We start from the raw sequence: 72089 nt of genomic DNA on the forward strand, positions 1-72089 counted from the left end.
GATTTTAATTATATATATATATATATATTATAATTAAGATTATTAATTAAAATTACTACAACACTTGAAATACTTTTTATAATATAGAATAAAATGATTATTAGAGAAGAAAAAAGAAACATATAATTAAGAAAATATTAAACTGGAATATGAATAATGTATAAAAAAATGGGTAAAATAAACAATATAAATTTATTATATAATAGTGATGATATTATAGGATAATTATAACAATATATTCTATATAGGATAACATGATGGTCAAATACAAGATATAGATTGAATTGGAATGATACATGCAAAAAAAGAAAAGAGAAGGGATATAATTGAATTTAAAACATATGAACTAATTATTAATTAGGTTTAATTACTCTCTAGAGTATCCCGTTCATATTCTTTCGGAATCACAAGAGTGTGCAGGCACTATATCATGGACTGTGTGTCGGGCACGATATCCCAGGGGGTTCCCATTTATTCGTGACCGAAAGGCAACATCTCCATGGATGTGTCGGATTGGCAGTTGAACCGACGGTGTGATATCACAGCCAAATAGGACAGGCATTCATCATGTGCATATTCTATATGTTTGCTTACTTTGCCAACTTGCATTGTTTGCCTAATTGTATAACATGCTTAATTGTTTCTTGAATTACTTGATATACATGATTATACTACGTTTTACTTGTATTGTTATTACTTGTGTTTTCTATTGGGATTGAGGAGGCTTGATAGGCGGTGGCAATGGGATCGTATGGCGGTTACGTTGGCAAAGGCTCTGGGACAGTGGTGTAAATGTTAGTTTAGAAATTTCTTAAATTAGATTACCCCGTTTCATTATGGTTATGAATTTTCTTATGCTTACGTTTGAATCTCATGATTGATATGAAGTTCTAAGATTGTCTCTAGCGTCACGGAGTCTTATATCTTACATTATTGGGTACTTTTACCATACTGAGAACCTCCGGTTCTCATACTATATTTTGTTGTTATTTTTTTCGGATGTAGGTCGTGACCCACCTCGGTGAGTTATGAGACGGTGATAGAGTGGAGGATCTTAATTATCTTTTGGAGTCTTTTGATTACTTTTGTTTAGTACTTTCACTTTTGTATTTTTTTTTGCCTTAGAGGCTTACTTTGAGAGATATGTTGTATACTATTTTAACTTTCAAAACTTTGTATGTTTGTATATAACTAGTCAGTCTAAACTCCGCAGGCTAAGGCTAGTATCTTATGAATATTATACTCTTATATCTACATATACCTTGTTATTTTGTATCTATACCTTGTACCTTTATGCTTTTAGCTCCGTGTGAACGTTTTGCACTTTTGAAACTCTGTTTTGAGCTTATTTCTTCATCGGACTTCTAGATTTACTATTTCTATATATATTATTGTATAAGCCTTAGGATTGTCGTGACCTTTAGTTATCCTTAACTTTACGGCATGAGATAAAGCATATGGTAATTAGGGTGTTACACTCCGTCGTCTATCATGCCAGTCCTCTCTCCATCAAATTTAGGGTTATGTAGCAATCGGGTTTAATGTTGAAACCGTCAACATTAAATTTTAAGTTTGGGATTTAGGTAACAAATTTTCTCATCTTGATTCAATGTAAATGTTTTTGGCAAATTTGTGGTACTGGGTTTAGAACCAATTAAGGAGATTATTCTAAATGTATGCCAGTTTAGAAACTTGGCAATCCATGATAAGAAATTACTTAGTATTTTACGAATGGATTTTTGACGGTTTAGAATTTTACAAATGAAATCTCGTCGAAGTATAGTCTCTAAACCAACAATAATCCTTTCATACAAAAATTTGTTTGTCACAAGTACAAACCCCTAAAATCTATAAACCGAAGTATTTAAACCTCGGGTCGTTCTCCCTAGGATTTACAATAAAGTGTTTTGTTATTGGTAGTGAGTTATATTTGGGGGTTTTAGAGGAGAAACATGAATAGTAAATGGTAAGAAAACTTTATTAACAAAATGATCTTGGCAAGATTTGGTTGTCAAGGGTCTTCATCATTATCACTAGCCACAAGTATGGTAGTTGCAAGGATTAATCCCACTTAGTCATCCTTAAATCAATTAACAAAGGAAAGTCAAGTGAGTTATATCAATCCTAGTCCATAAGTCCTAGCTTTCCACTAATTGGATTAATGAAGGCTAGAGTTAATGGCTATCAACTAGCAATCAATTGGACACTAATGACTCAAGAAATCCTAAGTTACCTTCTCAAGCCAAGAACATAAAATCCTACTCTAACATCCTCTCAAGCATTTCATCAAACACTTGGAGGGTAATGAAAGAAAGCATTTTTATTTGTAAAAATAAAAGGAATCAACAACCAACAATTACAAAGAATTAACAAAACAACAATCAACAACATCACAATCACATGAATTATCTCAAATTGCATTATTAAAAGAAAACAAAAGAACAAGAATATCTCAATTACAAAACCTAGAAACAAAATAAGAGAAATTACAACAAGAGGATAGGGATAGAAAGAAGAACCAAAGTGTAGCAATCATCAATTGAAGGTAGAAGTAGAAGGAGACTTGAATTAAACCTAGAACTATGAGATCCTAATCTAACCCTAATTCCTAATCCTAGAGAGAAGTGAGAGCTTCTCTCTCTAAAACTAACTCTAACTCCTAAAACTTAGCTAATGATCAAAAATATCTAAAGTATATAAAAGTATGTTGATTCCCCTTCAATCCTTGACTTAAATAGCATCAGAAATGAGTTGGATTGGGCCCACAAGGCTCCTAAAACCGCTGGGGACGATTTCATTAAAGTGGGCCACGGACAGAATCGGCGCGCGCGCGCAAAGTGCGCGTGCGCGCCCCTGAACGTGAAGCAACATATGGCAAAATTTATATCATTTTGAAGCCCCGGATGTTAGCTTTCCAACCCAACTGGAACCGCATCATTTGGACCTCTATAGCTCAAGTTATGGTCAATTAAGTGCGAAGAGGTCAGGCTTGACAGCTTTCCGGTTCTTTCATTTCTTCATGAGTTCTCCAACTTTTCATGCTTCTTTCTTCATTCCCTTGATCCAGGCTTTGCCTTCTAAATCTGAAATCACTTAGCAAACATATCAAGGCATCTAATAGAATCAAGGAGAATTAAATTTAGCTATTTTAAGACCTAAAAAGCATGTTTTCACTCTTAAGCACAATTAAAGGAGAATATACAAAACCATGCTATTTCATTGAATAAATGTGGGTAAAAGGTGATAAAATCCCCTAAATTCAATACAAGATAAACCGTCAAATTGGGGTTTGTCAACCTCCCTACACTTAAACCAAGCATGTCCTCATGCTTAAGCCAAGAGAAAGCAAAGGGCATCAACATTTATTCAATGTAACCTATCTATATGCATCCTATCTACATGAATGCAACTAGATGCAAAATGGTTGTACCTACTTGGTTAAAAATAAATCAATCCTCCAAGTCATACATGCACAAGTAGGGTCAAGATCATATAACGATTCATGAATCCTACCAATTCAAATATAAAAATTGAAGTTCAAATAGACTTGCAAGAAGAACGCTCATGAAAGCCGGGAATCAAGGAATTGAGCATCGAACCCTCACCGGAAGTGTTTGCACTCTAGTCGCTCGGTGTTTGGGGTTGATTCTCTCAATTCTTCCCTAATCATGCTTTCCAAGATTTGTTTATCTTCTAACAATCAACAATTATTCAATGCATGCATACATTCATCATGAGGTCTTTCATTTAGGTTGTAATGGGGTTAGGGTCAAGGTAGGATCATTTATGGTTAAGTGGACTAGGATTGAATCTTTGATTAACGTAGACTTTCCCACCTAACTATATAATGACCTATACAAGTTCAAACTATTCTAACTACCCATTCTTCACTTCTTCACATACTCATGTATTCCTTTTAAATTCACAACACCTATGCATTGATTCCTTTTCATTGACTTCACTTTGGGGCATTTTGTCCCTTCTTTATTGTGTTATTTTTTTTCCTTTTCCATCATCATTTTTCCATTTTTTTTTCTTTTCATCATTTTTTTCTTTATATATTTTCCTCTTTTTTTTTTCAAACTAAATACAAGAACATCAATGTATAAGGTCTCTACATTCAATTTATACATGAATATGTGCCCATTTCCTAAACATAAAAGTGTACTACCCTTTTTATCCCATCCAATGTTCCCAGGCCTCACCAACTTGAATAATAAACACTCTCACTAGCCTAGGCTAATCAAAGATATCCAAACAAGGACTTTTCATTGGTTTTCCGTCTTGGGCTTGTAATGTGCTAAAATGAGAATAAGTTGGTTAAGCATAGGCTCAAAATTGGCTACAATGGAATATAAAAGGGTTGGCTATTTGGGTAAGTGGGCTAATGAAATAATGGCCTCAATCATATAGATGTATAAATACAAGAAATAAGTGGACATATAAAATCAAGCAAATCAAGGATCACAATCATAGAAAGAGAGCAATTTCACACAAGAATGGAAAATAAGTGGTTATAAAATGTAACCACATCAATAGGCTCAAGTCTCACAAGCTTGTGTTCTTAGTTTAAAAACCATGTTCCAAAATAAATTCTATCAAGCAAGTTCAACAAAAAAATTTTTCAAATTGGTAGGGTGCCCTAAAACAGTTTCTTGGAAAGAAAATCATCACCCTAACCAAGTAGTTCTAATAAGAAAGAAGTGGTAAAAATATGTACAAATTCTAACTAACATGCAACCTATCATGCAATGCAATAGCTAATCTAACAAGGAAAAATAAAAATTTGGTGTTGAAAAGGAAATTGGTACCCATGGAGATCGGTCGGACGACCTCCCCACACTTGAATATTGCACCGTCCTCGGTGCATGCAAAGAAGAGCAAGGTGGACGGGTTGCTACAATTGATGAGTTTCTTCAAAGGGTTGTGCGGATGACTTGTTTGTTGCCCCATTTAAAAGCTTTTCCTTTCCCCCTTCTTGGTGGCCAACCTAAAAGGAGAGAAAAAGAAAAAAAATTAAGCCTACAACAAAGATATCAAAGTAAATAGAACATAGGCGGGGGCTAATGCCAAATAAGAGTATGATTCTCACACTACATGGTAGCTTTTCCCCAATTTGACAAATGAATTTTTGTCGGTATAGAAATTATCAAATAATCAATCGTAGTATAGTCTAAACCGACGCAAAATCCATCATCAAACAAATCTACAATCTATATCTGAGAGCACTAGTCTCCCGAGTCGTTCTCCCTTGGAATTGCCAAAGTGTGCATCTTATTGGTTTAGTAAGCTTTGTTGAAATTCTTTGAAGGTTTTAGCAAAACAATGAGAAACAAACAATCAATTATCAAGGACTTGGCTTAGGGTTGGCATTAGAAATCCTATCCTTATAGTCCATTCAACGTTGACAACAATTAGGCCTTGCTTCATTTAGTTATCCCCTAAGTATAGAAGAAAATCAAATGGAAACAATCAACTTGAGTCACAAGTCCTAGCTTCACCTCATGGGAATCTAGCTTTAGTGCACTCCAAGCCAACTAGCAATCCCTAATTCCAAATCAACTATTGATATAACTATTCAACTTCTTCCAATGACCAAACCCTATGCCAAGTGTAAAAATTCTACTCCATAGCTAGTGTTGACATTTTATCAAACATGTGATGAGCAAAAAAGAAAGTCATAGTAAAATGAGAAGAAAGATGGAATTGAAGGTATTGCAACACAAGGATATAACAGCAAGTCTCAAAGAGTAACAATGAAAATCAAATTCACAAAGTATGGATGAAATCCAAAATTACAAAGTTGAATTCTAGATCTATGAGAATTGATCAATTACAACTACTACTTGAAATTGGAGAAGAGAACCTATGACATGAACAAAGTGGCATGAGAATTGTAATGGATCTCACCAAAAAGTGACTGAAAATTCAGGAATTGGATGAAGATGAACCCTAGTGAAAAGCTTGGAATCTCCCTCTTCTTCTCCCAAAAATGTAACTAACTTCTCCCTAAAATATCTAATTCTAGAAAAATGAACTAAGTGTGTTGAACCCTTGCTCCCTTGGTCTTCTTAAGCTTTTCCCCGCCAAGGTATTTCCCAAAAGTGGGATTCTTAACTACCTCCACGCCTAAGTCACGTGACTTCTAAAAAAATCATATTCGCGAATCGGCGCGCACGCGCAAGGTACGCGCACGCGCCGTCGAGGCGTCTTGTAATGTGCGCGGAGGCGTGATGTACGCGTGCGCGTCCGTGAAGGTCATGGCTTAGCCGCTACCCAAGCCGGCTCGTGGCTTGGCTCTTAGTCTCGGCTTCACGTTGCTCTATCCGCGCGGACGCGCCAGGTGCGCGCACGCGCCCTATGCGGGAATCCCCAAGGCTCAACTCTCATGCTTCTTTCCTTTGCACCCGTCTTCCTTCTCTCTTCCGATCCATTCCTACTCTATATCCTGAAACCACTTAACACACAAGTCACGGCATCGAATGGCATCAAGAGAAGATTAGAAATGTATCTATTTTAGTGCAAAATAAGCATGTTTTCCTTCATGAGGCAAAACTAGGAAAGGAATGCAAACTCTTGTATTTTCATGTAGAAAGTGTGTGGAATCATTGATAAAACCCCTGAAATCAGCACAAGATAAACCCTCAAAAATGGGGTTTGTCAACCTCCCCACACTTAGATTCTAGCATGTCCTCATGCTTAGGGAAATGCAAAGAGACACAGAAGACCTAGGGGTCGCAAAAGTATAAGACTCATGAAATGCAACCTACTTACATGCCTGCAACTATGACTAATGCTATTATCTACTTGGTTGGGAACAAATCAGCTTTCTTATGACATATGCGAGCACATGGGACACGATGGTGGTCAAAGCACAGGGCTTGCTAATTTCTAAGCGTCAACTGCAATATATGCAACTTTGCATGAGGAATGCTCGCGAGAGCCGGGAATCAAAGGATTGAGCATCGAACCCTCACCGGAAGTGTTTGCACTCTAGTCGCTCGGTGCTTGGGGTTGATTCACTCAATTCGCCCCTAGTCATGCTTTCTAAGATTTTTTTTTTTCTAACAATCGACATATATTTCATGCATGCATACAAATATCATGAGGTCTTTTCTTTAGGTTGTAATGGGGCTAGGGTCAAGGTATGATGCATATTTGGTTAAGTGAGCTTAAATTTGAATCTTTGATAAGCTTAAACTTCCCACCTAACCTATGACATCCTATACAATTAAATTCCAACCTAACTACCCATTTCTCACTTTTTCACATACTCATGTATTTTCTCTTCATTTCACAACACTTATGCATTGATCTTTATTGGACTTTGCTTTGGGGCATTTTGTCCCCTTTTTATTTCTTTCTTTTTCTTCTTTTTCTTTCTTTTTCTATATTTCTCTTTTTTTTTTCTTTTCTTTTTCTTTTATTTTTCTCATTTTTTTTCTATATACAAGAATCTCAATGCATAAGGTTTTACATTTGATCAATACGTGAGTATGTACCCAATTCCCAATATTTTCAATAACAATACAAAATTACCCTTTTATTCACCCAATGTCCCAAGGTTCCCACACTTGAATGATACTCACACACTCTAGCCTAAGCTAATCAAAGATCCAAATAAGGACATTTATTGTTTTTCGCTTTAAGGCTTGTAATGTGCTAAAATTAAGAACAAGTGGGTTAATCGTAGGCTTAAATTGGCTAACAAAGGAAGATAAAAGGTAAGGCTATTTGGGTAAGTGAGTTAAATGAAATGATGGCCTCAATCATATAAATGCATGTATACACAGAATAATGGACATAAAGAATCAAACAAATCAAAGATTACAATCATAGAAGGAGAATATTGCACACAAGAAGGAGAATAAGTGGTTATAAGATGTAACCACGCAATTAGGCTCAAAACTCACTAGCTTGTGTTCTTAACTCAAACCCATGTTCCAAAATATAATTCCTCATGCAATTTTCGGCATCAAAGCATTTAAAATTTGCAATGCCCCACGGTTGCCCCAAGGTATTGGTTTCCTAAGAAAGAATTTCATTGTTCCAACCAAGTAAACTTATCATGCAAATGGTGCTAACTAGAACCTAATCATGCAACCTATCCTAATTTATTCAGATGTTACCTACGGAGATCGGTCGGCCGACCTCCCCACACTTAAAACTTAGCACGGTCCTCCGTACTATAGGTTAGGCGCAGTAGTTGGTTGACCTCCGAGTGTCCCACATCTCCAATGTCATCGCTATCTCCGCTTGAAGTTGCGGTGGATGTGGAGATATCGGGTTCCTCCATAGGTGGGGTGACTATGCTTAGAAGTCTCTTCACATGAGCATAGCGGCGTTGGTTACGCCTCTCATAACGGTCCAATTTCTTGTGAAGGTTCTCAAGGCGTTGGGCGGCCGATTTTTCTGATGTAGATGAAGTGGTAGTGTTGCGAGTTGGTGTGGGTAGTCCGATGTCCTTGGTGGCTTCCGGAGGCTTGAGGCATCTCTTGGTCAGAATTATATCACCATCGACCGGAATTGAGGTTCTCCTATCTTTAGCTTCCCGGTTGACGCCGACTTTTGCAACCAATTCGGTCACCAAAGCGGGGAATGGTAGATTTCCTTTGGCATGAATGCGCCCCATGGATTGGCGGATGGCATGCAAAATATTGACCGGTTTCTCGGTTAAGATGCACCATATTAATAAGGCCAGCTCGGCGGTGATGGATGACCCATGTGTGCTCGGGAGCACATAGTGAGCCAGAATTTGGGCCCATGCCGTGGCTTCTTGAGTGAGGTGGCGAACATCTAGGCCTTTGGGTCTTTGCTTTATGGTCCCCCGAATCCAATATGCGTCGGGTAAAGCAATGACGCGGAGGATCTCGCTCCAATCAAATGCACGGTCATCGCATGTAGCCAAGACTTCTTGGTAGGCGTCATATGCATCCGTTGACGGTTCAATCCCAAGGACTTCTCGGATGGTTTCCACGGTGACCGACACTTGCTTTCGTCGCACAAATATTGATGTGAGAATGGGTGAGTGGTAGTTGGAGTAGAATTCCACCACCCATGAGAGATTGGCCTCCTTTGGTTGCCTCAAGAGGAACCTCCATTGCCTCCGGTTAATGTGTGGCATCACAATCGGACTGAGGTGTTCCGGTAGGACTAGGAGGGGTTCCAGATGATAATTCCTTTCGATCATTCTTGAGTAAACAAGTTCGCAATAACGGTTGGGAAACTTGTTCGAATCCTTAGGAGGGTTGTCCTTCTCGAGAACATCAACGGGGCCCTTAGTCTTCTTTAAGAGTGGCTTGGCCGTTAGGTCGTGGTGCGCTTTATTGGAAGCTGGCTTCTTGGGGGCTTTCCCTTTGTTCCTTTTGATGACCATCCTATGAGAACAAAGAAAGGGAAAACATCAAACCCAAATGAGTGGAAGTAATTGCAAATATGCAATGAAAAGTTATGCCATAGAATATGGGTATCATTGTCACATGACAGCTGCAACATGTAACTACGATAATATGAGAAAAGCAAGGCAAATCATTGTCATATGGTGCAAGGGTAATTTAAGCACGCAAGTAAGGAGCGTGAGAGGCACACACCCTTAGGGACCATAAATGGAAAGCAAGCTAAGAAAATGTGAGTGAATGGATTGTGGAAAGTGGGGGTGCACTCAAAAGTGATTGGTTGAGAGGCAAGGTAGTCACAATGAGTCCAAAATTCAAGTGTGCCTTTCATCGAACACCTGGCGTGCATCCTTGAAGTAGTATGTGATTATGTGAAAATGAGAGCAATGTAACATTCCACAATCCATTATTAATGATTATAGTGCATATTGATTGCAAGGAAATTAAGCAACACCATTCATCTACTCATGTAAGTGAGTTTGAGACCCAAATGCCCATGAAGAATTGGATTGAAAGAGAGAAAAGAGCAAAGACATCCCAAAAGAGTATTAAAGAAAGAAGAAAGAAAAGAAAGAAGCTACCTAAAAGATGGTGTAACTAAATGATTAAGAATCACAAGAGATTATTGGACTAAGAGGGTAGCTTAGTATAATACCTTGTGAGATGGAGAATGATATGGAAGAAGAAGTTGTAGTGTGGGTTGATGGAGGGTGAAGAGTTAATGTGGAGCCACCGGAGATATGTGATAGAAGGTGGTTGATGGGTGGTGGAAGGGGTGAGAAGGAGGAGGAAAAGTGGAATGAGAATGAAGGGGTAAGTGTGCCCTTTCTAAAGTTGGCGTCGATCACCTGCGCGTGCGCGCACGGTGCGCGCTCGCGCAGGGAAGGGAGGTGAACATGGGGCGCGCGCGCGTACATTGCGCGTGCGCGTCCATGCTCTTGGGCTGGCGGCACAGGGGAGGCACAGGGGTGGCATAACTCTCTGGCCGAAGTACCAGAGATTGCTTCAGGGTTTTTGGCGCGCGCGCGCGTCAACGCGGTTGTGCCCCAGGCATGAGAAGGGCCTGGAGGGGGCTCAACTCTCTGTGAAATGGCTCAGAGAGGAGTGCAGAATCAAAAGGCGCGTGCGCGGTTGAGGCGCGCGCGCGCATTTCGTGCTCCCATTGTATGGACGCGTGCGCGCTCGGTGCGCGCACGCGGCAAAGGTGCTGGGCCGGTGGCTTAGCGTAGGCTTAAGAATGGCCTAACTCTCTGTAAGATGTACTAGGGGTGCAGCCAGGCAATCGGCGCGGACGCGCATAGTGCGCTTGCGCGTCGCTTGGCAGATTTCGCCCATGTGCGCAAACGCGCCATGTGCGCGCGCGCGGGGGCTTCCTGTGCTTCAGGCATAGTCTTGGCATGGTGTGGGCGCAACTCTCGGATAAATGTATGGAGGCTGTTATTCGCAATCCACGCGTCCGCGCACGGTGCGCGTCTGCGTAGATGACCATTGAGTGCTTTAAGGGCGCGTACGCGCCAGGTGCGCGTGCGCGCAGAGGGGGGCTTTTTTTGAATTTGCATATGTTTACATCACTTTTGACATTTCAACCCCCTCTCCCCCATACAGCCACTGAAACACTATAGCAGGGCACTTTAATTGGTGAACTATCAATGAATTTTAACAAATGAAGGAGAATTGACATTAAAATCTAGCTAACAAACATGAAGTCAAGTGTCTATGTACAAAGCTCAAAGGACGATCTTACCATGGTGGGGTGTCTCCCACCTAGCACTTTTGTTTAACGTCCTTAAGTTGGACTTTCTGTAGCTCATAATGCTTGTTCAAGAGTTGCATCCCTCAAGAGGAACACTTCAAATTCCTTGGAGTTCTTTCTTTGCTCACCATGATACAATTTGAGACGGTGCCCGTTTACCTTGAAGATGTCCGGGCTTGTTGGGTGGCGCAAGTGGTAGACCCCATAAGGTTCTACTTTCTCCACTTGGTAGGGTCCATCCCACCTTGATCTAAGCTTTCCGGGTAGTAATCTCAACCTTGAATTGTAGAGAAGGACTAGGTCACCGGGTCGGAACTCTCTTCTCCTAATGTTCTTGTCATGGATGGCTTTCAACTTTTCCTTGTAAAGCCTAGAGTTGTCGTAAGCTTCTAATCTCAAACATTCCAATTCCGCCAATTGAAGCTTTCTCTCTATTCCGGCCCCACCCAAGTTCATATTACACTCCTTTACGGCCCAATAAGCTTTGTGTTCAATCTCCACCGGTAAGTGGCATGCTTTACCATATACAAGCCGGAAGGGGCTCATGCCAATGGGTGTTTTGTAAGCCGTTCGATAGGCCCACAGTGCATCGGAGAGTTTGATGCTCCAATCTTTCCTATTCGGCTTTACAATTCTTTCTAACACATGCTTGATTTCCCGGTTAGAGACTTCGGCTTGGCCGTTTGTCTGAGGGTGGTAAGCCGTGGCGACTTTGTGGATGATGCCATATTTTCTCATGAGGCCGTCTATTCTTTTGTTGCAAAAGTGGGATCCTTGGTCACTTATGATTGCTCTTGGGGCGCCAAAGCGACAAATGATATTGTTCCTCACAAAAGAATACACAACATTAGCGTCATCCGTTCGGGTGGGGATTGCCTCCACCCATTTTGACACATAATCAACGGCTAACAAGATGTAGAGAAAACCATTGGAATTTGGAAATGGTCCCATGAAGTCGATTTCCCACACGTCAAAGATTTCACAAAGAAGCATATTTTGTTGGGGAATTTCGTCCTTCTTGGAAATATCTCCAAACCTAATACATTGGGGACAAGATTTGCAATAGAGAGAAGCATCTTTGAGGAGAGTTGGCCACCAAAATCCGCAATCAAGGACCTTTCTTGCCGTTCTTTGGGGCCCATAGTGACCACCTCCTTCGGAAGCATGGCAAGCGTCCAAGATTGCTTGGAATTCGGTTTGAGGTATGCACCGTCGCACTATTTGGTCCGCTCCACACCTCCACAAATAGGGATCATCCCAAATATAGTATTTGGATTCGCTTTTCAGCTTATCCTTTTTGTGTTTGTCGAGATTGGGAGGGAAAGTGCGTGAAACCAAATAGTTTGCTATTGGGGCATACCAAGGAACCACTTCCGAGATTGCATGCAAGGCATCTAAAGGAAAGGAGTCATTGATAGGAGTGGTGTCGCCTTTTGTGTGTTCGAGGCGACTTAAATGATCCGCCACTAGGTTTTGGGAACCGCTCCTATCTTTGATCTCCAAGTCAAATTCTTGTAACAAAAGCACCCAGCGAATTAATCTCGGTTTTGATTCCTTTTTGGCCAACAAGTACTTTAGTGCCGCGTGATCCGAGTACACTACTACCTTGGAACCAAGAAGATAGGCTCGAAACTTGTCCAAAGCAAAAACAATAGCTAGGAGTTCCTTTTCGGTAGTAGTGTAATTGGATTGGGCTCCGTCTAATGTTTTGGAAGCTTAAGCTATGACATAGGGAATCTTACCCTCGCGTTGTGCTAACGCGGCTCCTATCGCATAATTCGAAGCATCGCACATGATTTCAAAGGGTTGAGTCCAATTGGGTCCTCGTACAATAGGAGCTTGTGTCAATGCTACCTTGAGTTTGTCATATGCTTCCATACATTCCTTGCTCATCTCAAATTCGGTGTCTTTTTGTAGTAATCGAGAGAGAGGTAGGGCCACCTTGCTAAAGTCCTTGATGAATCTCCGGTAGAATCCTGCATGTCCAAGAAAAGAACGGACTTCCCTCTCGGAGGAGGGGTAAGGTAAACTGGATATGACATTTATCTTTGCCGGATCTACGGAGATGCCTTCCTTTGATACTATGTGTCCCAAAACAATACCTTGTTTGACCATGAAATGACATTTTTCAAAATTTAAGACAAGGTTTGTTTTGGTGCATCTCTCTAGGACCTTTTCAAGGTTGCCTAAGCAATGCTCAAATGAATCACCATACACACTAAAATCATCCATGAAAACTTCCATCGATTGCTCTAGAAAGTCCGCAAATAAGCTCATCATGCATCTTTGAAACGTTGCCGGTGCGTTGCATAGGCCAAATGGCATACGCTTGTAAGCATACGTTCCAAAGGGGCAAGTAAATGTGGTTTTTTCTTGGTCCTCTAGAGCAATATGGATTTGGAAGTATCCGGAGTATCCATCAAGAAAACAATAATATGATTTACCGGCTAACCGATCAAGCATTTGATCGATAAATGGTAGTGGAAAATGATATTTTCTTGTGGCCGCATTCAATCTTCGGTAGTCTATGCATACTCTCCAAGAATTTTGCACTCTTGTTGCTATAAGTTCGTGGTGGACGAAATTGTGATCACATTATATGTTTCTTGGATTTTGAATGAAAGCTTATTTATGGCACTGTTTATTTTCTTCACAACTCCGTTCAACTAACCAGCAAGTATACTGGGTCGTCCAAGTAATAACCTTACGTGAGTAAGGGTCGAATCCACAGAGATTGTTGGTATGAAGCAAGCTATGGTCACCTTGCAAATCTCAGTCAGGCGAATTTAAACATGATATTTTATTGGATTAAATAATAAATAAAAAGGAATAATAAAAGGGATAGAATACTTATGTAGATTCATTGGTAGGAATTTCAGATAAGCGGAATGGAGATGCTGTAGAGCTCACGGACGCCTGCTTTCCTATTCCTTCTACTCAATCCTTCTTACTCCTTTCCATGGCAAGCTTTGTATAGGGGTTCACCATCAGCTGTGGCTACTTTCTTCCTCTCGGGGAAATATCCTGTGCGGCTGTCACTCGCACAGCTAACCAGTCTGGAGGCATCACCCATGGTTGATAGCTACATCCCATCCTCGCAGTGAAAGCTAATGCTCACGCACTCTGTCACAGTACGGCCAATCACCGGTTGGTTCCCTCCCCTACTGGAATAGAATCCATTGATTCTTTTGCGTTGTCACTACGCCCAGCAGGTTACAAGTTTGAAGCACGTCACAGTCATTCATTACCGGAATCCTACTCGGACACCACAGACAAGGTAGACTTTCCGGATTCCCAGGATCCTACTCGGAACACCACAGACAAGGTTGGACTTTCCGGATCCTCATAAATGCCGCCATCCATCTAGCTTATACCACGAAGATTCTGTTGGGGAATCTAAGAGATACACATTCAAGCTTGTGTTGCATGTAGAACGAAAGTGGTTGTCAATCACGCGCGTTCATCAGTGAGAATGATGATGAGGGTTATCTAACTCATCACATTCATCATGTTCTTGGGTACGAATGAATATCTTGGAATAAGAATAAGAGAGATTTGAATAAAAGAAAATAGAACTTCATTAATCTTTGAGGTACAGCAGAGCTCCACACCCTTAATCTATGGTGTGCAGAAACTCCACCGTTGAAAATACATAAGTGAAAGAGGTTCAGGCATGGCCGAATGGCCAGCCCTCTCCTAACGTGATCAATGATCTCCTAAGATGAAGAATAAAACAAAACTGAGACCAAAGATGTCTAATACAATAGATAAGTGTCCTATATATACTAGACTAGCTACTAGGGTTTACATGGGTAAGTCATTGATGCATAAATCCACTTCCGGGGCCCACTTGGTGTGTGCTTGGGCTGAGCTTGATCTATCCACGAGCTGAGGCTTCTCTTGGAGTTGAACTTCGAGTTATGACGTGTTTTGGGCGTTCAACTCCGGATCATGACGTTTTTCTGGCGTTTAACTCCAGACAACAGCATGTACTTGGCGTTCAACGCCAAGTTACGTCGTCATTCTTCGAATAAAGTATGGACTATTATATATTTCTGGAAAGCCCTGGATGTCTACTTTCCAACGCCGTTGAGAGCGCGCCATTTGGAGTTCTGTAGCTCCAGAAAATCCATTTCGAGTGCAGGGAGGTCAGAATCCAACAGCATCAGCAGTCCTTTTGTCAGCCTTCTTCAGAGTTTTGCTCAAATCCCTCAATTTCAGTCAGAATTTACCTGAAATCACAGAAAAACACACAAACTCATAGTAAAGTCCAGAAATGTGAATTTAACATAAAAACTAATGAAAACATCCCTAAAAGTAGCTTAAACTTACTAAAAACTATATCAAAACAATGCCAAAAAGCGTATAAATTATCCGCTCATCACAACACCAAACTTAAATTGTTGCTTGTCCCCAAGCAACTAAAAATCAAATAGGATAAAAAGAAGAGAATATACTATAAAGTCCAAAATATCAATGAATATTAATTTAATTACATGAGCGGGACTTGTAGCTTTTTGCTTCTGAACAGTTTTGGCATCTCACTTTTTCCTTTTGAAGTTCAGAGTGATTGGCTTTTCTAGGAACTTAGAATTTCAGATAGTGTTATTGACTTTCCTAGTTAAGCATGTTGATTCTTGAACACAGCTACTTATGAGTCTTGGCTGTGGCCCTAAGCACTTTGTCTTCCAGTATTACCACCGGATACACAAATGCCACAGACACATAACTGGGTGAACCTTTTCAGATTGTGACTCAGCTTTGCTAAAGTCCCCAGTTAGTGGTGTCCAGAGCTCTTAAGCACACTCTTTTGCTTTGGATCACGACTTTAACCACTCAGTCTCAAGCTTTTCACTTGGACCTTCATGACACAAGCACATGGTTAGGGACAGCTTGATTTAGCCGCTTAGGCCTTGGATTTTATTTCCTTGGGCCCTCCTATCCATTGATGCTCAAAGCCTTGGATCCTTTTTACCCTTGCCTTTTGGTTTTAAGGGCTATTGGCTTTTTCTACTGCTCCTTCTTTTTCTATATACTCTTTTTAGCTCCATATATATATATATATATTTTTTTTTTCACTGCTTTTTCTTGCTTCAAGAATCAATTTCATGATGTTTTTCAGATCATCAATAACATTTCTCTTTGTTCATCATTCTTTCAAGAACCAACAATTTTAACACTCATAAACAACAAGATCAAAAGACATATGCACTGTTCAATCATTCATTCAGAAAACAAAAAGCATTGTCACCACATCAATATAATTAAATTAAATTCACCAATAATTTCGAAAATTATGTACTTCTTGTTCTTTTGAATTAAAACATTTTTCTTTTAAGAGAGGTGAAGGATTAATGGATTTTATTCATAGCTTTAAGGCATGGTTACATACTAATGATCATGAAATAAAGACACAAAACATAGATAAACACAATAATTGAAAACCGAAAACAGAAAAAAATAAAGAACAAGGAATGAATCCACCTGAGTGAAGGTGGCGCCTTCTTGAAGGTCCAATGGTGCTCTTTGAGCTCTTTTATGTCTCTTCCTTGCCTTTGTTGCTCCTCCCTCATTGTTTTTTGCTCTTCTCTTATTTCTTGGAGAATGATGGAGTGCTCATGATGTTCCACCCTTAGTTGCTTCCAATATTTGTGTGGAGGATAACTTATCCCCTGAGGTATCTCAGGGATCTCTTGATTTGCAGCCACATGTTCTACCACTGAGCTATGACGGCTTATATTTTTAGTCTTTCCATCTCCCATAACTCAGAGGTGGAAGCTTTTGTCTTCCCTTTGAGGTTTCTCTGGCCTTAGGTGCCATTAATGGTAATGGAAAAGCAAAAAAGCTATGCTTTTACCACACCAAACTTAAAATATTGCTCGCCCTCGAGCAAGAGAAGAAAGAAGAGAAGAAGAAGAAGAAGAAGAAGAAAATGGAGGTGAGTGAGGGGAGATGGGTTCGGCTATATGGGTGGGATTGGGTGGGAAAGAATTTTGAATTTTGAAGGTGAGTGGGGTTCATGGAAAAGGGTGAGTGGTGAATGAAAAACAGAAGGGATGACCATGAATGGAGAGAGAGAGGGCGAGGTAGGTGGGGATCCTGTGAGGTTCACAGATCCTGAGGTGATCCTGTGGGGGTCCACAGATCCTGAGGTGTCAAGGAATTCCATCCTTGCACCAAATAGGCATGTAAAATGCCTTCATGCACCATTCTGGCGTTCAAACGCCCATTGGTGCATGTTCAGGGCGTTAAACGCCCATGTAATGCTTGTTTCTGGCGTTGAACGCCAGTTTCAAGCTTGTTTCTGGCGTTCAGCGCCAGATTGTCCTCTGTGTGCGCATCCTGGCGTTAAACGCCAGGATGTAGCTTGTTTTGGGCGTTCAGCGCCAGAAAGATGCTCTGTTCTGGCGTTGAACGCCAGCCAGATGCATCTTCTGGGCGTTGAACGCCGGCCCGTGCGTCCTCCAGGGTGAAAATTTTTTTCTTCTGTTTTTGACTCTGTTTTTAATTTTTTTGATTTTTTTCGTGACTCCTCATGATCATGTACCTAATTCAACACAAAAATAACACCAAAACAAAATAAAATAAAATTAGATAAATAAAATTGGGTTGCCTCCCAACAAGCGCTTCTTTAATGTCAATAGCTTGACAGTGGCTTTCATGGAGCCACAAGGTTATCAGGTCAATTTAGTGTGTAGTCCCAACACCAAACTTAGAGTTTGGATATGGGGTTTGAACACCAAACTTAGAGTTTGGTTGTGGCCTCACAACACCAAACTTAGAGTTTGACTGTGTGGGCTCTTCTTGACTCTGAACTGAGAGAAGCTCTTCATGCTTACTCTCTTTTGTCACAGAGGGATGGCCATGTGCCTGAAACACAAGGTAGTCCCCATTCAATTGAAGGACTAACTCACCTCTGTTGACATCTATCACAGCTCCTGCTGTGGCTAGGAAAGGTCTTCCTAGGATGATGCGTTCATCATCTTCCTTCCTAGTGTCTAGGATTATGAAATCAGTAGGGATGTAAAGGCCTTCAACCCTTACTAGCACGTCCTCTACTATTCCATAAGCTTGTCTTATGGACTTATCTGCCAATTGTAATGAGAACAAGGCAGGTTGTACCTCAATAATTCCCAGCTTCTCCATTACAGAGAGTGGCATAAGATTTATTCCTGACCCAAGATCACATAGAGCCTTTTCAAAGCTCATGGTGCCAATGGTGCAAGGTATTAAGAATTTGCCAGGATCTTGTTTCTTTTGAGGTAGAGTCTTCTGAATCCAAGTATCTAGTTCACTAATGAGCAAGGGAGGTTCACTTTCCCAGGTCTCATTACCAAACAGCTTGGCATTCAGCTTCATGATAGCTCCTAAGTATTGAGCAACTTGCTCTCCAGTCACATCTTCATTCTCTTCAGAGGATGAATATTCATCAGAGCTCATGAATGGCAGAAGGAGATTTAAAGGAATCTCTATGGTCTCTAGATGAGCCTCAGATTCCTCAGGATCCTTAATAGGAAACTCCTTCTTGCTTGAGGGACATCCCAGGAGGTCTTCCTCACTGGGATTTTCGTCCTCCTCCTCCTTGGTGCATTCGGCCACTTTGATTAAATCAATGGCCTTGCACTCTCCTTTTGGATTTTCTTCTGTATTGCTTGGGAGAGTACTGGGAGGAGTTTCAATAACTTTCTTACTCAGCTGGCCCACTTGTGCCTCCAAGTTTCTAATGGAGGATCTTGTTTCATTCATGAAACTAAAAGTGGCCTTTGACAGATCAGAGACTATATTTGCTAAATTAGAATTGTTTTGTTCAGAATTCTCTGTCTGTTGCTGGGAAGATGATGGATATGGCTTACTATTATTCAGCCTGTTGCGTCCACCATTATTAAAACCTTGTTGAGGTTTTTGTTGATCCTTCCATGAGAAATTTGGATGATTTCTCCATGATGAGTTATAGGTGTTTCCATAAGGTTCACCCATGTAATTAACCTCTGCCATGGCAGGGTTCTCAGGATCATAAGCTTCTTCAGAAGCTGCCTCTCTAGTACTGTTGGATGCATGTTGCAATCCATTCAGATTTTGAGAGATCATGTTGACCTGTTGAGTCAACACTTTGTTCTGAGCCAATATGGCATTCAGAGCATCAATTTCAAGAACTCCTTTCTTCTGAGGTACCCCATTGTTCACAGAATTCCTCTCAGAGGTGTACATAAACTGGTTGTTTGCAACCATGTCAATGAGTTCTTGAGCCTCTTCAGGCGTTTTCTTCAGGTGAATAGATCCACCTGCAGAATGGTCCAATGACATTTTCGAAAATTCAGAGAGACCATAATAGAATATATCTAATATGGTCCATTTTGAAAACATGTCAGATGGACATCTTTTGGTCAGCTGCTTGTATCTTTCCCAAGCTTCATAGAGGGATTCACCATCTTTTTGTTTGAAGGTTTGAACATCCACTCTCAGCTTGCTCAGCTTTTGAGGAGGAAAGAACTTATCTAAGAATGCAGTGACAAGCTTATCCCATGAGTCCAGGCTATCCTTGGGTTGTGAATCCAACCATACTCTAGCTCTGTCTCTTACAGCAAAAGGGAAAAGCAAGAGTCTGTAGACTTCAGGATTAACTCCATTTGTCTTTACAGTATCACAGATCTGCAAGAACTCAGTTAAAAACTGGTAAGGATCTTCAGATGGAAGTCCATAAAACTTGCAGTTTTGTTGCATTAAAGCAACTAGTTGAGGCTTAAGCTCAAAATCATTGGCTCCAATGGCAGGAATGGAGATGCTTCTTCCATCAAACTTGGACGTTGGCTTTGTGAAGTCACCAAGCATTCTCCTTGCATTATTATTATTATTTTCGGCCATCTCTTCCTCTTGTTCGAAATTTTCTAAAAGGTTGTTTCTCTTAAAGATGTTTTTGGATTGTTGTAATTTAGCTTCTCTTAATCTTCTCTTCAGAGTCCTTTCAGGTTCTGGATCAACTTCAACAAGAGTGCCTTTATCCCTGTTCCTGCTCATATGAAAGAGAAGAAAACAGGAAAAGAAAGAGGAATCCTCTATGTCACAGTATAGAGATTCCTTTATGTTAGTAGAAGAAGAAAGGGGTAGAAGAATGTAATGTAATGGAAGAAACACAACTGTGAGGATGGCAGAGATGTGAGATGAGATGTTAGGATATGAATGAAGAGAGGTGAAGAGAAGTGTTAGTAATTAAATAATTAAATAGAAGAAGAAAAGAGGAGGGAGGTTTCGAAAATAATTTTGAAAAAGAAGTTAGTGATTTTCGAAAATTAAAGTGAATTGTAATTAAAATTAAATCATGAAACAATTAGTTAATTAAAAAGAATTTTTGAAAAAGGGAAGAGATATTTTCGAAAATTAGAGAGAGAGAAGTAGTTAGGTGGTTTTGAAAAAGATAAAAGATAAACAAAAAGTTAGTTAGTTGATTGAAAAAGATTTGAAATCAAAATTGAAAAAGATAAGAAGATAAAAAGTTAGATAAGATATTTTGAAATCAAATTTTGAAAAAGATAAAATTTTTGAAAAAGATAGGATAAAAGATAAAAAGATATATTTGAAAGAGATATTTTGAAAAAGATTTAATTTTAAAAATTACTTAACTAACAAGAAACTACAAGATAAGATTCTAGAACTTAAAGATTGAACCTTTCTTAACAAGAAAGTAACAAACTTCAAATTTTTGAACCAATCACATTACTTGTTAGTTTATTTTCGAAAATATCAAATAAAGATAAGAAAAAGATTTTGAAAATATTTTGAAAAAGATTTTTGAAATTTTCGAAAATAATAAAAAAATGAAAAAGATATGATTTTTGAAAAAGATTTTGAAAAGATAAGATTTTTAAAATTGAAATTTTGACTTGACTTGTAAGAAACAACTAATTTTGAAAATTTTTTGACCAAGTCAACCCAAAATTTCGAAATTTTGGAGGGAAATAAGGAAAAGATATTTTTGATTTTTAAATTTTTAAAGAAAAACACAAAAATGACCCAAAACATGAAAATTTTGGATCAAGACACAAGATGCATGCAAGAATGCTATGAATGTCAAGATGAACACCAAGAACACTATGAAGATCATGATGAACATCAAGAACATAATTTTGAAAAATTTTTGATGCAAAGAAAACATGCAAGACACCAAACTTAGAAATTTTTAATGCATGGAAAATATGAATGCAACAATGCACATGAAAAACAAGAAAAGACATAAAACAAGAAATCATCAAGATCAAACAAGAGGACTTATCAAGAACAACTTGAAGATCATGATGAACACTATGAATGCATGAAATTTTCGAAAAATGCAAAAAAAATTTTTAAAAGCATGCAATTGACACCAAACTTAAAAATTAACACAAGACTTAAACAAGAAACACAAAATATTTTTTATTTTTATGATTTTCTAATTTTTTTGTATTTTTACTAATTATTTTCGAAAATAAAGTTTTGAAAAACGAAAAATAAAAGAAGAATTTTTAAAAAAGATTTTTGTAAAGAAAATTACCTAATCTGAGCAACAAGATGAACCGTCAGTTGTCCATACTCGAACAATCCCCGGCAACGGCGCCAAAAACTTGGTGGACGAAATTGTGATCACATGTTATTTGTTTATAAAGGATGTTTACTCTTAGGGCACTGTTTATTTTCTTCACAACTCCGTTCAACTAACCAGCAAGTGTACTGGGTCGTCCAAGTAATAACCTTACGTGAGTAAGGGTCGAATCCACAGAGATTGTTGGTATGAAGCAAGCTATGGTCACCTTGCAAATCTCAGTCAGGCGAATTTAAACATGATATTTTATTGGATTAAATAATAAATAAAAAGGAATAATAAAAGGGATAGAATACTTATGTAGATTCATTGGTAGGAATTTCAGATAAGCGGAATGGAGATGCTGTAGAGCTCACGGACGCCTGCTTTCCTATTCCTTCTACTCAATCCTTCTTACTCCTTTCCATGGCAAGCTTTGTATAGGGGTTCACCATCAGCTGTGGCTACTTTCTTCCTCTCGGGGAAATATCCTGTGCGGCTGTCACTCGCACAGCTAATCAGTCTGGAGGCATCACCCATGGTTGATAGCTACATCCCATCCTCGCAGTGAAAGCTAATGCTCACGCACTCTGTCACAGTACGGCCAATCACCGGTTGGTTCCCTCCCCTACTGGAATAGAATCCATTGATTCTTTTGCGTTGTCACTACGCCCAGCAGGTTACAAGTTTGAAGCACGTCACAGTCATTCATTACCGGAATCCTACTCGGACACCACAGACAAGGTAGACTTTCCGGATTCCCAGGATCCTACTCGGAACACCACAGACAAGGTTGGACTTTCCGGATCCTCATAAATGCCGCCATCCATCTAGCTTATACCACGAAGATTCTGTTGGGGAATCTAAGAGATACACATTCAAGCTTGTGTTGCATGTAGAACGAAAGTGGTTGTCAATCACGCGCGTTCATCAGTGAGAATGATGATGAGGGTTATCTAACTCATCACATTCATCATGTTCTTGGGTACGAATGAATATCTTGGAATAAGAATAAGAGAGATTTGAATAAAAGAAAATAGAACTTCATTAATCTTTGAGGTACAGCAGAGCTCCACACCCTTAATCTATGGTGTGCAGAAACTCCACCGTTGAAAATACATAAGTGAAAGAGGTTCAGGCATGGCCGAATGGCCAGCCCTCTCCTAACGTGATCAATGATCTCCTAAGATGAAGAATAAAACAAAACTGAGACCAAAGATGTCTAATACAATAGATAAGTGTCCTATATATACTAGACTAGCTACTAGGGTTTACATGGGTAAGTCATTGATGCATAAATCCACTTCCGGGGCCCACTTGGTGTGTGCTTGGGCTGAGCTTGATCTATCCACGAGCTGAGGCTTCTCTTGGAGTTGAACTTCGAGTTATGACGTGTTTTGGGCGTTCAACTCCGGATCATGACGTTTTTCTGGCGTTTAACTCCAGACAGCAGCATGTACTTGGCGTTCAACGCCAAGTTACGTCGTCATTCTTCGAATAAAGTATGGACTATTATATATTGCTGAAAAGCCCTGGATGTCTACTTTCCAACGCCGTTGAGAGCGCGCCATTTGGAGTTCTGTAGCTCCAGAAAATCCATTTCGAGTGCAGGGAGGTCAGAATCCAACAGCATCAGCAGTCCTTTTGTCAGCCTTCTTCAGAGTTTTGCTCAAATCCCTCAATTTCAGTCAGAATTTACCTGAAATCATAGAAAAATACACAAACTCATAGTAAAGTCCAGAAATGTGAATTTAACATAAAAACTAATGAAAACATCCCTAAAAGTAGCTTAAACTTACTAAAAACTATATCAAAACAATGCCAAAAAGCGTATAAATTATCCGCTCATCAGTTCGCCACTTTCGTTTTTGATTGTTGTCACTCCGGACTTCTTTGGCACTACTTGGACCGGGCTTACCCATTCGCTATCCGAGATAGGATAGATGATGTCCGCTTCAAGTAGCTTAGTGACTTCTTTCTTCACCACCTTAAGAATGGTTGGGTTAAGTCTCCTTTGAGGTTGTCGGACCGGTCTTGCTCCTTCTTCAAGGAATATGCGGTGCTCGCATACTTGGGGGCTTATTCCCACTAGATCCGCCAAACTCCACCCAATTGCCTTTTTGTTCTTCCTCAATACATTTAGCAATTTTTCTTCTTGTTGAGGAGTTAACTCTTGTGCAATTATTACGGGTAGCTTTTGGGCTTCATCAAGGTATGAATACCTTAAGTGAGGTGGTAGTGGCTTCAATTCCATCTTTTGGTCATTCTTTGAAGTTTGAGTTTCCGGATGGTTTGTATGATGTGTGGTGTTTAGATCGCTTGAACTTCCATTTGCTTCTTCAACCATGTACTTCTCATTTAACTTTGCAAGGTGCACTTCGGCAACCATATTATCAATTGGGTCACACCGGAATAGAGAGTGATTCTCCGGTGGATGCTTCATTGCCTCTTCTAGGCTAAAACTCACAACTCTCCCATCTATTTCAAAAGAGTAGGTCCCCGAGTAGGCATCTAGCTTGAATCTAGAAGTTCTCAAAAATGGTCTTCCAAGGAGAATAGATGATGCTCTCTCGGTTTCGCTTGATGGCATTTCAAGGACATAAAAGTCAATCAGAAACACCAATCCTTTTATGTTCACCAATACGTCTTCCGCAACACCCATCACGGTTATTATGCTTTTATCCGCTAGGACAAATCTTGCCGTCGACCTTTTTAGTGGTGGCAACTTCAATACCCGGTAGACGGAGAGCGGCATGATGCTAACACATGCTCCTAGGTCACACATGCAATCTATAGATTGAACTCCATTAACGGTGCAAGTGACCATACAAGGTCCCGGATCATCACACTTCTCGGGTAATGCTCCCATTAAAGCGAAAATAGAGCTCCCCAATGGAATGGTTTCTAGTTCAAGAATCCTATCCTTGTTTATGCATAGATCTTTGAGAAATTTTGCATATCTAGGAACTTGATGGATAGCATCAAAGAGGGGGATGGTTACCTCAACTTTCTTGAACATTTCTACCATTTTGGGGTCGAGTTCCATGCGCTTCCTAGCTTTCTTTGCGAGTGTTGGAAATGGGAGTGGTTGAGCAATTTCTTCTTCCAATGTTCTCTTGGCCTTGGTTGTTTCCTTTGTTGATTGGGCTTCATCCTCAACTATGACTTGTGGTGGTTCCTCTTCCACTACCTCTTCTATATCTATTCTTTCTTCCTCTTGGTCGGTTGTGATAGGACTTGAGTCCTTTGCTTCCCTCTCTTTTAGTTGTGTACCGGATCTAAGGGTGATGGCATTGATGCCCCCCTTTGGGTTTGGTTGGGGTTGAGAGGGAATGACACTTTGGATTGGGGGTTGAGGAGTGGGAGTTGATGGTGTATCCATACGTGCAAGAAGAGCTTGTAGTGTAGAGGTGAGGCCGGTGAGGCCGGAAGCAAGTGTGTTTTGTAATTCTTTTTGGCCTTGGATAATGGTCCGGAGTGTTTCGTCTTGGTTGGAAGGGGTGGTTGCATATGTGAGTTGGGGAGCTTGTGATTGGTTGGGTGGTGGTCTTTGATGTGGTGGTTGATATGTTTGGTAGTTTCTTTGTGGGTTTTGTTGGTTGTATGGTTGATTTTGTGAGTTGTATGGCCAGTTTTGTGAGAAGTTTTATGAGTTGTTGCCCCATCTTTGACCTCCTCCATTGTTGTTGTTGTCTCTATTCCCTTGTTGATGGTTGTCTCTCCAATTTTGATTATTGTGTCCACTTCCTTGGTTGTAGCCTCCTCCTTGATATGGGTGCCCTTGGTTAGGATTACCGCCTTGGTAGTACCCTTGATTGGGTCGGTCATAGAAATTATCGGTAGCCGCCAAGGTATTGTCCTCTTGAAGGCTTGGGCACTCATCCGTGTAGTGAGAGTAGCAAGAGCAAATGCCACATACTTTTTGAGGAACCAATTGTTGGTTGTGTTGTTGAGGTGGTGGAGGGTGTTGTTGGTATGATTGAGGTTGTTGTGGTTGTTGTTGGTTCAATTGGAGTTGCCTCAAGATGGATGTCATCTCATTCAAGGATTGAGTTAGAGCGGTGGTTTCACTACTAGTTGATACCTCATTCACGGTCCTTGGACGGTTGACTCTTCGCCTCATATGTTGATTGGATTCGGCTAAGTCAATGATAAGTTGCCATGCCTCCTCCGCTGTTTTATATTTGGACAAAGAACCATTGCTAGAAGTGTCCAAGAGGGTTCTATCTTGCTCTCGCATCCCTTGACATATGTATCCAAGCAATACTTGAGTGTCTATCATGTGATTAGGGCATGCATCTAGTAGTTTGCGAAACCGTTCCCAATACTCATAGAGTGGTTCCGTCTCACCTTGCACAATACAAGACATTTCCTTCCTTAGCCTATCCATCTTTTCCGGGGGCAAGAATTTATCCAAGAATCCTCTTCTAAGTAGGTCCCAATCGGAGGTGACTTCACTAGAGAGAGTGTAGAACCATTCTTTAGCCTTGTCCTCGAGAGAGAAAGGGAAAGCAAACAACCATATAGCAACTTCATCGGACCCTTCCCGTCTAGTAGTTGAGCATATGCGATGGAAGTCCTTGAGATGTCGAATAGGGTCTTGTGCGGGAAGCCCGTGAAACTTGGGTAAGAGGTTGATCAAAGCGGTCTTCAATTCAAAGTTTGCATTCAAGTTAGGGTGAGTTACATGAAGGGGTTGAAGGACATAATCCGGTGCACCCGCTTCCTTGATGGTAACTCTCCTTGGAGCATCCATGGTATTAGTACCTAAAACAAAAGAAGAATTGTTAGTGAGATTGATGGGAGTATGATTAGTGCCTTCTTTGAATGACGGTTCAAAGTTCACTTCTAATGAGGTGGTTGAGGTGGTGAAAACCTCTTCACCTTTTCCAAACCTTAGCCGCTTCCGAGCTTGTCTAATATGAAACAAAGTTCGTTCTATTTCCGGATCAAAAGGGACTAAGCTCGGATTCGGTTGTGAACGCGTCATGCAATGAAGGGGAAATGGAATTCATTGTAACAATGAGGGGTGAGTCACTTGAACAATTTACAATGAAGTGCAACTATGTACATATACACACGCTTAATCCAAACAATAACATGGCACACTAAGCAAATTCCCTGGCAACGGCGCCATTTTGACAAATGAATTTTTGTCGGTATAGAAATTATCAAATAATCAATCGTAGTATAGTCTAAACCGACGCAAAATCCATCATCAAACAAATCTACAATCTATATCCGAGAGCACTAGTCTCCCGAGTCGTTCTCCCTTGGAATTGCCAAAGTGTGCATCTTATTGGTTTAGTAAGCTTTGTTGAAATTCTTTGAAGGTTTTAGCAAAACAATGAGAAACAAACAATCAATTATCAAGGACTTGGCTTAGGGTTGGCATTAGAAATCCTATCCTTATAGTCCATTCAACGTTGACAACAATTAGGCCTTACTTCATTTAGTTATCCCCTAAGTATAGAAGAAAATCAAATGGAAACAATCAACTTGAGTCACAAGTCCTAGCTTCACCTCATGGGAATCTAGCTTTAGTGCACTCCAAGCCAACTAGCAATCCCTAATTCCAAATCAACTATTGATATAACTATTCAACTTCTTCCAATGACCAAACCCTATGCCAAGTGTAAAAATTCTACTCCATAGCTAGTGTTGACATTTTATCAAACATGTGATGAGCAAAAAAGAAAGTCATAGTAAAATGAGAAGAAAGATGGAATTGAAGGTATTGCAACACAAGGATATAACAGCAAGTCTCAAAGAGTAACAATGAAAATCAAATTCACAAAGTATGGATGAAATCCAAAATTACAAAGTTGAATTCTAAATCTATGAGAATTGATCAATTACAACTACTACTTGAAATTGGAGAAGAGAACCTATGACATGAACAAAGTGGCATGAGAATTGTAATGGATCTCACCAAAAAGTGACTGAAAATTCAGGAATTGGATGAAGATGAACCCTAATGAAAAGCTTGGAATTTCCCTCTTCTTCTCCCAAAAATGTAACTAACTTCTCCCCAAAATATCTAATTCTAGAAAAATGAACTAAGTGTGTTGAACCCTTGCTCCCTTGGTCTTCTTAAGCTTTTCCCCGCCAAGGTATTTCCCAAAAGTGGGATTCTTAACTACCTCCACGCCTAAGTCACGTGACTTCTAAAAAAATCATATTCGCGAATCGGCGCGCACGCGCAAGGTACGCGCACGCGCCGTCGAGGCGTCTTGTAATGTGCGCGGAGGCGTGATGTACGCGTGCGCGTCCGTGAAGGTCATGGCTTAGCCGCTACCCAAGCCGGCTCGTGGCTTGGCTCTTAGTCTCGGCTTCACGTTGCTCTATCCGCGCGGACGCGCCAGGTGCGCGCACGCGCCCTATGCGGGAATCCCCAAGGCTCAACTCTCATGCTTCTTTCCTTTGCACCCGTCTTCCTTCTCTCTTCCGATCCATTCCTACTCTATATCCTGAAACCACTTAACACACAAGTCACGGCATCGAATGGCATCAAGAGAAGATTAGAAATGTATCTATTTTAGTGCAAAATAAGCATGTTTTCCTTCATGAGGCAAAACTAGGAAAGGAATGCAAACTCTTGTATTTTCATATAGAAAGTGTGTGGAATCATTGATAAAACCCCTGAAATCAGCACAAGATAAACCCTCAAAAATGGGGTTTTTCAGTATTATTGACATAGTCAACTAAAGAGTGGTGAATAAGACCATGGTTTAGATGAATATCGGTTAAAATTTGTGTCTCTGTTTTTGAATGTGTGTGTGGGTGGGAAGGATTCATCCCTGGTTGTTGTACACATACAATGTGAAATTCCTCTATCTCATGCAAAATACATTCTTACTGCTAGTTATAATGCATTGATGTTTTGTTAAAATTGTGCTGAAAATCTTGATGAGTAAAAAATTTGTATTATGTTGTTTGTGCTAGGTTTTGTACTGCTGCATATTTGTTCATTTCACCTCTTCATGTTTTAGGAATGGCTTTGGTTGGTCTCGTTTTTGAAGTATTTATTTTATTTTTAATAATTTGTTCCTATCTCATGATACGCTTTCAGGTCTCTAGAGGTTATGCCAATGTTCCATGGGCAAAGGAAGATAAAGTTAAGGTAATTAGACATTGTTTATGTTATAATTCCTTAATACAGTTGGTGCACGAAATTGTGATCATCAACAATGGCGCCAATAGACTTGGAGCTCTCAAACGTGAATCACACTTTGTCACAACTTCGCACAACTAACCAGCAAGTGCACTGGGTCGTCCAAGTAATACCTTACGCGAGTAAGGGTCGATCCCACGGAGATTGTCGGTATGAAGCAAGCTATGGTCATCTTGTAAATCTCAGTTAGGCGGATTCAAATGGTTATAATGGTTTTTGAATATAAAGATAAATAAAGCATAAAATAGAGATAGAGATACTTATGTAATTCATTGGTGGGAATTTCAGATAAGTGCATGAAGATGCTGTGTTCCTTCTGAATCTCTGCTTTCCTACTGCTTTCATCTAATCATTCTTACTCCTTTCTATGGCAAGCTGTATGTAGGGCGTCATCGTTGTCAATGGCTACTTCCCATCATCTCAGTGAAAATGGTCCAAATACTATGTCACAGCACGGCTAATCATCTGTCGGTTCTCGATCATGTCAGAATAGAATCCAGTGATTCTTTTGCGTCTGTCACTACGCCCAACACTTGCGAGTTTGAAGCTCGTCACAGTCATTCAATCCCTGAATCCTACTCGGAATACCACAGACAAGGTTCAGACTTTCCGGATTCTCAAGAATGCTGCCAATGACTTCTAGCTTATACCACGAAGATTCTGATTAAGGAATCCAAGAGATATTCACTCTAGCTTTCGCTTGTACAACGGAAGTGGTTGTCAGGTACGCGTTCATAAGGACGGATGATGATGAGTGTCACGGATCATCACATCCATCAGGTTGAAGTACGAGTAATATCTTAGAATAAGAATAAACTTGAATTGAATAGAAGAACGATAATAATTGCATTAATTCTCGAGGTACAGCAGGGCTCCACACCTTAATCTATGGTGTGTAGAAACTCCACCGTTGAAAATACATAAGTGATAATGGTGTTCATTGGCTTCGGCCCCGGAGAGGGAACCAAAATAACCAAGACGTGGTCAAAAGACCCTCAATACAATAGTAAAAAGTTCTATTTATACTAAATTAGTTACTAGGGTTTACAGAAATAAGTCTTAGTGCAGAAATCCACTTCCGAGGCCCACTTTGGTGTGTGCTTAGGCTGAGCTTGAGTTTTACATTTGCAAAGGCTTCTCTTAGGGTTAAACGCCAAGTTGTAACATGTTTTTGGCGTTTAACTCTGGTTTGTGACGCGTTTCTGGCGTTTTACTCCAGAATGCTGCATGGAACTGGCGTTGAATGCTAGTTTGCGTCATCTTAACTCAAATAAAGTGTGAACTATTATATATTGCTGGAAAGCCCTGAATGTCTACTTTTCAACGCAATTGAGAGCGCGCCATTTGGAGTTTTATAGCTCCAGAAAATCCATTTCAAGTGCAGGGAGGTCAGAATCCAACAGCATCAGCAGTCCTTTGTCAGCCTCCTATCAGATTTTTGCTCAGGTTCCTCAATTTCAGCCAAAAAATACCTGAAATCACAGAAAAACACACAAACTCATAGTAAAGTCTAGAAATGTAAATTTTGCATAAAAACTAATAAAAACATCCCTAAAAGTAGCTAGATCCTACTAAAAACTACCTAAAAACAATGCCAAAAAGCGTATAAATTATCCGCTCATCAACAGTTCAGGCTGATGTAGAAGAAATTGTGCTTAGATTGTGATTGATAAACGAAGAAAATATGAAATTATAACTGACTGAATATGAATCTAAGTTCAATGAATTATTTATTTATATTTCATTTAGGTTAGATTGAATTGTTTTAAAAAATTTTGTTCGTCCTTGAGCCACTGTGCTTGTTATTTATGGGATCAGAATTTTGTAGTCTTATTTTTTCTTGATTTCATCTATAGGTCTCATTGGTTATGTTTGGTGGCTCTGAAAAGTATGTCTTTGCTTTGTATGTTGCAGTAGTGAAAGCTAATTCAGCCAAAAAAATCGAGTTTGAGAGTTTTCAGTTTATTAAGGCAATTAAGAATAGTACTATAGTTTTTCAGTTTATAAGTGGCTTGTATGTGAAGAAAAAAATTTTAAAATTTATATTAGACTATAATTTTAATTTAGAATGTTTATTTATAATTTATTTATTATTTTATTATAAAACAATTTTTACAGTTGAACTATAGTTAAATTGGTTAGACCAGTAAATTAATGAACTAATGATTAAAGCGGTTTAATGATCGGTCTGATTTTTAAAATCTTGATAACCTTAAACCCTAAATTCTACACCCTAAACTCTAAACCCTAAACGTGAGAACAATTAGATTGAGGAACGCATTTAAGAAATTACTTTTAAAATATTAGTTCACAAAATGTAATTTATTATAAATAAAGTGATTAGTGATAATTAAAATGTCTTTAATAGAAAAAAAATTGAATAGTGATCATGTTTTTATATAGTTCGTAAATTTATATATTTTTTGAAAAATAAAAAATTTAGGGATTGAGATATTACCTTAAAACTCAATATAAATAAAGCATATAATAAGATTGAATAGAACTATTTAAGGAAGGTAATGCAAAATTAAGATTATGCCATAGATGTATTAATTGGTTAAAAGAAAGATAAACTATTAAAACTATATTCGAATTATTTTGACGTTGATAAAATATTTTTAAATTTTGTTATTGATAAAAATATCCTTAAATTATTTAAAGAACAATAAAAGTGTCCAACATTAAATATGTATTCTCAAAAAATACTTTAGAAATGAAATTTTAATGTGATTTTTAAACATAATTAAAAAATAAAATATTTTTATCTTTACAATTTGGTAATTTTTCGTTAAATATATATATATATATATATATATATATATATATATATATATATATATATATATATTGTGGTTTTTTTTGTCAACAACCAATAATACTTTTAAAAAATAAAAAAATCTAAATGTCAAATTTTTATCCAATTTTTTGTATGTATTTTTTAATAGCTATCTAATTATTTTTATAAAATTTTAAATCAAATGTATATATATGCAGTTCGTTAAATACAAAAAACGTTTACTGCTTATATAAAAAAATTATTTTTTTGATATTTTTTTGATATTTTTAAATAATTTAATAATATTTTTGTCCATAATAAAATCTAAAAATATTTTTGTGAGTATCAAATAATTCCAACGTATTTTTGGTGGTATATCCATAAAAGAATGTGTAATTATTGAATCTTATTTTATTGTTGTGGTACGACAATCTCAATTTACAGACGATTGTGTTCTGTATTGTATGGCTAACAATCAAGCATGCCAAATATTAATGCAAATCTTCAAGGCAGGGACGAATGCTTTGATATTGTTATGGGACAAGTATCCTATTAGAATTTGAAAATTTAGGAGTAGTATATAAATAATAATATTATATTTGTCTTCTATTATGTTGTTAAATTTGATTTCAGTATATTAAATTATTATAAAAATTATTTATTAAATTTGACTCTACTAATAATATATAATATCTTTGTGTTAAAATAATCTCAAATTAAAATTTAATTTTCACAGTTTTAGAAGTTATCTAATTTGTTTTTATTATTTAAGAAAAAGTTATTTAGTAATTATTAATAAATTTAAGTATAATTAAATAATTTTATTAAAAATATTATTTAACATTTGTTAAATGTGATAATATACTTACTTATCAATGTTGTTCCTTTTTACTTTTGGGTTCCCCATTTTGCATTTGTACTGATGTCCTAAGTTTGGATCTACTTGTATTCATTTACTCTTTTAATGAAAATATATATTTTTAGTTAAAGAAAAGGAGAGACAGTAACAAAAAAATATAATCTCCATATCTTATTTAGTAGTACTATGAAATAAGGCATCAAAATTGAATGAAGGAAACAATTATCTTTTTCCACTCATCAACCTTTTATTTTTTTTTTTTATTTTGTAAATTTAATAGCTAAGGTTAATAATATATAGAGTAATTAAATTTTACTAAGAGTTGAAAGAAAAATAATTGTACATATATATATATATAACTAAGTTAAATTTTTAAAACAACCAGCCCGTCTAGCTCAGTCGGTAGAGCGCAAGGCTCTTAACCTTGTGGTCGTGGGTTCGAGTCCCACGGTGGGCGTTTTTTATAATTTTTCATTTCCTCCATTTCCATGGCAGAGACAAGGCGAAACGTGCCTTCTTTGTATGTATTTTTTAGGTGGCCCAAATGCGCTTCTTAAAAGCGTTTAAATATTTTTGTTTGGTCAACATAATGGGCCTATAACGGGATTTCTAGATGGATCACCGAATGGTTCGAAGCCCAAGTACTTACATCAGACGCCACCACTATCCCCACTGCGAACTTGATTTTTCTGCTCCTTTTTCACTCTCTCACGCTCGACTCTCGCAAAAACCCTCACCACTCTTTCTCTCGCCCTCCATTTCTGAAACCCCAAGCGAGAGCGAGTAGCAGCATCCGAACCAAGCAGGTATGGGTCCGAACCTAGAGTGCCGTATGTACGAGGCGAAGTACCCCGAGGTGGACATGGCGGTGATGATTCAGGTGAAGAACATCGCCGACATGGGCGCGTACGTTTCACTCCTCGAGTACAACAACATCGAGGGAATGATCCTCTTCTCTGAGCTCTCCCGGCGCCGGATTCGGAGCGTCAGCAGCCTCATCAAGGTCGGTCGCATCGAACCCGTTATGGTGCTTCGTGTCGATAAGGACAAGGGTTACATCGACCTTAGCAAGCGCCGTGTTTCTGAAGAGGATATTCAGGCCTGTGAGGAGAGGTATAATAAGAGCAAGCTTGTTCACTCTATCATGCGCCACGTTGCTGAGACCCTAAACATTGATTTGGAGGTAATTTACTTGCTGTTTCCAGCTCAGTTGTAATTTTGCTTTGTATGCGAGTGATTTGAGTATGCTTGTTTTTTGGTTGTTTTATTGGAACTGTGTTGATTGGCGTTGTTGTAAGAGATAGTTGCTTGTTTGGGTGTCTCTTTCTTGGTTAAAGAGGACCAGTCAGTGTGATTGTCTAATTTCTCTTGGTGAAAGTAGAAATGTAGAATTACAAGGAAATGATCATTTTTTATGGCATAAAATAGATGTTCAAGAATGTGTTCATTGTCCACGTGTAGAGACTAAGGGAGGAAATGAAGGGAAATTGGTTGATAGGAATAGGATTTGTTTTGAGTTATGGACTGTATTGGAATTGTTACCATAATTAGGAAGGCGTTGGTAAAAGTGGCATATGATGTTCATTTCTTTCTTGGGCTTTGAAAGCCTAATTGGCTTTACTCATGCTGGTAGTATTGGGTAGGTCGTCGACTCTGTTCAATTTGCCTTTTTCGTATTTTTCTAATGTTCTGGTTTGTGTTTGTTCGGACCTCGCTTGTGCTATTCACGGTTCACGTGTTGATTCGTGGGAACCTGACCTTTACTCAAACACACCGGAGCTTATTTTCAAGTGATTTGTTGTAGTTCTAACTTAAAAATGCTTTGTTTGTATGCTTAATCATATTGCTTCTGTTCAAGTATGGTGCAAGTATGTTTGATTATACTACTGTCCACGTTAGATCACAGGCTTATTTGTTGTTTTTGCTTTGATTTTTACTCCCTTGTAACTTGTAGTTCTTGCATTATCCGATCTTATAGGACACTTGCAATTTGCAAACATGTCTTTTGATAAAGAAATAAGGGTTATTAGCTTGAACTTCATAAGAAAATTTTCATGAGAAATTACCACTGACTGAAATTTCCTTTGTTGATATAAAACACTATTCATCCTCTTATTGACCTATTATGTTTCTGTCATTATCATAGTCTTCTTTTCTGTAGGCATGTTTTTCTACCTTTCTAAACATGTCTGTCCACTTAATATGTCTTGATATTTAGAGAAAGGGATCTTTGGGAAACTCTTGTTTTTGTGTTAGTGAATAGAACTCTATACATAGCAATTTATAATGGCGAAGAATGGTATAACTGTGTTATATAACTAATACAGCTGTATGCTGTGGAAATCATATCATAATAACAATAATAATAATAAAATATGAATATTTGATTAAACACTTTATTTACTGGTCTTACCATTGCAGTTTTGTTTATTGAACTAAATGCAAGTGGCTTTATGCAGGAGCTGTATGTTCACATTGGATGGCCTTTATACCGCAAATATGGTCATGCTTTTGAGGTAAAGTTCCTTTTCTTTCAGAAAAGAAAATATTTTCCTAACAGTTCTCTGAAGATGCTCTGAAAAGTTTATTGACTATATACACCTTTTTGTATGCAGGCATTCAAGATAATTGTGACGGATCCTGATTCAGTGCTAAATGCCCTCACCCGTGAAATCAAGGAAGCTGGCCCTGATGGGCAAGAGGTAAATATTTGTTATAATAGAATAGAACTATAGACTACCTGCCACGTAAATCACACTGATGAATAAAGTTTTTTTTCTTTTTTTTTTTTGCCGTCTCCCATAGGTGACAAAGGTTGTTCCAGCTGTCACAGAAGAAGTGAAGGATTCTCTAGTAAAGAATATTAGAAGACGAATGACTCCCCAGCCCCTGAAAATTAGGGCAGATATTGAAATGAAATGTTTTCAATTTGATGGTGTTCTTCACATCAAGGTCTTAGCCTTTTCTCTTGGCCCTGATTTGCATAAAAAGTTCCCTTTTTCTTTTCAACATCTAGTCATATAGTTTTCATATAACGTGCTATCAAGTAATTTCTGGTTGCCTATTTCCTAAAGTATTCTGAGGCATGGTAATTTCTCTAATATGCAGGAGGCCATGAGGAAGGCTGAAGCTGCTGGAAATGATGACTGCCCTGTAAAAATTAAACTTGTTGCGCCCCCACTTTATGTGCTTACCACTCAGACTCTCGACAAGGTTAGTGCAACGTTGACAGAAAGTTTGATATGTTAGTTGGCTTTTGACCCGAATTCAGTTAGTGCCTACTAGTGTATGGCTTTGTTTTTTTTTCTTTTCTTTTTTTTTTTTTATTGTGGGTGTTTTGGCACTACAACTCAGTAAGTATAGTTTTTCCACATGTATCAATCGTCATTACCACATAATCCTTTCAACTGCATAGAGACAGCTGCTGTCATTAATGGACTCGATCTAGAATATTTTCCTTATTCAGTTCAAAGTTTTTTGAAATTTGTTGCTTTGTTATGTATTCGTTTTAAAGGTTGGAAAATTGTTCATATGACAAGAAAAAAAAGGGGGGGGGGGGGGGCTAAGGCAGAGTTTATGAGTGCAAGAGGGAATTGATTGAAAATATCTTGCATTAACTGAATTTATATGGTGTTCGCTGTGGTAAATCCTGTTACCTGCAAAATTAGGATGTAATTGTTTATACAGGAATAACTGTTCTTTCCTACATATCCTTGGAATTAATTAATGAACCTAAAGTGGAAACTAGAGAAAAGTCTGATACAAGCAATTCATATTCCATTCATGTCTCCTGTTTGGGAACTCTGATAACTTAGCTGCTGTTGTAATTTATTAGCCATATTATATTGTAGTACACGATACACTATATCATATCATATATGGTCCAATTGAAAGTGATGCTCATTTTGTAATAAACTTGACAGGAGCAAGGGATACAAGTCCTCAACAATGCCATTACTTCTTGCACCGAGTCAATAGAGAAACACAAGGGTAAACTTGTGGTGAAGGAGGCACCTAGAGCGGTGAGTGTCACTCCTCTATATTTATCATCTACATTTGTTTACAACTGTACATATTCTGTCCTCTGATTTCTGTCTATGGAAACTTGTGATTTGACGCTGCATTTTTATGCAGGTGAGCGAACGCGATGATAAATTGCTTGCTGAGCACATGGCAAAACTACGACAAGATAATGAAGAAGTCAGCGGCGATGAGGACAGCGAAGAGGAAGAGGACACAGGAATGGGCGACGTCGATCTGGATAACAACGGCACCGGAATCACAGAGTGACACCAGACTGAAGGTAGAGTGTAAGGCATAGATAGCAAAAGATGGCTTTACTAATTTTTGTCTTTGATTTGATTCTTTTCAAACTGTTTTTATATGCGGTTGTATCATACAAACATGAAATATTATATGTTGAGAGGTTTTGTAATTTGCTATATTACTATGGAGTCTCCGCAAAAGGGTGTTCAACCCAAACTACGGTGTTTTACAGTTACATTAGAAAGTCCATCATCTCTCTTTTAAGACGTTTCTATGCTAATTTCAGTTAATGTTGGCCACCGGTGCTCTCATTGCAAAGCCCACGATTAGATGCACTCGCTTATGATCCACTTGTTTCAAGTTATTTTTAAAATAATGGTCTGCTTTTTGAAGCCCTTTTTGCAAAATTCTTGTATACACATTTTGTTGGAAAATGAATATTTTCATTTTTTTCTCTTAATTGATTTGTCAAATATGTTCTTTCATCATTTAATATTTTTTCATCCATTTTTTCTTGTTTGACTTAGTCTGTAGTTAGAAATTATACTTGGTAAAATAATTGAAAAACAAATTGGTAAGATCTATTCTCTGTTTTGTTGTACAATATTCTAGCGTGCGAAGTGCATTGATGGGAAAAAATTATCCCCTCTATGCAAAATTTTACGCGGGTCTTTACTCTTTATGGAGAGCTTATGCGAACTGTATAAGTTTGGTTGTAATAAAAAATGAATACGGGTGGATGAAATTAACAAAATAAAAAATGACTAAGACTAGATGATTTTTCTTTTAGGTGAATATGAGAGTTGATGATTTGAGTTGTTATTTGTAGAAAGAAAAAAGAAACAAAGAAAAGAAACATTGGCTCATTAAAAAAATTGTTTTTTAATCTGTCCTTTGCTAAATTGTTAACAAGAACAATTTAGAAGTTGTTAATTCCACCCCTTTATTTCAATTTACGTAGAAAAGGAAAATTAGCTAAGGCAATGTTTTATAAGCTTCAACACAAACAGAATAAGCTATCATATAAAAAATAAAATTTTGATCTAAATCATATCTAACAATGAGTTAAAATTGATTATATGCCGACATAGGATGACAATGTAAATTTCCGAAACCCAGGGTCCATGGATGTGACATTTTAGTATTTTACTATCATGTCCATGGTTGATTGTGACAGAAAACACTAAAACCTGTCATTGTCGGTTAGATGCATGACCTAAAAAATAACTTTCAAGTTTGAAGCATTATAATATGCCGTCATATTGGCAGAAAATGTACAATAGAATCTGTCAAATGCATATTCTAATCTGTCACTACTCTGCAAAATCACGATCTTCTTTCTGTTCTATTCTGCCCCTCTCAAGTTACAACACCAACATAATGTTACTATTATTATTACACTACCTTCCTCGTCATGCAATATCACTCTTCTTTGATCCGTACCCTCAGATTCAACGCTTTATTAGCTCCACCTAAGGATTAAATTTAAAATCAAAGCACAAAGATGCTGGTATGTCATTTTCACCGACTCTCTTTCCACAAGTCTTCATTAGATTCAATGATTTGAGTTCACACACAAAAAAAAAAAAAAAAAAAAAGAGAAAAAGCTACGTTCTCACAAAAGCCAAATCTTGTTCTCTTCCTAACATCACAAGAATTAGTTGTTTGGATCATCGAAAATGGCGATTCAAGTTGAGGGAGGAATCTTGAAAGAGAGGAAATACCCTTTGGTTTTCATGATATTGTTGTTGCTCATTAGTGCCGTGGTTCTTCTCTTAACCAACACTGCTTCCACCTTGAATCCAACGAGTTTCTACCCTGATGCCGAAAACCCTCAGCCACTCTCAGAATCAATCACAGAAGAACAAGAGAAGCCGCCCGAAGAACAAAGAATATTGCCTCAGAAAAAGGAGGAGGATGATTTCCGTGACGATTTTGTGGATTCGATTATTCATTGGGAAGTTTGTAAGGGTGGGATTGGGGTGGATTACATGCCATGTTTGGATAACATGAAGGCCATTAAGGCTCTAAGGTCAAGGAGGCACATGGAGCATAGAGAAAGGCACTGTCCTAAATCTAAATTGCACTGTTTGCTGCCACTTCCCAAAGGGTATCGGGTCCCCGTTCCGTGGCCTAAGAGCAGGGACATGGTGAGATTGATACTTTTTGGTAAGAAAAGACATTATGATTCTTAGTGGTTGATTTGACTCTGATTTTGCTGTCTGCATAGAAAATGTTAAAGACTGTTCCATTCTCTTGATATTATCGGTTTTGTTTTTCTTCAAAACCAAAGATGATTTTGTACAACAATTGAAAATTGTTTGTAACTTTAATTTGACAAGTTGATTATTTCTAAAATGGTGAGGTTGATACTTTGAGCAAGAATTTGTGGTTCTTAGTGATTGGCTGATTGCTTGAATGTGATTCTGGTATCTGTATAGAATCCATTTGATTTTTGCAATGATAAAGACTCTTTCTTGATTATGGTCTAAGATTCTGCTTTGCATTATACAGAGTTTCAGAAATTTGACACCATAGTGCTACTTGCCCACTTCCATTTCGGTTTACATTTTCATAAATCCATTGATGAAATTTACTTCTGGTTCTGGTTTTTTTCAGATTTGGTATTATAATGTCCCTCGTACAAAGCTTATTGAATACAAGAAGGAGCAGAATTGGGTGGTGAAGTCTGACAATTATCTCGTCTTTCCCGGAGGTGGTACTCAATTCAAAGATGGAGTTGATCATTATGTTGAGTACATAGAGAAGGTATACCATAGTACTAAATTATCATCTCTTTCTTTTTTCCTCCTCCCTGTTGGACTTTTCTTCTAGAAATAGAGGAATAAACAAAGATTTGAGAGGAGAAGGATATAGGGACCAAGATGGAAGATTTTCTTTTGATTTACTTGCACACAATTGCTTTTGAGAATGAGCCTGTTAGCATAGTAATGGTGTAGTCTAATCCAAGAATCAGAAAATTGAAACTAGGCCACCATAAGATGCGAAATAAAAGGGCAGCTTGGTGCACAAGCATCCCGTATTAATACGGGTCTAAGGAAGCGCTGCACCCAAAAGGTGTAATGTAGGTAGCCTAACTTGATAATGACATCAGTCTCTAAATCTACGGCTTGAACATGTGACCTTGAGGTCAAACGGAGACAACTCAACTGTTTTATTCAATTTATCCACTAATAAGTGACAAATTGGCAAGATTGGTACATCAAAAAATCAATGCATTCGGAAATAATTGATATACGAATTTGTCAATTTGACACTTGCCAGTCAATGGAGGTTGTATATGGCTAATAATAATCTGATATTGTCTACAGCGCAAGAAGCTCTGAGCTTAAATAATTAGTACCACGCACATGTTCTTGTGATATTAGTATATAGTATTGATTTTGTTAATGTCTCTTTTTTGTGGCAGACATTACCAGCAATTCAGTGGGGCAAGAATATCAGGGTGGTTCTTGATGTTGGTTGCGGCGTTGCTAGCTTTGGTGGCTATCTTCTGGACAAAAATGTTCTTACCATGTCATTCGCACCAAAGGATGAACATGAAGCACAAATACAGTTTGCTTTGGAGCGAGGTATTCCAGCAACCCTGTCTGTCATTGGGACACAGAAGCTGACATTCGCTGATAATGGATTCGATTTGATCCATTGCGCACGATGCAGGGTTCACTGGGATGCAGATGGTACTTCTACCTACTTTTCTTCTTCTATAATTATCTTCCATGTTTCATCTGCTAGGCCGTGTTTGGTAAACGTCTCAAGACAGAAAATTCAGAGACATCGATACAATGGAGATTGAAATTGCTTTGGTTTTCCTCTAAATAAGTCTCGTGTTTGTGTATTTCTATGTTGAGACAATTTCCAAACTAGGCTAAAATTTGATAAAACTGTGTATTCACAAACCTTGCTCATGCCTTCAGGTGGGAAGCCATTATTCGAGCTCAATCGGATTCTTAGACCAGGTGGTTTCTTCGCCTGGTCTGCAACACCTGTTTATCGTGATGATAATGAAAGAGATAAGAAAGTGTGGAAGGGTTAGTCTTTGACTTCACACCTTTCTGTATGCTTCTGTTTTTTGTCATTTTATCTCCTTTTTCTCCATGCCTAGAAAGTAGACTATATTGACAATTATCTCATTTAAATAGGCTAATAAATATTACCACCTTCATTTCAAATTATGGCAATTTGGGTAAAAGGTGGTATATTGAAAAATCAACATATCACCTTACTCAAATGAAACAGATATTTTGAAACAAATCGAGTATTATTCGGAGATACAAGTTTTAATCTTCCGAGCACCTATGTTTTAAGAAATAAAGCATTTTTTTTCTTTTCAAACATGGCATTTTGATTTCATGAAGAATGTTAGAAAACATGCAAAATATTCTTCTAAGAATGGATATTGTTATCCCTTTTTTATTTCTGCAGCCATGGTGAGAGTTACAAAAGCAATGTGCTGGACTGTCGTGGCTAAGACCGTTGATTCAAATGGAATTGGTCTTGTTATTTACCAGAAACCTAACTCATCTTCCTGCTACGACAACCGAAAAGAGAACGATCCTCCAATCTGCAAAAATATGGATACCAAAGATAAACCATGGTAGTTAGCTATATCACCTTTTGGCTTATATATCTTTGACATCTATATCTCTACAAAATTTTGGTTTCTGATAACAACATGACAGAAAGAAATGTACAAACATCATTGCAGCTTTGATATTTTTCTTTTCATGAATTTTGTATAAATATAAATAATTAGACTTATGCGTCGGGTTTCTCCCCGAATCCTGTATAATGCAAGATGCTTGTGCATTGGGCTGCCTTATGCTTAAGCAATTAGACTCTCTTATATGTGTACAACATGTGGTCGAACTTTTAGTATAATAATATCTTGGCATCTATAATCTACTATTCAAAAAAGTTCCATAGAAATTGCTAATGCATGATCGACGCTGATTTTAGCTTTATACTTTTATTTCTATCTATTGCTAATTTTTCTTTGCACAATTATGCTTAGGTATGCCTTACTCAGTCCCTGCATTACCCCTCTTCCAGTTGATAGTAATGGCAACATACAGAGCTGGCCCATGCCTTGGCCTCAGAGGCTTACCGCTAAGCCTCCTAGCTTATTCACCGTACCGGATGCCCGCGAGACGTACTATAACGACAGCAAACACTGGTCTAAACTAGTTCCAGAAGTTTACATGAATAGCCTTTCTCTAAACTGGTCAAGTGTCAGAAACATTATGGACATGAATGCTGGTTATGCAGGGTAAATATATAATATAAATTTCTTAGAGATTAGTTAGTTTTCTTGCCCTTTTTCCCTTTAGATTATTGAGTTTAATTTCTATCCATGGTAAATCCAACAGTTTTACGCGAGTAAAGGTCTATTCTAGTTTAAATTGTGCCCGTGTTCAAATAAGTTCTTGAGATTTAAAAAATGTAATTTGGTCCCTGAAGTTATACTCTGGAATTCACTTTTGTCACAGAAAGACCAAAGTGAATCACAAAGTATAATTTTAGCGACCAAATGATGTTGAAATCTCAAGAATCAATTTAAAACATTCACACAATTTCGAGGACTCAGAATGAACCTTTACTTAGTTTTGAGTTAATATCTAATCAAATCCTGTTATGAAGAAATCACTTTCTGTTAACTTGACAATACATACATACTTTAATTGGAAGTTAGTGTAAACCCTTTTTTTCTTTTTTGAAAGTGCACATACCAATTAAACTCTAGATTATTAACTAAACTTGGATTTCATTATGAATTATGATACTTGATCACTTTTGCCTGAGAACTGATACGAGATTATTTATTTTCAGATTTGCAACAGCACTAATTGATCTACCAGTTTGGGTGATGAATGTAGTACCAATAGATATGGCAGATACTCTGGGCATTATAAATGACAAAGGGTTGATAGGAATGTATCATGATTGGTGCGAGTCCTTTAACACCTACCCTCGCACCTATGATCTTCTTCATTCTAGTTTTCTACTAGAAGCTCTTCAGAAACGGTATGCGTATGTTATTCTAAAGAGTTTAATTTTGATACCATTAATTTTTTTTAATCAAATTCATTCTTTCAACTTACCATTCAAGTATATTAAAGATATATTTCAATATATTAAATTTTGTTTTATTCTTTTTATATAGAGAGTAAAAATAATTTTTTTCAGCCAATATTTGTCATTTTCCTCGCTAAGATAACAATTCAAATCATTAATCTGTACTTGTCAACTACTTTATTTATTGATTATTGGTTAAAAAAATAATTCCTTGGCAAAACCTAAAAAGGAATAAGTAGATAACGTCAATATATCAAAAACTTAAACTCACTTATTCCGTGAGTTTCGTTAATTGGTTCTACTAAGCAAAAGCATGTGCTTTTTAAAGAAGATGGTTTTATAATTTTGTCATTTTTAGCTATGTTTTGGGACTTCAATAAAGTTAAGAAACCAACATGGTTCAGCCAACAGATATTGGGCCAGCCAAAATGCCCAATAAAACAAAAACAAAACACATTGTTTGATTTACCTCTGACAAAAAAAAAATCTGACCAAAAAAAAAGGAAATTACTTTTTTACTTTCGTTTCACCTATATCCACCAGCCACTTACCACCACTATTGGCCACCCTACTGCCGCCGGTGGTGGTCATCCTAAATTTTATTCTCTAAATTAGTTTTATTTTGTTTCTTATTTTTTTACTTGATTTTTGGATACTTTTATTTTTCTTAGTTTTAGATTTTTTTAATAATAAATTATTAGCTACTTTATTGGTTGAAAAGGATTGGTTCTCAATACTTTCTCTTATAACTTTTTATTTGTTAGATGTGACATTATGGACGTGGTTGTGGAGATAGATCGCATATTGCGGCCAGAAGGGTACCTTGTGGTTCAAGACTCCATGGAAGTGATTAGAAAGCTTGGTCCAATCTTGCGTTCACTTCATTGGTCTGTCAAGTTGTATAGAAATCAGTTTCTTGTTGCCAAGAAGAGTTTTTGGCGTCCGCAGCTTTCATAATAATCATCTTTCTTCTTTTATTATACAATCTTGTTATATGAATTCACTTTTGATATAGGAAACCAAACAAAAGAGAAAAGGGAAGTAGGGGACGTGGGAAAAAAATTGTGAAGTCTACAACTATTATTGTAGACGCTAAAAGTGAACACACACGGTAATATTTTTTCTTTAAATTATATTATAGGAAAATGTTCACGTATGTCGATGTCCTTTTTGAAATATGATATTCCAACCACGTTAACCATTTAGATATAATAATAATAAAAATACAAGGTCCAGATTTAGCGAGTGAAACACAGATGAACATGAAGGTTGGGTGGTGCATGTAGACATGCAACCGTTTTTTCTTTTAACAAGTTTTGTATGATTGAAGTTATCAGCTTGTCCTTATAGACCAATTTTAAAAGTCATTTTTTTCCAGCCGCCATATGTGATATGTCTTGACTGAGCTGCATTAAATGGCGTTATTTTTCTTCTTTTTTTGAAAAGAATGTCACAATGAGCTGCATTAAATGGCGTTATTTTTCTTCTTTTTTTGAAAAGAATGTCACAACAATAATCATGCAATGTACATAAAAAAAAGTTTAGTTATTGTGTATAAAGATATTTTGATTTTCATAAAATTTTTTATTATAGTACTATAAAATAGTTAAATTATTTATTTATTATTTGATTATTATATTAAGTTTAATTATTTTAATAGTTAATTATTTAATTAAAAATATATAAATTAATATGTATAAACAAAAACAAAATTTTGTGTAAAGGAAGAGAGGCAATGCTCCCTCTTAATTTTTTTTAACAAATTATGTATAAATTTTTATTTAACTATTTTTTTATAAAATTAATTTTTAGTTTTTTTTTTAAATATAACATAACTCCGTTCCTATGTTATCTTAATATATAGTAATTATTTTAATATTTAATTTTTTGTACGCACATAATATTTTTTTAACTTGCAAATATGTTTAATTTGTAATGAGCTTAAAAATTTATTTAAATATTGATAGAAAATAATGGTAAGTTCTTAATTTTGTTTGTAATCAAAATTATATATGTTATATTTTGTAAAACCTAAAAATTTATTTTAGTAGGAATTTTGAATATTAATAAAAAATAGAGTAAGACTTTATAAGAAATAAAATACTTTAAATTAAGTACAATGGGAGTTCTTCTTTTGATAATTAATGAGTATATTTAAAAATTTAATTTGATATCATCAATATGATTGCATAATCAATCATATTTTTTTAATTTTTAGGTCTATGAATTGTATTTTTCTAATTAATTTATGATTTAAAAAGTTCAAATTTGATTAAATACAGTTAGTTTAGTCAATGATGTATGTAGTATTTATTATCACAAAATTACTGATTTTTTATTTACCAAAATTATTATATAAATTATTCATGGTTACATAGATAGGATAGAATATAACTATCATGAAAAAAAAAATGAATAGAGCAAGTCATGAATTATGCAATAATAGTTAGGATTTAAATATTATACTATCAATTCATTTGTATTATCGTATAAATTTCATGACTATCATATTTCATTAAAAAAAAAAAAAAGAGTAAGTACCCATTATATGAGATTATGAGTAATATATATATATATATATATATATATATATATATATATATATATATATATATACCTCAATTGCTAATTAAATATGAAATATATGTCTATTTTATATATTTAATATAATTAAAAACATCTTTTTCTTCTTTTAACTTTGTATTCGTTTGCTTTGTATTACTCATAATAAGAATCATACGACTAATTTTATAAAAATTATTGATTGTTGATTTTTAGTTGATTAATAACTAATAGTTATGCTAATTTGTCACTTACATATAGCAGTACTAAACTCAAGTATTACTAATAGTTCAATTTGTCATGTTATATGGTATTAATATTTTGAGAGATATAACTAAATAACTGTCAAAGATAAAACTAAAATATATTTAAAATATCAGAGATACTATTTGTTACAATGGGTAATCGGAGATTAATGGGCTAGACTTGTGGGTTAGCCCAAACGTCTGGAGGAGGTAGTCTCCGACTTGGTTTACGTCCGGGAGCCGCCGTCCGACTTAAATGTGTGAAGGAATGGGAGGTGGTACCTGCAAAGACACTCCAATGCCTAAGTCAGCAAAGGGTTTGAGCAGGTTTAGAGAGTATTAGAACTTAAAGATACCTGAGGGGTGTCAATGTATTTATAGTGGTGAACCAATAACCACCGTTGGAGTAGTTCCACCTTTTAAGGAGGATAACCGTTCCTTTATCTTAGGAAAGTTGAGATATGCCTCCTGGAAGTGGGTTGAGAGATTGTATGGGCAGTTACTTATTTGAATAAGTGTTATCTGTCAGCTAACCTTCGATCCCGACTTCCTCAGAGTGAAGTCTGTGTTGAATCCGACCTCTTTAGAGGAGGTCGGTTACGCGGGGAAGCCAATCTATGGATTAGGCCTTTTTATTTTATTTGGACATGGGTCTTAGTGTTAGGTCAGGACATGAAGACTATTATAAAACTAAACTAAATATAAGTGTTAGAAATATGTTGTGACTATAATACAAAAAGACAACAAAAAAAAATGTTTTTACTAGTCTTAAAGAACACACAATAAAAATATTTGAAAGTAAAAAATTTTACTACTAATTCTTTTTTACAGAAAAATAAGAAAAAAATTTTAATTTACAAAAAAAAATGTTTGATAGAGTTTATATTTAAAAGTCTAATTATATATAAAAAAGAGTTGAAATTTAATTCAACTATATTCTTAAGATTTAATTATTTTATTAGTCTTTGTAATTTTATCAAATTTATAATTAGGTTACTAAATTTTTTTTTCTTTTAATTGAATCTTTATATTATTTTAAATTTTGTAATTCAGTCTTTTTCAGTATAAGAATGTTAGAGTTAATGAAATATTTTATTTTTATACAAATTGAATGTACCCACAATTAAAAACTTAATTAGAACTTTGACTAGAAATTTTTTTAGAGGGAATATTTCGTTGATTTTAATATTTTTGACACAAAAGACTTAATTATAAAATTAAAAGTAGTGTAAGAACGTGATTAGAAAAAAATATAAAAACTTAATTATAAATTTGATAAAATTACAAAGGCCAACAGAATAATTAAACATATTCTTAATACATATATTTATTATAAGATGATTACCTAAAAAAATTATGAAAATAATTATAATTTAAATAATATATATATTTTTTCAAATTTAATAAAGACTGCATTTACAAAAGAATTAAAAAAAATTGTTCACAATTATTATTATTATTGATTAATTAATTAATTAAATAGAATTTGTTCACGATTAACCAATAATAATAACAATAATGACTACCACAACAACAACAATTATAGTAACAATTGTAATAGCAATAGATAATGGCAATGATAGAATAATAGTGATGATGGTAAAAAATTATAAATAAATAAATTGAGAAAAAGTTTATAAAAAAAATTTCAGTTCGACAAATGTATGTGTTTTTATATTTTTAAATTTAACAAATAAATCAAAATTAATGTAATTTTTTGATAGGATATTGTATTAAGATAGATAGAAATTAAAGAGAATTTAATAAAAAATTTTAAAATTAGAGTTTAAGAAAAAAATTAAAGTTTTTAATTATATTAAATATATTTATATTATTATATCATATTTTTATTTATAATATAATTTTATAGGTAAAATTTATGTACAATTAACTTTACGTAAAGTTAATAACTAAAAATTATTAAATAATTTAATTAATTTAACTAAATTTTTAATTAATATTTTTTAGTTATCAATTTTATGTAAAATTAATTACATTTGATTTCTATCAAACTTTTAATTAAACTATAGACTCAACATTAATTTTAATATTTTTTAAAAAATAAAAATATTAAGTGTTAGTCGTTTACACGTGTCTTTTTTAATTGGATTTTTTTTTTCTACTAGGTATGTTAACCCTCTCATATATACTTTTAACTTAGACCCAAAATAAATAAATAAATAAATAAAGAAGATCAGAGAGTAGCAGCCTTTAAAGCCAAAACATTTGGCCTCTTATTTTCGTCGTTTTCATCAATAAGATGGACATTTTAAAAATTTAACTCCTCACTAAACACCAAAAGTAACCTCGGCAACTTATTCGTACATGACATACCGTATTCCATTATAGTAGTGTGGAATACTGGATAACTTTTTTATATTATTTTTGAGGGTTATAATGTGTAAAAGAAAAATAAAATTAATCAAAAAAAAAACAAATTTTGACATTATTTTAACTATGAAAATATGTTAATAAAAATTTTGTCAAAAATAGTATTTTTAACATATAAGTGATTGTGAAAAAAATTTAAATCTTATTTTAATAAATATTGGCTGTCAAAAATAATTTGTTAGAAAATTTTGAGAACATATTTTCTGTGATACTTATTAATTGTCAAAAATACTATTAATTTTGACACTTATTGACTATAAAATATTTTCAACAAAAAATTTTAACAAAGAATGAAATGAGATCTTGAAACTAAAGAATAAATTGAGATTTTGAAGATAAAGAATGAGTAGTATAATCCTAAACTGAGAGCAGTGTGATGTCAAAATTAACAGAGCCCAAAGAAGAAGAAAAATAGTGGAGTAAATTGAAAACAAATGAGTATCAAAATTGAGGAGTAATTTTTTACGGTCAAATTATTCATCAAGAAAACATAGAAAATTTGACATTTGTGATATTTGTCAAAAATATATATTAAATTTGACATTTAATTATGGTGTTAAAAAATAAAGTGTTAAAATAACTCTATTTTCTTGTAGTGCATGGCTGTCAGTAGCGGTTTATGTTCTCCCCTAATCCGCTACTTTTAGTAGCGGTTTCTATAGATTCATGAAAAAATACGTTTGTGTCTTCGTTTTAAAAAATGTGTAATCAGGTAAAATTGATCTCCATTTATTTATTTAAGAAAATTACCCTTAAAATAATATATATTGATATCAAAAAATTAATAGTAAAATATAAAAATAATTGCTAACAAAAATTTTGGTAAAATCACAATTTAATAATTAAAAAATTATTGAAGGATAGGTATTTTAAAAAAAAATTAATTATTAATTTTTTAAAAGTATTTTGGTAAAAATATAATTTAATTAATAAAAAAATAATTTATTAAAGGGTATTTGGTAAGTAAAATTTAATGATAAAAAATAACATTTTTGTTAATGGGTATTTTTCAAAAAATAATTTATTTTTCTTAAAAATGGATAAAGTTAATATTAGTTAATACAAAAAATTTAAAATGGATTAAAAAGAAAGTTTTTTAAAAGTTAGAAAGGAGGATAATGTATATTTATAAAATAAAGAAAAATAGAGTGTCATTTTAGCATCTCACAAAAAAGAAAGGTAGAATTTCCTTAATATTTAAAAGTTGCTTTTGCTTTTATGTACTTCAGAAACCAATTAACTAGCCATCTATCCTTATTCTCAAGCTGGTCATTTGCGTCAATTCATTATCAAACTCAAGGATTTCTTTGACATTTCCTACTTCACTACACGACAACAATAAACTCGGCAACTTGTTCGTACCTACTATACCATGTTCCTCTCTTTTCAACTGGTATATGGGATAATTTTCCTATATTATAATGTTACAGATTGTATGATCAAAAAGTTACAGATCGAATTTTTCTGGGCATGAGAAAGAAAGTTAGGAATTTTAGATATGATGTTCATGTTTAGAACCTATAATGTGCCCAAATTATTGCCATGATTTAGAGTCATAAACTTTATATATGTGTATACATTGACATTATAAAATATAAATCAAATTCGTTTCTTAAGTTTGTATGATAAATCAAGTAACTACCCAAAGGGGATGCTCTGAAAAGAAAAATGTTTTCCGATGAAATATAATGATTTAACAATGAATATGTGATATGTGAGAAAATTTATATTTTGGTCAAATTTGATTTACTTGTGTTTCAGCAAATAATAAAATAAACTTTAATTACATGCTAAATCGCAATTTAACTATTTATTCAAACTTAGTTCACTCATTTTCGGTCACATAAAACTAAATTTGATCATATATTACTAAAACCTTTTTACTTATCATGTTCTTATTCCTCAACCATACTTTTTCAGTATTTCATCAAAAAACTTTTTTGCTCCACTCCCCTTCAGTATCCACCATAGGATTGGATCCTATTCAATCTAAAAAAGAAATTGGATCAGATATAAGATGTTTAGAGAAGTATTTGTGTATTCAATCCTCTGCATGTAAGAATTTCGAGTTCTTTTCTTTTTTAACATGGTTTATTTAGATGTGTTTCTTACTTTCATGGTCCATAATTTTTATCTGCTTTTGATGAGATTACTAAATAGGCTTATATAGATATATTCTACTATCCAACTTATGTAAACCAATAAAAACAAAGGAATTTCACTGTTTAATGCTTTGATGTTCATTTTTTGCTGTTTTTTTTAATCTTGTAATGTATGATAAATTTGTCAAAAATTTATGTCCACTAATCTATGATGTTATGCACCTTGTCTTGTCCACATTTCTAGCTGTAATTCCTGAATTTAGGTATTGTTCGCATTTTTTTTTTGTGTATGCACTTTGTGCAAGTTGACACAGAAATGATTCTCATCATTGATCATGATAGATTAAACAGGGAATGCTCTTGGGACCATTCTTTTTCTTTATCACCCTATTAGCCTGCTTTACCAACTATTTTTGTACCCAATATTTAATGTTTTACTTTCATTATCTTTAGTTGGTGTATGTGATAAGTATTGCCACCAAAAGTTTAGAAAAGTAATTATAATTTACAATGGAAGAAATTTTATTATTTACAAATGTTACTCGTATTATTTAGAAAAAAAATTAATTTTTAGATTAAAAAAATCAATTTAAAAGAAAAAAGGTAAAAAATTTGGGTTTTTGTATGTAAAAAAATTAATATTTGTGTAAAAATTGGTTTTTGGGTGTAAAAACCAATGTTTTGGTATAAAAACTAATTTTTTAGTGTAAAAATTAGTTTTTTGATATAAAAACCGGTTTTTTATATAAAAACCGGTAAATTTTTTAAAATCGATTTTGAATTTTACTAACCGATTAATAACCGGTTTTATCATATGAAACCAATTTAATTAATTAACCAATACTATATTTTTTGTTAACAAAAAAATTGGTTTGGTCTATATATTGGTAAGAACTTTGTAATCACATATGAGAAATATGAATAATAAAAAATAATACTTTTTTAAATAATTCTTCGTTTCTTTCCTAAACTCTTTGTACTATGGTAACATGGTATCAGAGTAGAGTTAGGTTATAGGGATTGAAAATTCTGACGAATTCACATTACAAATTACAAATATGTCATGCAATAGTTTTGGCATGCGATCATCACAAACCAATTCTGACAATTTGTCTGTTGGTTTCAAACTAAACGGATATAATTGTCCATTATGGGCAACTCTGATAAAAAAAGCAATTAGTGGAAGAAGAAAGAAGAAACACACCAAAGAAAACTGCTTTAAAATTGTGGGTTACCCAGATGGGTGGAAAAACAATCCCAAGTCATTAAGAAATCAGAGTAAGGGAGCCATCGCTGTAAGCATGCCAGAGGTTACCAGCAGCGGTGGCGAGGCCTGGAAGCAAGTCACAATAGTAAGGCAGCAACGACAATAAGGGCAAGGACTACTGAACTCCTTGGCTGCTCAACACAGACCACGACTCAATATAAAGGGGAGACCTAGAATCAGAATCCAATTAAAAAGATAAATAAATGGATTTTCTATTGTGGGGCTACCGATACTATGACTCATGACCTTCATGATTTTAACAGCTTGATTGTACCCTCAAAAGCCCATATTGAAATAGCTAGTGGAGAATTAATTGATGTTAAAGGAGGAGGCTCCATTACTTTTTCAGAAAAATTGAAATTAAAAAATTGCCTCTATGTCCCTGCACTATCATCAAAATTATTGTCTATTAGCCAAGTAACAAAGGAACTAAATTATGTGGTACTCATGTACTCTACCTTTTGTCTTTTACAGGACATTCTTACGAAGGAGATCATTGGGCGTGGTACTGAGTGAGAAGGCCTTTACTCATTGATGAAGTAGCACACCAGGATCATGCCATGCTTGCTCACAGAATTGTTACTAGGCAACTTTGGTTATGGCACAGGCGTCTCGGACATCCTTCATTTGGGTACCTCAAGTTACTATTTCCTAGTCTTTTTACAAATAGTACTGAACCCCTCATATGTGAAACTTGTATTCGTTCAAAAAATCACATGGTTTCTTTTCCTCCAACCAACACTAGAGTCAATTCTATTTTTCTCTAATACACTGAGATGTGTGGGGTCCAGGTCCTATTTTCCATAATAATTTTTAATATTTTGTGTTATTTGTGGATGATTTCTCTCACACGACTTGGGTATATTTTTTAAAACACAAATCTGACCACTATTTTATGGTTTATCTTGTGCTCAATTGAGTGGTTTTTATCTACTCTTTACCCACTTATTCATACTATTTGCATGGTTTTATATTTCCTTCCTGATTATGTGCTTTGATTGAAAACATGCTTCTTTGGACTTATATTTGCTTATTATTAATCCTCTCTTATCACCATTAGATGCCTTGATATGTGTGTTAAGTGTTTTTAGATATTATAAGGCAGGAATGGCTCAGAGGATGGAAAGGAAGCATGCAAAAGTGAAAGGAATGCAAGAAGTTGGAGAAACTGCTAAGCTGTCCAGCCTGACCTCTTCACACTCAAACGGCTATAACTTTAGCTACAGAGGTCCAAACGACGCGGTTCTAGTTGCGTTGGAAAGCTAATGTCCGGGGTTTCAATTTGATATATAATTTGCTATAGTTGCCCCGACGCCAGGCGACGCGAACGCGTGGGTCACGCGGACACGTGACCTGGCCAACACCCAATCCGCGCGGTCGCGTGGACGACGCGGCCGCGTCACTTTTCCGTGACCTGTACGGACCAGAAAGCGCCGGAAGTGATTTCTGGGCTGTTTCTGACCCAGTTTTCGGCCTAGAGAACACAGATTAGAGGCTATAAAGTGGGGGAATGCATCCATTCATAGGGAGGCCTCTCATAATTTACTTTTCATGTTTTAAATGTAGTTTTGGAGAGAGAGGTTCTCTCCTCTCTCTCTCTTTCTCTTAGGATTTAGGTAGTGTTTTTAGAAATTAGGATTTAGGACTTCTCTTAGCTTTCTAGAGTGACTCTCGATCCCACATTTTGACGTCAGGATTTTTGCCAGTAAAGAATGTCATAAAAACAGTCGCGTTGTAGATATAGTCTCTAAACCGACAGAAATCCCTTCGTACAAACGTTTTGGTTGTCACAAGTAACAAACCCCTAAATAAATTGATAACCGAAGTATTTAAACCTCGGGTCGTCTTCTCAAGGAATTGCAGGGAGGTATGTTCTTATTATTGGCTATGGAGATTGTAAATTGGGGGTTTTGAGAATTTAGGCAATGGGCACAAGCATATTTTCAAGCAATAAAAATAAATAAATAACTGTAAAATAAACTCTTGGCAAGGTATGTGAACTGGAGGTCCTATGCCAGTTATCCTTATCAATTGTAATGAGAATTGGATTTTTTTCTCCCACTTTGTTAACCTCTAACTATGAAGGTAAGTTAAGTGGATGAATTCCAATTTTCAATTAACAATGAGTTTGATAACTCAAGAGTCACCAATTAATCAACCACAGCCAAGAATGTAAAAAGCTAAATTAAAATTATAAATATCTGAAATACCATCAATTCATTCAAAGCAGTAAAATCTAATATAGAAAATATTCATAAGCCAATTGGGCAACAGGAAAATCCAAATTATTTATATCAATAAAAGACAGTAATCATCAATCTGAAATATTTTAAATAACAATAATTAAAAAAATCAATCTAAACATGGAACATTGAAAATAAATAAAAATAAAGAACCTGAGATTGAGAGTCACTCCTAAAACTAAGAGAAGTCCTAATCCTAAGAGAGAGAGGAGAGACCCTCTCTCAAAACTAAATCTAAATCATGAAAAGTGAATTATGAAAAGCCTCATTATGAATACATGCATTCCCCCACTTTATAGCCTCTAATCTGTGTGTTCTGGGCTGAAAACTGGGTCAAAAGCAGCCCAAAAGTCACTTCCAGCGCTTTCTGGTCCGTACAGGTCGCAGAAAAGTGACGCGGCCGCATGGCTCACGCGGCCGCGCGGGTTGCGTTCCTGCCAGGTCATGCGTCCGCGTGACCCACGCGTTCGCGTCGCCTGGCGTCGGGGCTGCTATGGCAAATTATATATCAAATCGAAGCCCCGGACGTTAGCTTTCCAACGCAACTAGAACCGCATCGTTTGGACCTCTGTAGCTAAAGTTATCGCTGTTTGAGTGCGAAGAGGTCAGGCTGGACAGTTTAGCAGTTTCTCCAACTTCTTGTATTCCTTCCACTTTTGCATGCTTCCTTTCCATCCTCTGAGCCATTCCTGCCTTTTAATCTCTGAAAACACTTAACACACATATCAAGGCATCTAATGATATAAAAGGAGAATTAATATTAATAAAATTAAGGTCAAAGAAGCATGTTTTCAATCAAAGCACATAATTAGGAGGGAAAATGTAAAACATGCAAATAGTATGAATAAGTGGGTAAAGAGTAGATAAAAACCACTCAATTGAGCACAAGATAAACCATGAAATATGGATTTATCAACCTCCCCACACTTAAACATTAGCATGTCCTCATGCTAAGCTCAAGAGAAACTATAAAATGAAGAGGAATGATAAAATGTATGAGATGCAACCTATGAATGCAACTAAATGAAAAATGTTTCTACTTACTTGGTTAAAAGCAAATAAATCCCCAAGAATAAATATGAACTGGATTTCACTAATTCAAATCATAAAAATGAAGTACAAACAGACTTGTAGAAGAAAATAGCTCATGAAAGCCGGGAACAAAGAATCGAGCATCGAACCCTCACTTAGTAGTGTATATCACTCTAATCACTCAAGTGTTTTAGGTTCGATTCTCTCAATTCTCTACTAACCTTGCTTTCTAAGGCTTGCTCTTCATCTAACAATCAACATAAATTTAATGCATAAATACACATATCAAGAGGTCTTTTAAGGGTTGTAATGGGGTTAGGGTCATGGTAGGATTGTATTTGGTCAAGTGGACTAAAATCTGAATCCTAAATCAACTTAATCTTTCCACCTAACTTAAACAATCCATGTAATCATAATACAACATCTAACCATCCATTAACCATGTTTTCCACATATTCATGCATTCTAATTTCAAGTATAACTCATATGCATTGCTTTCACTGCTTACTTTGGGGCATTTTGTCCCCTTTCACTTATTTTGCTCTTTTATATATATATATATATATATATATATATATATATATATATATATATATATATATTTTTTTTTTCTTTTATTTTTCTCAATGCATATGATTAAATTATTGGATGCATGAATTATGTCCCAAACATTTCTTTCATATTTTCAGAAAATTCTAACATACCCAATTCTCAAACCAGATGTTTCCAAACCCACTCTTCCCCACACTTAATTCATAAGCATTCTCACTAATCTAAGCTAACCAAGGATTCAAATTAAGGACATTATTGTTTTTCACTTAGAGTTAATGATGTGCTAAAGTAAAGAATAAAGGGGTAAAATAGGCTCAACATTGGTTTGCAAGGGATGATGAAAGGTAAGGCCATATGGGTATGTAAGCTTAGTGAAACAAAGGCCTCAATCATGTAAGTGCATGCATACATCAAATAATGGAAATATAGAATTAAGCAAAACAGAAATCACAATTTTAGAGAGAACAACACATACCAAAAATAAAATTATTGGTTGGTAAAATGCAACCAATCAAATAGGCTCAAAATCTCACTGGTTTTGTGTTCGAGCTCTAAACTATGTTCCAAAATAATATCTCTTCAAACAAGTTTTTCAAAAAGTTTTATTCAAATTAGTGAAATATTATAAAAATTTCTTGAAAAAGAAGAATATTACTTTAACCAAGTGGTAAAATATGCACAAAAAGAAACAAGCATGCAAATACAACAATGAAAAACAAAAATTTGGTGTTGAGAAGGGGCTAACTAACCTGTGGAGATCGGTATTGACCTCCCCACACTTAAAGATTGCACCGTCCTCGGTGCATGATGAGAAGTACAGGTGGGCGGGTGTTGTGGTTCCTCAGCTGGTGCTCTCTTGTAGAGGCTTTCTCTTTACCCGTTTTGGTGGCCAGCCTGAAAAAGAGAGAAAAGAAAGGCACATGAAGTCAAAGGGGTGGAGCAAAGAGGAGGGTGGTACGAGTGATAATCATGCCAAGCAAAAGAAATAGTGAATGAAAGACATGGTCGCGATTCCATGTGATCAGTTTATCAATGGAAATATAACAAGGCATGGGGAGTATTGGATGCAAGATGTTTATTAGCATGTCGGCAAGGGCATGAGTAGCATAGATCAAGCATCAAAAACTTTTAATGTATTGTTAGTCGTGAGAAACTAACAATAACGTTTGTATTAACAATTATATTTAATTAATAAAATAGTAAAGGGAATTTGTGAAAAGTAGGCATTTATAGTAGTAGATTAAAAGAAATCTTTAAAAATAGTGCACAATGCCATACGGGCGTTTTCACAAACACATAGCATGCACGGGAAATAATCTATTTGAAAGTATTAAATTGAACATGCAAGCAACCCTTTAAAAATTAATATAATTGTCAAACAATTCCCTTAATAATCCACAAGCAAAATATGGTAAATAATTACCCAAATAAATTTCTAACACCAATGAAAATAATGCAATGAATGAAAGTATGCAAATGAATTAAAATAAAATAAAAAGAAAAATAAGAAGAATTAGAAGGGAAAGAAGGGAAGAAGAAGTAAGAAAGAAAGGAGGGAGGGAAAAATTAGGATTGGGGAAGAAGAGATAAGATATTTGGCAAATTGGGATATGTTGTGCGGCGTAGGCGATGCGGACGCGTGGGGCACGCGTTCGCGTGATTGCGCTTTAAGTAAGGGGACGCGGTCGCGTGACCCATGTGATGCTTCTGGCGCGAGTGCAGCCTCGCGCCTGCACAACTCTCTGTTCAAATTAATTTATTTGCCAAAATTGGGGTGACGCGATCGCGTGGGTGACGCGATCGCGTGGGTGACGCGATCGCGTGGGTGACGCGATCGCGTGGATGGCCATTTTTGGAAAACGACACGGCCGCGTGGGGCACGCGGTCGCGTGGGAGGGCTTGGGCTTCTAGCACGAGTCCAGCCCAATTCCAGCACAACTTTCGGCCATGCACCTTTTTGACGTCGAAAATCAGGGCACGCGGCCGCGTGGGGCACGCGGTCGCGTGGGAGGCCATTATGCCCATGCGACGCGGACGCGTCAGTGACGCGGTCGCGTGGAGTCAATTTGTGCTAATAGCGCGCCTCCAGCCCTGCTCCTGCGTAACTCTCTGTTCATATTAATATTGTCTCCCATCTCCCTGCGACGCGGACGCGTCGCTGATGCGGTCGCGTCGCGTGCTCACTTTTTTTTTTCAAAAATTATATGTTTTTCAAAATATTTTCTTTTTATTAATTTTTGTTTTTATTTTCTCTTACTACCATGAACTCTCACCCCTTTGGCTATGAGTCTGGTTACAATTATGTTGCAGGAAGAGGAGATTATAATGACAACATGCACCATGGTTGGAACAATCAAAGATGGGAGGAGCCACAAGGATTTGATCAACCCTCATGGCAACAACCACCTCCAATGGACTATCAACAACCATTCTGTGATGCATATCAAGGCAATGGCTATGGTGAGCGCTCTTTTGATTATCAACAACCACCACCATACGCCTATGAACCCCCTCCTCAACATAACTTTGGACCACCAAACTCACAAGCCCCTTTCCACCATTCACCTCCATACGACCCTAACCCTCAACCACCATACCAACCACCTTATGAGCCATATGAACCATATATACAACCACTCCAATTCCAACCCAATTACTCCCAAGAACCACCACTTCAATATTCACCATCTCTATATCCATCAATCCAAGAGCATTATGATCCTACTTATGAAAACCGAGTGCATCAAGAGGCAAAGGATCGTCTCAAGGAAACAATGGATCGATTTCAGGCAACCACTCAACAACTGGGGCAAGTATTAATTCAATGGGCTTCTAGACGCTTAAATATACAAGGCTCAGCCACAACTCCATGTGGACAGTCTAGTGAAGAGCGTAGCATGAAGGAGATACCAGAAACCCCAGTGGACAAGACAGGGAATGAATTCGTACTAGAACAAGTAGAAGAAGATGTCATTATTCAAGAAGAAGAGTTGGTTGAAGACTTAGGAGATGTAGAACCTCCATGGGAAAGTCAAGACATAGAGCCTCCTTCCAAGACGGTTGAAATTGATGCTGAGGAGGGTGTACAACCTCCAAAGCATATCATAGTTGAAGACTTGGAAGAGGTTGATCAAGAGATGGAGATTCAAGAAGAAGAAGCACAACCTCCCATGCCCTTGGAAAGCAATGAAAAGGAGATTGAATTAAAAGAGAGCTACCAAGAGGAAGAGGTTGAAATTAAAGAAGCTTGCAAAGAGGTGGTAATTATCAGAGAAGAGCACAAGGGAGTGGAGCTTGCAATTTCATTAAAAATACCTCCCCCTGAGTTGCCATCGTCCTTCACAACATTCAAGTGGGTAAAATTCATACCCCTTAGCTTTCGAATTCCACTTGAATATGGGCTACTGGAGACGGATGGTCAACTTAGAGCTCTTTGTGACATTAAGAGTAAGAGGAAGATGGTCAGTGGTAAGAATTGTCCTGCAAGGTTCATTATGGTTGGAAGCTTTAAGTTTAAACGTAAAGGCTGGTATAGAGCTCAACTGAATGGGTCTAGGAAGTTGTTTGGCCGCTTACGTGAGAATTCAGACTGCTTTCCTCCCGAATGGAACAATATTGCTCAACCAAAAGACGGGTGCAAAGGCAAGGTCTGGGACCCCGAAATCCATTCTACCAATCACCACTCTTGGGGCCTTGTCACTTGCTTTAACTTGCTTGAAGGCTTTCTGCGCCTTGTTTGGGATCCCGGAGGCTATTGGAAGTACAAACATTGGTGGGAATTCCTGGATCAATACAAGCACAAGCCACCCTAGCAGGAAGCTCATCAAATGTCTAACTTATCTTGTGCTCAATTGAGTGGTTTTTATCTACTCTTTACCCACTTATTCATACTATTTGCATGGTTTTATATTTCCTTCCTGATTATGTGCTTTGATTGAAAACATGCTTCTTTGGACTTATATTTGCTTATTATTAATCCTCTCTTATCACCATTAGATGCCTTGATATGTGTGTTAAGTGTTTTCAGATATTATAAGGCAGGAATGGCTCAGAAGATGGAAAGAAAGCATGCAAAAGTGAAAGGAATGCAAGAAGTTGGAGAAACTGCTAAGCTGTCCAGCCTGACCTCTTTGCACTCAAATGGCTATAACTTTAGCTACAGAGGTCCAAACGACGCGGTTCCAGTTGCGTTGGAAAGCTAACGTCCGGGGCTTCGATTTGATATATAATTTGCCATAGTTGCCCCGACGCCAGGCGACGCGAATGCGTGGGTCACGCGGACGCGTGACCTGGCCAACACCCAATCCGCGCGGTCGCGTGGACGACGCGGCCGCGTCACTTTTCCGCGACCTGTACGGACCAGACAGTGCTGGAAGTGATTTCTGGGCTGTTTCTGACCCAGTTTTCGGCCCAGAGAACACATATTAGAGGCTATAAAGTGGGGGAATGCATCGATTCATAAGGATGCCTCTCATAATTTACTTTTCATGTTTTAAACGTAGTTTTGGAGAGAGAGGTTCTCTCTCTCTCTCTCTCTCTCTCTCTCTCTCTCTCTCTTAGGATTTAGGTAGTGTTTTTAGAAATTAGGATTTAGGACTTCTCTTAGCTTTCTAGAGTGACTCTCGATCCCAGGTTTAATATTCCTTTTTACTATTTAATTTCTCTTTTATATTTTGATTACTCTGAAGCTTTTATTATGTTTGATTGATGTTGCCCAATTGGCTGTTGATGACATTTTTATTTAATGATATTTGAGGTATTTCAGTTTACTATTGCTCTCTTTGATTTATGTTATTGATGCTTCCCATCTGAGGATATTTTCACTCTAGCAATTTTACTTTTTCCCCTTTTGGTTCTGATTAAGAATTTAGTAACTCAACAGTTGTTGAACTCAACGTAATTAATAATCGTTATCTTGCTAATTGAGCTGAACCTAAATAATCCCAACCTTTTCTTAGGAAATAATTAGGATTCAAAGGTCAATTTAATTAGTCCCTTAACTTTCCTTTGCCCTGGTAAAGGTTGACCAAGTGGAGTTTAGATTCAACTTTTAATTATAGTTGAGAGAGATAACTAAGTTAGACCTCTAAATTCCCTTATCTTGCCAAAAGTTGTTTTACAGTTATTTATTTATTTTTAATTGCCATTTACTTGTCATTTAAATCACTTGCTTCTCACCTTCTAAACCCCGATTACAACCTTTATAACCAATAATAAGAACATACTTCCTCGCAGTTCCTTGAGAAGACAACCCGAGGTTTGAATACTCGGTTAACAATTTTTTAAAGGGGTTTGTTACTTGTGACACCCAAAACGTTTGTATGAAAGGACTTTGAAGGTTTAGAAACTATACTTGCAACGAGGATTTATCCGCAAATTTCTAGACCACGCAAAAGTCCTCTCATCAAAATGGCTGATAAGTTCTTTGCTTTCTACTAAATGATTCAAACTCAATTCAACAAGAAAATCCAAGTACTTCGCTCAGATAATGGTGGGGAATTTATAAACCAATCAATGCGCAATTTTTTTATGAAAAATGGTCTTATTCATCAAACTTCCTGTCCAAATACACCCCAACAAAATGGTGTGGCTGAGCGACGAAATCGTAAGTTACTTGAGATGACTCGAGCCATGCTCTTTGATGCACAAGTTCCAAAAATTTTTTGGCCTGAAGCTATAACGACCTCTGCCTACTTACTAAATTGCCTACCTACCCAAGTTCTCCACCACAAAACACCCTTACAAGTCTTGGCTACTCAAACTGCAATCCCGCCTATTCTAACCTTACCACCTCGAGTATTTGGATGTTCTGTCTTTGTCCATATTCCCAAAGCCAATAGAACCAAACTTGATCCTTGTGCAAAAAAATGTATTTTCGTTGGGTATGCTACACACCAAAAGGGGTATAGGTGCTACAATCCAATCACTCGTCGTATTCATGTGACCATGGATTGTGATTTTTTAGAATCTGAATTTTACTTCAGCCGCCAACATGGAATTCAATAGGAGAACAATAATGAACCACCAAGTTGACTAAATAACATTTGTTGCCCAGAAACTGTTCAAACAGAGCAAGTAGATGGAGCCACCGAGCATACTTTACTCAACGTAGAAAATAACTCGGTACATACAACCAGTGAGACTCCTTTTGAGAATGTTAGACAAGAGGTAAGTAATTGTCAATCTGATAATTTACTCCTTGTTTTTAATGAGCCCACTAACAATCACTGAAGTATTGTGGATAAGAAAATTGATGACTGAAATTGGGTTTCTACCACAATCGCCAAGCCAGTTAAAATGTGACAACAAAGTCGTAATCATCATTTCAGAGAATCCCGTACAACATGATAGAACAAAACATGTTGAGGTGGATCGACACTTTATCAAAGAAAAAATTGAAAATGGCATTATTGGGCTTCCATTAGTGAGATCAGAAGATCAGTTGGCTGATATTCTTACTAAAGCAGTTTCAAGACAAGCCCTTGCTAAAGTTCTAACCAAGATGAGTATTGGTGATCCCACTACTCACCTTGAGGGGAGTATTAGAATATCATAATTAGGGAACAAAATTAGGAAAATATCAAAGAGGATTAGAAAAAAATCAATGTAATTTATTAGAATATTATTCTATAACGAGTGTACCCTTATTGTACTGTTGGTCTATATATTGGTAAGAACCTTGTAATCACAGATGAGAAATATGAATAATAAAAAATAATACTTTTCTAAATAATTTTTCGTTTCTTTCCAAAACTCTTTGTAGCATGGTAACAATATTGACTTTATTTAAAAAAAGTTAAAAATTATACTTTTTTTTTTGTTTTTGTGGTCTAGTAATATCCAATATTTGATCCAATTTAATATGTAAGATGGGATTCGAGCCAAAAAAATGCAAATATCTAATTCGATGTTTTGAATGCGAATCAAATTGAGATTTTGTTGTTGATATCTAATTCAATTTACATGTCATAAAACTCACTGGTTTTTTGTTTTAATTTTTTAACCAAAAATACTATCTCAAAGTATACAAAGTTTCTCTCCGTCCACACTTTTTCAATGTCTGGTGATCTCTTCAAAGGAATTTTGTGTTAGTTCCATATCTTATAACTTTGATAATTAATAAAAATAAATATAATTTATAAATATCATTAATTCATTTGAAAATTTCTTCGTGAAGAGTAAATTGGGTGAAGAGTAAAGATATCAACCAAATATTTTAAGAATGTGCATTACATGGATACGCTTTATCAAATCAACTTAAACAATATTAATTGTTAACAATTAATGAACAATAGTCAATAATAAAAAAGCAACATCCATAAATCAACTAAATCCACTATAATTAGAATCAATAATCAAGAATCACAAATCACGATATGTCAAACACTTTCAACAGTTTAAACCTACAACCTTAAATTCACTAAAACTAGAATCAATAATTAATAATTAATAAAATAGTACTTATGCCATTTCGCTATCAGGCCAAATCGTCATTTGTACGATGGGAGGTGGTGGAGGGGCATCAACTGGCTGGCTTCCATGAGAGGATTCCGGCACTGCGGTGTATGTCTGTTGCTAGAGGCAGCATCTCCAAGACAATGGGCTGCTGAACAGATGGAGGCGGCGTCCCTAATTCCCAATATTTTCAATAAAAATACAAAAATACTCTTTTATCCCAATCAATGTTCCCAAATTTTCCAAACTTGAATGATAAACACTCTCACTAGCCTAAACTAATCAAAGATCCAAATTAAAGACATTTATTTTTTTCACTTAGGGGTAGTAATGTGCTAAAATTAAGAACAAAAGGATATCAACATAGGCTCAAAATTGGCTGACAATGGAAGATAAAAGGTAGGCTATTTGGATAAGTGAGATTTTTGAAATGAAGGCCTCAATCATATAAATACATTCATACACAAAATAATACACACAAGAATGGACATAAAGAATCAAACAAATCAAGGATTACAATCATAGAAAGAGAACAATACACACAAGAATAGAAAATAGTGGTTATATGAAGTAACCACACAATTAGGCTCAAAACTCACATGCTTATGTGTTCTTAGTTCAAAAATCATTTTCCAAAATTGATTCCTTCAAGCAAGTTCAACATAAATTTTTTTTAATCAAATTGGTAGGGTGCCCTAAAATAGTTTTCCTTGAAAAAGAAATCATTACTTCAACCAAGTAGTCACAGCGAGAAAGAAGTGGTGGAATATATACAAACTCTAACTATCATGCAATGCAACAACTAACTAACAAAGAAAATTAAGAATTGGTGTTGGAAAAGGAAATTGTTACCCATGGAGGTCGGTCCTCGACCTACCCACACTTAAATATTGCACCGTCCTCGGTGCATGCAAAGAAAAGCAAGGTGGATGGGTTGCTACAACCGATGAGCTCCTTCAAAAGATTGTGCGGAGGGACTTGCTTATTGCCATATTTAGAAGATTTTCCTCTCCCTTCTTGGTGGCTAGCCTAAAAGGAGAGAAAAAGAAAGAAAATTAAGCCCACAACAAAGATATCAATACAAATAGAATATAGGCAGGGGCTAATGCCAATAAGAGTAGGGTTCTCAACTACATGGTAGCTACAACATGTAAGTGAGAGAGTGACGAACGGATTTTTGTCGGTATAGAAATTATCAAGTGATCAATCGTAGTATAGTCTAAACCGACGCAAAATCCATCATCAAACAAATCTACAATCTATAATCGAGAGTATTAGTCCTGAGTCGTTCTTCCCTAGGAATGCTACAAGGATGCATGTATTGGTTAAGTGGTCTTTTTGTGGCTTGAAGAGTGTGGCATAAAAGTGTGAATAAAAGAAAACAACAATCAATCAATATTAAAAGCCTTGGCCAAGGTTGAACATTGGAAGTCCCATCACTATAGCTTCATTCAATTGTGATAACAAAGGAGTGTTGCTTCACTTAGTTAACCCCTAATTATAGAGGAAAGTCAAGTAAAAGTAATTAACTCAAGTCACAAGTCCTAGTCTTACCCTAGGGAAGTCTAGCTTTAGTGCACTCTAAGTCAATTAGCAATCCTCAATTCTTAATCAACAATTGACATCCATTATTCAAGTGTCTCCAATGACTCAACCACTAGGCCAAGTGAGGGAATACTACTCCATATCTAAAGTTGGCATTTTCTCAAACATTTGGAGGGCAAGAATGAAAGACATAGTAAAATTGAGAAGAGACTAAGAATCAAAGTAATTCAACACAAGAGATTAACAATAATCAACAATGAACAACAATAAAATTGAGATCTTCAATGAATCAATTAGAATCCAAAACAACAAAGTTAAACCACAGACCTATAAGAATTGAACAATTACAAACACTAATTGAGATTAGAGAAGAGGATCTACAACATGAACAAAGTAAATTGAGAGTGGCAATAGATCTCACCAAAGAATGGTTGAGAATTGAGAAAATGAAGATGAATCCTAGAGAGAAGTTGGAGTTTCTCTCTCTACAAAATGTAACTAACCAAAAATATCTATCTAATGATCTAGAATTAGTCTATGGATGTGAATGTGTGTATGTGTTGTCAATCCCCTTCAATCCTTGGCTCTTATATGCATTTTGGCGCCAAAGTTGGTTGCTGAAACCTCCTAAAATCGCCAGGCACGTGCTGCAATAAAGGAATCACATGCAGACTACGACGCGTGCGCGCACGGTACGCGTGCGCGTCCCTGGCTAATTCTGCGATGTGCGCGCGAGCGCCTTGTGCGCGTACGCGTGCTTGGCCGAGATCAATTCTTTGACTTTTTGTGCTTCTCTCCACTTGCATGCTTCCTTCCTTGCTTCTTCTGATCCATGCTTAGCCTATTTCATCCTGAGATTACTAACAAACACATCAAGGCATCTTATGGAATCAAAGAGAAACTAGAATTCATCAAAATAAGACTTAAAAAGCATGTTTTTACACTTAAGCACAAATAAGGGAGAGATAACAAAACCATGCTAATTCCTAGGCTAAATGTGGCAAAAGGCTATCAAGATGCTCTAAATTCACTACAAAACAAACCGTCAAATTGGGGTTTGTCAACCTCCCCACACTTAAGCCTTAGCATGTCCTCATGCTAAAATAAGAAGGAACTAAGGGTTATGACATTTATTGAATGCAACTAAACTATATGAGTCCTATCTACATGCAACTACCTAAAGCAATTGAAAATGTTTAGTTCAAACAAATCAATTTTCAAGAGAGCATGTGTAAGCACAAGAGCTAGGCAATAGGAATTAAGTCCAAACCACAATTGTATTGAATTATCAAAAAGAGTTCAAACTTGCAAGAATATAGATAATACGGGTGAATACATGTGATTGAACTTTTGAACCCTCACCGGATGTGTATCCGCTCTATTCACTCAAGTGTTTAAGGGTTAATTCACTCAATTCTCTTCTAATCATGTTTTCCAAAATTTGATTTTCTTCTAACAATCAACACTTATTCAATGCATGCATACATTCATCATGAGGTCTTTCATTTAGGTTGTAATGGGGTTAGGGTCAAGGTAGGATCATTTATGGTTAAGTGGACTAGGATTGAATCTTTGATTAACATAGACTTTCCCACCTAACCTATTTAATGACCTATACAAATGCGAGCTATCCTAACTACCCATTCTTCACTTTTTCTTACATACTCATGCATTCTTATTTGATTCATAACACCTATGCATTGATTCCTTTTTATTGACTTCACTTTGGGGCATTTTGTCCCCTCTTTACTATATATATATATTTTTTTTCATCATCATATATTTTTTTTCTCTTTTTTTTTTCTTTTCATTCATTTTTTTCTTTTCTTTATGTACTTTTTTTTCTTTTTCTTCTTTCAAACTACATACAAGAACATCAATGCATAAGGTCTTTACATTTAATCAACACATGAATATGTACCCAATTCCTAAACATGAAAGTGTACTACCCCTTTTATCCTATCCAATGTTCCCAAGCCTCACCAAACTTGAATAATAAACGCTCTCACTAGCCTAGGCCAATCAAAGATCCAAACAAGGACTTTTCATTGGTTTTTCGCCTCGGGCTTGTAATGTGCTAAAATAAGAACAAGTTGGTTAAGCATAGGCTCAAAATTGGCTAACAATGGAGAATAAAAGGTTGGCTATTTGGATAAGTGGCTAATGAAGTGATGGCCTCAATCATATAAATGCATAAATACAAGAAATAAATGGATATATAGAATCAAGCAAATCAAGGATTATAATCATAGAAAGAGAACAATTTCACACAAGAATGGAAAATAAGTGGTTATAAAATGTAACCACATCAATAGGCTCAAGTCTCACAAGCTTGTGTTCTCAATTCAATACATGCTTCACAAGGTATGGAATTCAAGCAAGTTTCACCAAAAATTTTCTTTCAATCAATTGGGTTAATGCTCTACATTTAAACTTCTTGGAAAATCTCAATGTTTGACTAAGCATTGTTGTGATTGAAAAATCCAAAAATTTTTCTTAGTTCACCCTTCCCTTTTTCACTCAAAATCAATTTCTTATGCAAAAAGGGTGACTAAGTATTTGCAATTCAAAATATGATTTCTAATCACACTCTCAACTAAAAATAAAGATATGCAAAAATGTATAAAGAAAAATCCAACTAAAAGTATGAAATCTATCATCTGAAACATCTAAGGATATCCATAAGCATCAGAGTATCTAAAATCCAAAATAAATCCAAAATAAGCAGTAAAAGTATCAAGCAGTAAAGGTATCTAAAATAAACTCAAAATACATCAAATATACACAAAAGGTGTGCAAAGTGAGATAGCTAGAAAAGTGGCTAAAATGTTCACCGGTATCTAATGATGCCACCGGCTACCCCTCCCCACACTTAAGATCAAGCATCGTCCTCGATGCTAATCCTGAGGATCCGGGATAGGTACACCGGTAGGCTCTGGCTGTGGCGGTGGTGGCCGGCGGAGCAGCGGCGGTTGAGGGTGAGAGGAGGAAGAAGATGAAAATGGGGAAAAAAGGGGGTTTTGCGCGACTGCGCAGTGCGCGTCGCGCATTAGGTTATCATCATTTTGAATCGACGCGGGCGCGCACCTTGCGCGTCCGCGTGCATTGGTACAACTAGGGAACTACGCGTGCGCGCACAATGCGCTCACGCGTGGATGATCAATATAGGCAAGGACGCGTGCGCGTACTCCGCGCGCACGCGTGCAAGGAGTTGGGCTGGAGGCTTAAAGTTGGCCCACATGAGGCCTAACTCTCTGGTCAATGGCCTGGAGGTTGCACTACTAGGCCTGCGCGTACGCGGCATGTGCGCGTCTGCGTATAATTGATAGTTCACCATAGGGTGCGCAAGCGCGATACGTGCGCTCGCGTCCTTTTCATCTCTTGGCTTACGGACGCGCACGCGGTATGTACGCGTCCGCGCGAGTTGAGTTGGGCCAGGGGCTTATTGTTTGCCCAGAGCCGGCTCAACTCTCTGGGTGTTGGCCCAGAAGTTGCAGCAGCCGATTGACGCGTACGCGGCAGGTGTGCGTACGCGTGCGTTTTCTTATAGTTGTATGGACGCGCACGCACGTAGTGCGCGTCAGCGTGGAGTGAGTTGGGCTTGAGGCACAATGCTGGCCTATGAGAGGCCCAACTCTCTGGAATATGGGCGATGATGCATCCGCTCATGGACACGTGCGCGTACATGGTGCGCGCGCGTCCACCCCCTCTTTTTTTTTTTTTTTTTTTTTGAAATGCCTAAAAGCTCTAATTGCCCAAAGACTCCCCATAGTGCCTACAACTCCTTATTTAGTCAAAATCACACACTTTCTAAAATGCAAGTTGGTTTTGAGATTTATTCTATTTCTACTAAGCACAACATACATGTTAATATGCTAGCAACTAGTGTACACAAACAAGCTAATTATGAAGTGAAAAACTACCTACAATGGTAACTCGAATCACTTATTAAACCAAATTGAAGGAATATGGAAAGAGTTTACCATGGTGGGGTGTCTCCCACCTAGCACTTTTAGTTAAAGTCCTTAAGTTGGACATTTTGATGGAGTCCTTGCTATGGTGGCTTATGCTTGAACTCTTCTTCGAATCCCCACCAATGTTTGCTCTTCCAATAGCCTCCGGGATCCCAATTTAAACGTACAAGGCCTTCAAGGGGGCCTAAGCAAGTAACGAGGCCCTTAAGTTGATAGTGGTCTATGTATGTTCCGGGGTCCCATACTTTATTTGTCAACCCCTTTTCTTCTTGATCTTCATGCTTCCCATAGGGTGACAAACTTATTGAATTCTCCTTGTAACTCGTACTCATCATCTTAAACCCATTGAATTTGGCTTCACTCAACCTTTGAAACTCAAAGTTTGATCTTCCATCCTTTATGCGATTTGTTTCCCATTGTCCACCAACATCCAATCCGTTCTTACTCTCTAGCCCACAAAGGGTTCTAAGTTGACCGTCCGTTTCTAACAACGCATATTGATATGGGCCAAGAAAATTAAAGGATGAGATGATTACCCACTCAGTTTGTGATTGGGACGGCGACTTAGCAAGGAAGATATTCAATGATCTTGACATTGTAGGTTCCACTTCCCTTGGCTTCTCCATGATGATTTCCATCTTTTGATAACTCTTTTTAAATTCTTCTTGTTTGCTAACTTCCTTCAAACCTTTATCATTGATCAAGTTATGTGTTGGAGGTTGCGCACCCTCCTCAACATTGGCTTCACATTCGAAGGGGGAAGCTTCAACAAGATCACCATTGTCACTTGATGTAGAGTTATTTTCGTTGATGGAACTTCCTTCTTGTTCAACCTCCTCTAGGTCTTCTTCCACTTCTTTATCTTCAACAATCTCTATTTCCTCCGCTTGTTGCAACACACACTCCATTTCCTTGTGCTTAACTTGAGACTCTAAAGTCTCTCTCATACCTCCCTCTTTGGTTGCTTTCTCACAATCATCCGTGAACTCATTTCGCTTGTGATATGAATCCCAAGAATCTATCTTTTGACGGATGGTTGCTTGAAGTTGATCCATTTCTTCCTTGAGACGATCCCTTAATTCTTGTTCCGCTTTACTAACATAAGTAGGATCATATTGCTCTTGGATTAATGGACATTGATATGCTTCCATGGAAGTTTGTGGCGGAGAGGAGAAATCATAATATGGTTGGAAAGAAGATTCATCAAAGCTTTGAGGTGGGAAGTCATTTTGGTTATTGGTAGAGGGTGAAATTATACGGGACGTAAATTCTTGGAGGGTAGAGGTGAAACTAGTGAAGGCTGTTTGGAGCTCTTCTTGCTCTTGAAGAATGATACCAAGTGCATCATCCATGGGGACTTGGGTTGGAGGGTAAAAATGTTGGAGTGGTGGTGATTCAAGGGTTGCTTGTTCATAATCGTCACAAGGGTATGCATAGGGGGAATATAGATTTGGATCATATGTAGGAAATTGGTGGAAGTAAGATGTGGGTTGAGAGTATGGTGCGTAGAATGGTGGTGGTTGAGGGGTATAGCCATGATAAGAGTCATCATATTCACAGGAATGATATGCATTATAGGAAGGATTACCATCATAGTAACTTGAGGGGGAAGGTGGCCATAATGATTGCTCATATGGATATGGCTCCCCTCCTAAGAATTCATCTTTCCCATAATGTGAGCCATCATTCAAGTTTTTATCGCCTACAAAATAGTCATAGTTATATCCAAAACCACAAGGATGAGAATTCATAGTGGCAAATAGAAACAAAACCAATAGAGATCTTAAAACTAACAAAAACTAACAAACAACCAAAAGACAAACATATTCACAATATTTACATATTTACATTAACCGAAAACATGGCACTCATGCGCATTCCCCGGCAACGGCGCCATTTTGACGAACGGATTTTTGTCGGTATAGAAATTATCAAGTGATCAATCGTAGTATAGTCTAAACCGACGCAAAATCCATCATCAAACAAATCTACAATCTATAATCGAGAGTATTAGTCCCGAGTCATTCTTCCCTAGGAATGCTACAAGGATGCATGTATTGGTTAAGTGGTCTTTTTGTGGCTTGAAGAGTGTGGCATAAAAGTGTGAATAAAAGAAAACAACAATCAATCAATATTAAAAGCCTTGGCCAAGGTTGAACATTGGAAGTCCCATCACTATAGCTTCATTCAATTGTGATAACAAAGGAGTGTTGCTTCACTTAGTTAACCCCTAATTATAGAGGAAAGTCAAGTAAAAGTAATTAACTCAAGTCACAAGTCCTAGTCTTACCCTAGGGAAGTCTAGCTTTAGTGCACTCTAAGTCAATTAGCAATCCTCAATTCTTAATCAACAATTGACATCCATTATTCAAGTGTCTCCAATGACTCAACCACTAGGCCAAGTGAGGGAATACTACTCCATATCTAAAGTTGGCATTTTCTCAAACATTTGGAGGGCAAGAATGAAAGACATAGTAAAATTGAGAAGAGACTTAGAATCAAAGTAATTCAACACAAGAGATTAACAATAATCAACAATGAACAACAATGAAATTGAGATCTTCAATGAATCAATTAGAATCCAAAACAACAAAGTTAAACCACAGACCTATAAGAATTGAACAATTACAAACACTAATTGAGATTAGAGAAGAGGATCTACAACATGAACAAAGTAAATTGAGAGTGGCAATAGATCTCACCAAAGAATGGTTGAGAATTGAGAAAATGAAGATGAATCCTAGAGAGAAGTTGGAGTTTCTCTCTCTACAAAATGTAACTAACCAAAAATATCTATCTAATGATCTAGAATTAGTCTATGGATGTGAATGTGTGTATGTGTTGTCAATCCCCTTCAATCCTTGGCTCTTATATGCATTTTGGCGCCAAAGTTGGTTGCTGAAACCTCCTAAAATCGCCAGGCACGTGCTGCAATAAAGGAATCACATGCAGACTACGACGCGTGCGCGCACGGTACGCGTGCGCGTCCCTGGCTAATTCTGCGATGTGCGCGCGAGCGCCTTGTGCGCGTACGCGTGCTTGGCCGAGATCAATTCTTTGGCTTTTTGTGCTTCTCTCCACTTGCATGCTTCCTTCCTTGCTTCTTCTGATCCATGCTTAGCCTATTTCATCCTGAGATTACTAACAAACACATCAAGGCATCTTATGGAATCAAAGAGAAACTAGAATTCATCAAAATAAGACTTAAAAAGCATGTTTTTACACTTAAGCACAAATAAGGGAGAGATAACAAAACCATGCTAATTCCTAGGCTAAATGTGGCAAAAGGCTATCAAGATGCTCTAAATTCACTACAAAACAAACCGTCAAATTGGGGTTTGTCAGAGAGCGATATAAGCAAAGGGCATATCAACTAACACTTGATGTAAGAGTAAAATCACAACACAAGCAAATGGCATGAAGAGAACACTCAGAAGTATCAAGTTCAAATAGGAAAGAGTGAGTCATGAAAGAAAATATGAGTTCATATCAATGCACAAAGGATGCAAGAGTCATCAAAGATTAAGCATTATTCTAAAAATTTCATCACCCAATCAATATCAAACAAGTCAAGAAGCACCAAAATGATTCAAGAAATTCTCAACAGTTGCATGGGAAAAGTCAACACCAATGTTAAAACAACAAACTTAGAAAAGAAAATAAGAACAAGCAACAAAGTCAAAATGCGATGAATAAAATTATGCAAATGCAATAAACAAAGAAAATAAAATATGAGAAAAATAAGAGAGTAAACTACCATTTGTACCCACAAAAGTTGAAAACGCTGACATATCTACCCATAGAAAAAGAAAATTACCATTTGTACCCATGAAAAATAATTTTTACAAGC

The 72089-nt window shown here is 36.6% G+C and overlaps 2 protein-coding genes and 1 non-coding gene across 3 annotated transcripts; all 3 read left to right on the forward strand.

Moving 5' to 3' along the window:
• The first annotated feature begins 32893 nt into the window (after window positions 1-32893).
• Window positions 32894-32966, forward strand: TRNAK-CUU (transfer RNA lysine (anticodon CUU)). Its single transcript has one exon. It is a non-coding gene; the product is annotated as a tRNA-Lys (tRNA).
• Window positions 32967-33203: 237 nt separating this feature from the next.
• Window positions 33204-37047, forward strand: LOC130955648 (eukaryotic translation initiation factor 2 subunit alpha homolog). Its single transcript, XM_057882565.1, has 7 exons — window positions 33204-33692; window positions 34969-35025; window positions 35125-35211; window positions 35315-35461; window positions 35618-35722; window positions 36433-36531; window positions 36644-37047. The coding sequence occupies exons 1-7, from the start codon at window positions 33318-33320 to the stop codon at window positions 36797-36799; spliced, it is 1026 nt and encodes a 341-aa protein (XP_057738548.1). The 5' UTR covers window positions 33204-33317; the 3' UTR covers window positions 36800-37047.
• A 1334-nt stretch (window positions 37048-38381) lies between these two features.
• On the forward strand, window positions 38382-44111 carry LOC130955647 (probable methyltransferase PMT23). The gene is made up of 8 exons (XM_057882564.1): window positions 38382-38925; window positions 39395-39544; window positions 40206-40476; window positions 40714-40827; window positions 41222-41393; window positions 41811-42065; window positions 42626-42820; window positions 43636-44111. Exons 1-8 carry the CDS (start codon window positions 38455-38457, stop codon window positions 43826-43828), a joined length of 1821 nt encoding a protein of 606 aa, XP_057738547.1. The 5' UTR covers window positions 38382-38454; the 3' UTR covers window positions 43829-44111.
• The last annotated feature ends 27978 nt before the right edge of the window (window positions 44112-72089 follow it).

Source organism: Arachis stenosperma, chromosome 10 (assembly GCF_014773155.1).
Source record: "Arachis stenosperma cultivar V10309 chromosome 10, arast.V10309.gnm1.PFL2, whole genome shotgun sequence".
NCBI lineage: Eukaryota > Viridiplantae > Streptophyta > Magnoliopsida > Fabales > Fabaceae > Arachis > Arachis stenosperma.

Excerpts from the sequence above, each read along its gene's own strand:
- LOC130955648 (XM_057882565.1), top strand. The coding sequence starts at position 33,318 with ATGGGTCCGAACCTAGAGTGCCGTATGTACGAGGCGAAGTACCCCGAG. Across the intron at positions 35,026-35,124 it reads AATATGGTCATGCTTTTGAG|GCATTCAAGATAATTGTGAC; the intron begins GTAAAGTTCCTT and ends TTTTGTATGCAG. Across the intron at positions 35,462-35,617 it reads ATGGTGTTCTTCACATCAAG|GAGGCCATGAGGAAGGCTGA; the intron begins GTCTTAGCCTTT and ends TCTAATATGCAG.
- LOC130955647 (XM_057882564.1), top strand. The coding sequence starts at position 38,455 with ATGGCGATTCAAGTTGAGGGAGGAATCTTGAAAGAGAGGAAATACCCT. Across the intron at positions 38,926-39,394 it reads GGCCTAAGAGCAGGGACATG|ATTTGGTATTATAATGTCCC; the intron begins GTGAGATTGATA and ends GGTTTTTTTCAG. Across the intron at positions 42,066-42,625 it reads ATGAATGCTGGTTATGCAGG|ATTTGCAACAGCACTAATTG; the intron begins GTAAATATATAA and ends ATTTATTTTCAG.